The sequence below is a fragment of the Gopherus evgoodei genome, chromosome 13, assembly GCF_007399415.2.
Source record: "Gopherus evgoodei ecotype Sinaloan lineage chromosome 13, rGopEvg1_v1.p, whole genome shotgun sequence".
Lineage (NCBI taxonomy): Eukaryota > Metazoa > Chordata > Testudines > Testudinidae > Gopherus > Gopherus evgoodei.
Genome location: NC_044334.1, coordinates 18192884 through 18253831, shown reverse-complemented (window position 1 = coordinate 18253831; position 60948 = coordinate 18192884). Strand labels below are relative to the sequence as shown.

At 43.0% G+C, this 60948-nt stretch overlaps 2 protein-coding genes across 3 annotated transcripts; one reads left to right on the top strand and one right to left on the bottom strand.

Moving 5' to 3' along the window:
• Positions 1–382: 382 nt before the first annotated feature.
• Positions 383–24257, top strand: UBE2L3 (ubiquitin conjugating enzyme E2 L3). The gene is made up of 4 exons (XM_030582702.1): positions 383–465; positions 10123–10218; positions 17889–18075; positions 23441–24257. Exons 1-4 carry the CDS (start codon positions 439–441, stop codon positions 23593–23595), a joined length of 465 nt encoding a protein of 154 aa, XP_030438562.1. The 5' UTR covers positions 383–438; the 3' UTR covers positions 23596–24257.
• Positions 24258–24364: 107 nt separating this feature from the next.
• On the bottom strand, positions 24365–55357 carry YDJC (YdjC chitooligosaccharide deacetylase homolog). Of its 2 annotated transcripts, none has more exons than XM_030582700.1 (6): positions 55270–55357; positions 50017–50195; positions 36455–36614; positions 33754–33853; positions 30971–31148; positions 24365–28906 (listed from the first exon to the last, which is right to left on the bottom strand). In XM_030582700.1, the coding sequence occupies exons 2-6, from the start codon at positions 50178–50180 to the stop codon at positions 28564–28566; spliced, it is 945 nt and encodes a 314-aa protein (XP_030438560.1). In that variant the 5' UTR covers positions 50181–50195; positions 55270–55357; the 3' UTR covers positions 24365–28563. The 2 variants fall into 2 exon arrangements, with proteins under 2 accessions (XP_030438560.1, XP_030438561.1); XM_030582701.1 differs by lacking the exon at positions 55270–55357 and adding an exon at positions 55100–55190.
• Between the last annotated feature and the right edge of the window lie 5591 nt (positions 55358–60948).

Genomic DNA, 60948 nt, shown 5'->3' with positions numbered 1-60948 from the left:
CGGTCCGGGGGGGTCTCTCTCTCTCTCTGAAGGGTGGCAGGTGCAGCTCCTATGTTCCCCCCCTCCACTGAGTGTGCAGCTCTCACTCGCAGTGTGTGTCTGGGGGAGGGGAGTTCATTTTTCCATGCAGGCCCCCGGGGGGGGGGACCCTCGCTCCTGTCCCCAGGACACAGACCCCCTAGGAGGGGAAGGGGTCTTTACTCTCCCTTGCCCAGGGCTGCAGGCTCTCCACGGGAGGGGGTGGGGAGCCTCCAGCCTTCCCTGGAGGGGCTGTCGTCTCCTCTCCTGCCCCCCGAGGCGGGCGCTGGGCGGAGGGAAGGGAGCAGCCCGGGGACAGGAGCCTCTCGCTTCCCCCTCCCTCCGTTCCAGGAAGCGCAGCGCTTTAGCCGCCCTGCCCGCAGCCGCCATGCATTGTGGGGCAGCAGTAGCAGATCCAAGATGGCGGCCAGCAGGAGGCTGATGAAGGTAACATCCAGCGCCGCGCCGGGGAAGGACTGAGCGGGGGGTGGCTTGGGGAGGGGGCGCTTCCGCCCCGGGCTCCTTCCGTGCTGGGGGGCAGCGCCCCTCCGACTGGGGGCGCGCGGGGAGTCTCCCCTCCCCCCGCGGCAGCCCGCGGGACGAGGAGCCCGGAACGGGAACAGCCGGCATCTAGGCCGCGCCTCGGAGGGGCCTCGCTCCGCCCGCCCTGCCCGGGGCTGGGCTCCGGGGGGTCCCAGAGCCCCTGCGGCCGCCTGGCCCCGTGTGGGGAGCCAGCGAAGGGCGCCCGGGGTGCCCCGCGCCGGGCCATGCGCCTCCCCGAGGGGGCTCCCGCCGTGACTAAGCAAAGAGGAAGCTGGTGCGGGAGGAAATGCCGCCTGGCTCCTGCCGGGGGCTGGGGCTTTCTCCCCCCGGGCTCGCCGGGATGGGGGCGATTAGCCCGAACTGGCTGCAGTGCTGCCCGAGCGCCCGGAGCCCCGACCCGCCGGGACCATGCGACTGGGATGGGCTGAGGATTTCCCCCTTCCGGGCTTATTTTAACTTTATTTTTCTCAGGCGTTTTTGTGCTTTTAGCGTTAATCTGGCCCGCATGTGAGGGAGACATGGCTGGTTTATCAAGTTGAAATATGGACCTGGGTTCAGAAGTTACTTCACTGAGTTTGCCTTAGACACAAATCCTTTTCTGTTTCTGGGTTCTTCCTCTTTATTCCTTCTGACCTGTGTATAATCGTGTAAAGAGTGGCTGTAGCCTGTGGTGGTTGATTTTTACTTAAGAATGGTTTTATTTAATACTTTTATTCTATTTTGTTGTTCAGTGTTGTATCTTTATTATTTGTTCTCTTGCAGTAGCTCTCACAATGTGTAAGATGCTTTTCCGATCCCTAGGAAGACAGTCACTGCCCCTAGAAGTTTACAGCCTTATGTATCAGAGGAGCAGCCGTGTTAGTCTGGATCTGTAAAAGCAGCAAAGAGTCCTGTGGCACCTTATAGACTAACAGACGTATTGGAGCATGAGCTTTCGTGGGTGAATACCCACTTCGGAGGCATGTAGTGGAAATTTCCAGGGGCAAGTGTGTGTGTATACATATATGCAAGCAAGATGCAGGCTAGAGATAACGAGGTTAGTTCAATCAGGGAGGATGAGGCCCTTTTCTAGCAGTTGAGGTGTGAACACCAAGGGAGGACAAACTGCTTTTGTAGTTGGCTAGCCATTCACAGTCTTTGTTTAATCCTGAGCTGATGGTGTCCTTTTATGTAGTGAATGACATCATTATCATCAATTCAGACTGCATACTACTCAGGGCAGGGATCTGCCACACTTTATAGCACCTAGTGGGACAGTAACAATTATCTGTGTACCTGGTACTGTATGAACATACTATGATCTTTGCACCTAGGTGTTTATAACCTAAATCAGATAGATGATATAATTTAACCACATGATACGTAGATGCAGGTACCAAACTGAATGTTGTGCAATGTTCTTCATTTTTTACATATCTTGTGCTTGATGGGAGAGAAGTTTGGTGCCACTTCTGTTAGTTTTGTTCCTTTAAGTCTTGATCCTGAAACTGGCTTCAGGCAGGTGGAGCCCTCCCCAGAGCCTCACTGAAATCAGCGAGGTTCCACCCGGACACAGGGTTCTATACTTGTCCAGCCAGATGCTGGATTGGGGTCTGAAACTTGAGTTACACAGATGCATAGTTCATACATTCAAAAGTACCCGAGGATTATAATGATAAAGAGAATTGTGATAGTTTAATATTGATTTCATTTAAGATTAGCTTTGCTATTTTAAATTTGTTCTGAATGTAGATTGTAATTTAACAGTAGAACACCTTTAATGCAGAGTCATGCATACAAGATAATATCCATAACCTCAGCGAGGAACGTAAACTGCTCCTAAGGACCTTGGTGAGACTGAACTAACTTGTAGTTTTGTTTATTTTTTGATATATTCTATTTTTAATAATATATCTCATACTACCACATATGAAGCTATTGTTGCAAATGTCAGCATAAGAATCTGCTCTATTTCACATGAACAAGAGTAGTTATTTTATGTTTTAATAAGCTTAGCTTTTCTGTTTCATTTGAAATTGAATTTCATATTCAGAACCATATATAGCCTTTTAACCTTTTTGTAAGGTAAAAAATGTATATAAATACTCCTAGTACATTTCTAAACAGGAGCAAAAAAATATAATCTTAAAAATTTGGAAGGCTGCAGAGGCAATATTTAATATCGCTAAGTATCTACCAAAGCTAGTTATCATTCTGCTACATTTTATGGCGTTAATGGTATTGCTGCAGTATGTTTACAGAGACAGTATATAGATGTTAGTTTTCTGAAGTATTTGATTCTTCTGTCTGCACCTAGACAGGTCTCTTCTAGAAGAAATTTGTGGCCAAACATTGATTGATTGGGGAGCATGGTGGTGAGAATAGAGAATCTGTTACTAGATTTTACTTTCATTTTTGTTTTGTTTTGTTTTCATGAATTGTAATCAGAAACTTTTCCCCATGAGTTCAGCAGCTGCATAATGCTCTTAACAGTTCAGAAATTACCTTCTTATACACCACTATTAGTAGATATTATTACTCACCCCCATCACTCCTCCCCAGTTTCAGGATTTTGGACTATAGTACAATTCCATTGTACCACAAACTGCACCTGTAAGTGTTCCAGTGCCAAACAGATTGTCTGTCTGTCTGTCTTTTTTTAATAGTGATGATAATTGGATGTTTTCTCAGTTATTTACATTATACTTTTTAAACAAAGCTTAGGGTCATAAAATGTAATGAATGCTTGAAACCTCAAAGGAAACCCAATTTTAGCTCTGTATTTTCATACTTGTTAATAATAATAATAATAATTTTTAAAATCTCTGAATTTTCTTACAGATCTTTGAACTAAATATAGTTTGTTTAATAACTGAAAATAAATTTGGAACCTCCTGCAGATTGTTCAAAATATAACATTCCCATGAACAAGGATGTAAGTGAATGGAAATAGTTTTATTTTAAAAGTGCTGGAGTTTGGAACCATTGAGTGGATCATGGTTATTTATTTGTATTACACCAACAACAAGAGGCTGCACTTGAGATCAGAGTCCTGCTGTAGGTGGTGGGACTGCTGTGACGAACTGACAGTATAAATAGACAAGACAAAGTATGGAAGATTGGAGTATCATCCCGACTTTACATGGGAAAACTGATCTCTCTTTAAATTAAGAGCCAGTATTTATTTAGTCTTGGCAGAATTCAATTTGTATTTGTTATAATTTCAATAGATAATATTGATGTTCGTTTTGAGTATTTTTTAGATTTTTATCAATTTAATTTTTTACATTTGTGAAATTATGGGTCTTAAGCACTTTTATCTATTTTTATCATTTTAAATGTTCAGTTGCAGGAAACTATGGGGAATCAGAAGATTATTTAATGACAGTAGACACTGAGATCCAAAAAACTCAAGCTTTAGAACTTAAAATACAAATTGTCAATATGTCAAAATATACAAAGTAAATATCCTTAAATCAACAAATCATAGCTGTTTTTACTAGTCCACTTAGTCCATTTGTAACAAGTCTGATTCAAAAGTCAATCCCTGGATTTTGACTCTCTTCTCAAGCAGCATTTTTCTTTCTTTGCCTGGCTATACATTTTAGTTATTATTGATTGAAATATGTTGGGTTTTTTGTGACAGTGAAATTGATATTTACCAGTAAAAATCAGATTTTTCTAAAATTATATTTAATAACTTACAAATCTTAATGACATACTGAAATTTACACAAATGCAATTGTGTGGTTACAATCATAAACATTCAAAACAGGGAGGGAGGTGTTGTGGTGGTATCTGTGGGCCTGAGTCCTATTGTGCTAGGCCCTGTACAAACAGAAGATAGGGGCCTTTTATCACAAATTCTCATTCATCTGAATAGTCTAACTGAAGTCATTGGGGCTACTTGCGTGAGCATTTTACAGGATCAGGCCCCAGGTTTATCATAACAAATGCAGTTAGCGGATTAAGTCCCGAGTACATCAAAGACCCAGTTTTAATCTATGAGCCACTGTGACAGCTGTGCTCCTCTAAGACAATGCAGATCTCAAAGCGTGTGAGAGCTGGCAACAAAACATTCTCTGTCGAGGGGATCCAGCTATGGAACAGTCTTTCAGAAGAGATGTGCTAAATCTGGAGTCTGTCTTCGGAAACCCTGTAAGGCCTTCCCTTTTGAGAGCGTTTTTACACCATAGCTGGTGCTCAAAATTCAAACACCCCTTTTATTTCCAAACTCTTACTAACCCCAGCCCACCAACACCACAGAAACCCTACCCCAAGAAGAGTTTTGATCCCAGAAAGGGAGGAGTGCCAGAGACTCCATGGTGTCCATGATAAAGGTTTTTATTATTGCTACTGATTTTATGCGGAAGTCATTTGGATACCACAGTGATGGGCAACAGTATAAAACCCTAAGATAGATGGATGGAGAGATGACATTAGCTGGGAGTACAACTGAAGATGGGAGGGAGGCTTATATGGCAAAGGTGGTCATGTTACTTGTCTTTGCAGATATATATCATGTTAAAATAAAATACCATGTATGGAACTTGTACTTCTATTAAATAGGGTTGGGACTACTGTATATAGAGATATGTACTTAAAAATATAATTAGTAGTCCAGAAGACACTCTGGGACAGTATCTGACACTCCTTCCTCAGGTAAAGCTCCTGTTGAAGTCCCAACTATAATATGGCCAAGTAAAGGTTTCTATTAGGCCTATAATGTTTCCATTTCCTGGGTTTTTTTTAACGTTTAAAAAGTATAATTAATATTCTTTAAATGTAAGCTTTTTGTGTGTATTTTAAGGAAGTGAGGAAGGGCAGAAGGAAGATTATTTTTATCTGTTTTCTTTGTGTACTCTCAGTTGCATAGTCAAACATTTATGAAGCAATGAACTCCACAGTGAAATAAATCTCAGAACCACACCCATGTAATTAATGTTGATGCATGTATTTACATTATGCCTTAGTGTTGTAAACAGTATAACACCACCAAATTTATTGAGAATTTTGTATTTTTAATCAGATTTTTTTCAGTTCATAGCGTTGATACTTTGTATGTGTAGGTTCTTAATTGTTCTGGCCTTTACTCCTCAGTAACAGCTAGTCAGGAGAAACAAACTTTGTCTGTTTTCGTGTTGGTGTATTTTTTAAAAAAAGCTTGCACATTTTACAGCAGGAGTGAGAACAGTGTGGTTTTATAACTGAGAAATGGGTGACCATATATTTCTCAAACTTCACTTTTGAGCAGAGATCAAACATAGAAACTTTCTGCTTGAAAGAAGAACTATTCAGAAAATAAAGAATACATGAAAACACAAAATTGTAATGTTTCAATGGAGCCTTAACTATAGCTTTTATGAAAATTAAATATTCTCATGGTTTTTTATTTAAATTGGAAGATTTTTTATAAAAACACTACCTTGCAGTACCAGAGAACCAGAAATTGAAATAGATCAACTTCTTAAAACTGGCTAAGGGACATATTCATCATAAAAACACTTATGTTTAGAAATTGTTTACGTACTCTTGTTCATAAATAACAGATTACAGAATATCTTTTCTCTGTTCAATTTATTTGCATTGTACCTGATGCAAAGCTTATTGGGGTCAATGAGAGTCTTTCCATTGATTTTCAATGGGCTTTGGGTTTAAACCCTTTGTGTATAGTCAGTTTCCCTGTTTTCCCTGTGTAGACAATCATTGAGGCAGGCCCCAGTCTTGGGATGGTTCATATGCGCAAGAGTTTGCAGGATTGGGACTGAAGTTGTTTTTCCTTGTTTGTGTGTCTTTTTCAGAAAGCAGCCCCATCATTTTTGTCGTGTTTTTTTTTTTTAAACATCTTTATGAAATCACAAACTGGCAGAAGGACTGAGGTGCAAGCACAGTATTTGAAATGACTTTTAACTTGTTTTAATTGGCTAGATTTCAAATTGGTGGCATTTCTTTTACTTTTTGCTTTTTGAATTTTTAATTTTAAGCTGAATTTGAAATGTATTGCTTTCAAACAGCATAAGTGGTGAGAAGTACTTTTTTCATTTTCAGTAATGTAACATACATAAGGAAAAATATTAAATGCTTTTTGTGATCACGTCCCTTTAGTGCTGTACCTGAAGATTAAATATTACATATCAAATAGTATGTTCTCCATTTTATATACTGTACTATGTTTTTTATCTGAACATGTTAAAATACTTTACAGACTTGAAGTCCCAACACATCCCTATAAAATAAGTAGATATCTCCATGTTAGAAAAGAGAAATCTGATTCAGCAAGGTCACACGCAGGGTCAGTGGCGGAACTGGAAATAGAATTAGGAGTGTGCATTCCCACTTCTATGTTCTAGCTATTGGTGCACTCTCTCTTAGTCACTTACTTACATTATTTAAAACAACAGCATTAAAGGGGATGGGAGAGAATGGGAATTCAGCTACTTGCTACATTTCTAACCTTAAGACTTCTTTTAGAAAAAAATGCATGTTTGGCCTCATTCTCTCACTTCCAAAAGTCCTTTTTGTCCTTTCAGAGTCAGTGATCTTAAGGTGAAATGAGTCATTTTTCTAACTCTGAACATGGTACTACCTCTTACCAGCCTGTTGTGTGTGGACATTCAGCAGAATCATATTTTCTTTCTTCTTTGACAAAAGTATGTTTTTATTCATTAGCTATGTTGCCTTGGCTGTGCTAATATTTTATTATGAATTGTGTCTCATCAACAAAAGTAACTAAATTTCTGTTACAATAGCTTTATTCCTGGCAGTGCACTGCCAGGAATAAATACAGTTTGTTTTGCAGTTTCCTGGTTGAATTTGCAGGGGAGTCAGTAAGCAAAAAGCCTCCTCTAAGCTGAATAAGTTTAATATGGAAGTTACCGATTTGCAATAAATATGGAACCTCACAGTGCTACTTTCAATGAGTAATTTTTGAGTATAAAGTGAAACTTTAAGCAGCCACACAAGGGACTGACCAAAACCATTGTCTAATGGACATGGCCTTCTAGTAAAGGCAGAGTAGGATTGTGCTCAAAGACTTGATTCTCCACAATCTTGCACCTTGTGTAGTCCATGCCTGTTTAAAATATATGTATTATATTCTAGTCTGAGTTGGCAACTTTTTATACCTACTTTGTACTTCCTTTGCATAAGTAGAAATTGCTGCAGTAGGTGAAAGGTTGTGGAGAATCAGGCTCAGATATTTGGTGATACTTGATGAGGCGGGGGGGGGGGGTGTCTCTTGAACGGGTGTCACTATTATACGTCATTTCAGATGGAAGCGCTGCAGAGCCAGTAGGGTTACTGGGGGAAAAAATTAATTCTCTCAACTTTGAGTGAAGGATTTTAAGGAAATCAGAGAGAGGCTTGCTGGTTCATTTAAACTTTCTTTGGTTACATACAAAGCTTAATAAAATTGTGGTGATCACAGTTAACTTCTGCACTGTATTTATTGCATTTCTTAAATCAACCACATTACAGACATGTCAAGTTTTTAAAACAAAAGTGAGAGTTTACCTCTTTAAATTAACTTCATTTGTTTTTTTTCATTCTAAAGCTTACCACACTTAAATGTGTTAATTATTTTGACAGACAAAGAGACTGATCACGTTGATAGTTAACATGTCTTTATATAACTACTTCATCTGTTTTATATGTATTAGATTGTAAGCTCTCTGGTCAGGAACCATATCTTCCTGTGGTTTTTATATAACACCTAGCACAATGTGATTTTGATCCTTAATGGGATCCATTTGAGAGAAACTAATATAAATTAAACATATTATATAAACCTCTATTAAGAGTTAGATAATGTCTAAAATAAACAATTTTTCTATCCATCTGTGTTTTGTGGGAGCAGGCATCAGTCATGCGTAAGTTCTGCTTTAAATGTGTGCTGGTGATCTATCTATTTCTGTAACTTGCCCTTTTCATGATATCCCATAAGTTTTTTTTGGTTTAGAATGGGCTTCATTGTTTAAAATTGTGGGTTATGAAAAAGGGTAGTTCATTGTGACTCTGACAGTGCTACGTGCAGCAAAAATGAACCAGCTGAAAACGCAGCTGAATTACTTACATACCTTCCGAGCCTCTCAGAAAATGACCACAATCTTCTGCACTTTTGAACTGAGACCTTTTGTATTTTGTGTCCAAAACTAAATACCTAGCATAGTACTAGATTCTTAGTTAAAATGGACACGTGATGCCTTATTGCTGCTGCTAATAAAGGTTATCTTCCACTGAACAGCGTGATTTAGGTTTAGCGTATCCCTATGAATGGAAATCCATGAGACTCTTGATGTGTGACTTCATACTCTAAGGCATAATCTTACCACAAAAAACCCTATTTCTGTAATATCAAACAAGTTAGGGTACATTTAATGGCCGTGGAGCCAGGGGACCAGACTAACTAGTCATTTCTAGTGTCCCGAAGACAAGTCTGAACCTTATGTTCTGGACATGCTCCTTAGCTGTGCTTATATCTATTTTGATATACACTAGAAAATGAACCTTTAAGTATGTTGTATGTGAGTTTGGACTTTGGTCTTCTGTTGAACTTCATTTACTCATTATGCCAGAGTAACGCTCTAGTTCTGAAAGAATAAGTGTAGTTTTTTGTTTCATTGGGAGTGCCCTTTGTAAACTACTGATGTATTTATTAACACAGGAAATAAACATAGCGTTTGTTTTCCTTGACCTAGACTCTCTTAAAATATCGTGTACACTTGTATGTAATTGGCTTATTTTTCACTGAAAATTAATAACATTTTGGCTCACAAGGCCTGTCATCCTTCTTTCAGAAATTTTTGAAGGAAGGGAGAATATAGTTTCTTAGCTCATGCAGTTAGTTAACAATATCGCAATTCCTGAAGGTTGTAAGTATCCAAATGGCTATAATATTGCTGTTAACTTTATATTTTGTTTTCAGCCTTAACTTAGAGCTTTGCCTACATGATGGAGGTGCACTCGATTGGTTTTTAAACCAATCTAATTAGACTGTACAAACCTCTGTGTGGACACTTATTTTGGTTTAAAATGGGCATATTTCATTTTAGCTTAAATCTTAAACCAAAATAAGTGTCCACACAGTGGTTTGTACCAGTTTAATTAGATTGGTTTAAAATAATACCTTTAAATAAACCAGTGTAGCTTTCTCATGTAAATAAATCCTAACACATCTGTTACTTGTTTTGTAGCTAGCAAGTTGATACAATATTCTCAATCCACAAATTGTTTGAGAATAAACTTTTTAAACAAATGAATATCTGATATATAAGTAAGTGTAACAAAAGTGCAAATAAAATGTATAGCTGCGATGCAATATTATTAACCATGCTTCTGTTGTAGCTTCATGGCATATCTCTTAATTCAAGAAATAAAGATTTTGATTCCCTGGCCTAGATAACCTTGATTCTTTATAGGTGCAGGAATTCAATTTGTTTTGTTAGTTATGTGACTTCTGAGACCACAACCTCGTTTAATATAAAACAAAGGAACCCATTTTCACCTCTGTTTCTTGAAAAAAATAAATGAACATGCTGCTTATTACAGTTATTAATGTATACTTACACTCTGCTTGCTTTTCAGGAGCTTGAAGAAATCCGCAAATGTGGAATGAAAAACTTCCGTAATATCCAGGTTGATGAAGCTAATTTATTGACTTGGCAAGGGCTTATTGTTCCTGTGAGTATAGAACACTTACATTGTTCTTTAAAGCAATCCACAGACCATTTGTACCTGGTGATGACTTGTGTTGAAGGGGGAAAAAACTCTCTCAAATCCATAGTCTATTAGTACTGTAGGTGACCATTATATAATTGTTGCACCTTGACAAATGGGTGATTATTTGCTGTTATAAAACAATACTTCGGTTATTCTGGTTATGTTTGAAGAAGAAAAGATCCAGTGAATGGTTGCACTGAAAACATACCTGTTGTTTACTGGTTATAAAAATAACTAGGCTTAGCAGGATTCAGTTTTAGTTTATAACTGTTGGTAAATGTTGATTTCAGATGATGCACTGAAATTGACAAAAAAGAAAATCAATTGGTAACAGTCACTGTGCCTGCAGCAATCAAGTGTCGCTGGTCCCGCCGGCCATTCGGGGAGTACTCTGGAGCCCTGTTGTCAGGGGAGTGAGTGGGTGGTTCCAGCCGCAGAGGGCTCTTTGCGCCTCACCTGATCCCACAATGGGGACGGAGCTGAGCCCCCTGGCTGGGACTGCAAGGGAAGGACGACAAGCCTCTGACTGTGGGGGAGGCCAACCCACTGCCGAATGGCTCCTGCTTCAGTTCAGGGAGCCCTCAACAGCCTCACAGCACGGACCTGCTTTCTCACACACCAGTTGAGAGTGCCAGGAGACTGCATTTTTCCCTACATCTTGCAACTGTAGGGATTGGGTATCACCAGTGCTGTGGCCATGTAGGGAGCCCGCTGCAACTTTGCTGTCTCAGCCCCACTCCCTTACTTGTGTGACAGCAGAGTTGCAGAGGGCTCTCTAGACAGCTGCAGCACCAGTGACACCCAATGCTTGCAGGCATTAGGTGCAGGGGAGGCTGCAATTATCCTGGCCCATTGGCACAGAGATCCCTGGCCAGGATTGCAAAGCAGGACCTCAAGCTCCTGGCTGTGCAGGAGACCACCCTGTCGTTGAAGAGTTCCTGTCTGGGGATAGCTCGCACGTTCCTGTCTGGAGAGTAAGTAAGTGGGGCTGGTGACACCGAATCACTGCAGGCACAAGATGTAGGGAAAGCTGTGATACTGGCCTGGCAGACTAGAGACCCCTGGCCGGGACTGCGACGAGGAATCAGTATTGTCCCCAGCCAGGGAGGAGGCCGCCCCATTGCTGAATGGCTCCATTGCTGGGCAAGAGCCATTTAGCAGTGGGATGGCCTCCCACAGAGCCAGGGAATCGTCTTTGTCCTCCTCCTCGTTCCTCCTTGCAGTCCTAGATGGGGGTTCTGCTATGCCCCACCAGGACCCCAGCTTTCCTCGCACCTTGTGCCTGCAGGGATCCATTGTCACTGGCCCCGCGGCCTTGCAGGGAGCCCTCTGCAGCTCTGTTGTCAGAGCCCCACTTGTTCATTCACCAGCCCAGAGCATGGGAGCCATCCCCAAGCAGGAACAGTTCAGCAGTGGGGCCTGCCTCATGACCTGGGGCTAATCCTTACCCTGGCCAGGACTGAAGGAGATCTCCACTGGGCCAGGATGACTGCAGTCTCCCATGTACCTGGTGTCTTGGGCCCCTCAGCTGCATAGGAAACCCCCTGCAACCCTGCTGTTAGCGCTGCCCTAACCCCAGCCCTACTCCCCACAACAGTAAAAATAAAAATAATTTAAAATAGGAAAAAACCCTTTTTTAAAAAAAAATAAATTATTTTCAACAATAAAAAATAGAAAAAATTGAGTTCTGCCAGCACTAAATGGAACCTAGGTTTGTATGTGATGCATAATGACATTTTTTAGAAGTCTCTAGGGAGGAAGGAGGTTTTGAGATTAAGGTGCTAAAGTGGATTTTGGGAGATCTGGATTCAGTTTTCAGCTGTATCACAGACTTCCTTCCTTCATGACCTTGGGCAAGTTACTTATCTCCTGTCCTCTGAGACAATTGGGGTGTAGGTATTACCTTATCTCACATAGGTGTTGTGAGGATAAATCCATAGATAGTTGGGAGAGGCTCCAATGCTGTTGTGATGGGTGTCATATTAGTACCTAGATAGATGCTTGAAAACTTTAGACCTGTTCCTGCAACTACCTCAATGTGAACAGGATTGGGGCCTTAGTTATATTGTGATGTTGTTTCCCTGCTTCTTTAGTGTACAGACACTTTTTAAATCTTAAAATGTTAAAATAACACCGTTTTTTTTTAACAATGGTAACAGGTTAGTTTGTAAACAAAATATGTTTAACTGAAGTGTCATAGTCCCCAGATGGCATTGTTTTATAGTCACAGCGTTCTAAGTTGCTTAGGCAATTCAGAAAATTTTATTCAAGAATTTTACTAACTCTCAAAGGCATAATGCATTTTTAATGAGATTTTTAAAAAGCTGTGTAGACTATAAAACAAACACTGTTGTAAGGTGACTTGAGCATTTAAGTTGCTTAACAATCACTTATTGTCAACTTAGATGTAGGCACACTACTATTTTCCAGGTATCTGTTTATGTGCAGGTAGCCCATAATTCGTAGGTCACGCAGTAACATGTAAAGAATCTTTTGTTTTGAAACAGCTAGACTAAGCAAATACAAAAGCTCTAATGCTTTGTGTATATTGGCACTTAGATCATGTTAGTGAATCTATTTTTACAGTTTTCAAATGGTTCCTGCTAATTTGGTGTAAACATAGTTTGCCTGGCCATTGTGATATGGTGATAAGAGTTTAAAGCAGTTATGGTTGTATCATAGTAGCCAGGCAAAACATATTGACCTCATTTTGGCAGGAATAATTTTGAACTTGTTTTAAAACGGCTCTGGCTAGTATGCTTTTTATGTCCATGAATATGGGCCTAAATTAAGAGGTCTTAAACTGGTGCAGGCAGTACAAAAATAACTGGAGTCCAAGGTGTGCAAAACAATTTGGCCTGGATTTTCGAGATTGGGTATTTTCAGTTAGGCTCTAAGTGCTGAGTTTTAAAAATCTCAGCATCTCTTGGAAAATAGGCCACTTATTTATGCATTTAGATGAGGATTAGGTACTTAACTTTAGGTATCCATTTTTAAAAACCTTGCCCGTGATTTTGTACCTTTGAAAGAGAAGTGGTGGGGTGTGATTTCTAAGATGCACTAAGATGCTGTGCATTAATTGGTCTGTGTAGAATCTGCTAGTATGCTTTAACAGCATGCTCTTGTATTATGTGAAAGCTCACTAGGGAACCTTTAGTGTGCACCAGCAGGATCCACAGGGATAAATTGATATGTTAGAGCGCTTTAGAAAGCACACCTCTGTAGACCACATTACCCCACTGTTTAGACAAACCCTAAAAGTAAATTACTACTATACTAGTCAAATCAGGGCTTTGGAATGGAGCTGGAGCAGCTCCGGAGCAGTGGAGCTGCAGGCTTTTGCCTGGAGCTGGAGTGGAGCCGGAGCACAGCTCCAAAGCCCTGAGTCAAATAGAGAGGGATTTGTTGGAAAGGGGAAGGAAGGAATCCAGTTTATTGGATTGTCTGAAGTCGTGGATTTTCACCTTCTTTATTTTGGGCATTTTCCACTACCGAGTTCTGTGTTCACTTTCCTGGATGAACAGCTGCATCTAGTCTGTGGAAAGGAGAGTTGGGCTACTTGGACATCAATGCTCCCTTTTGGTTAGATGCAGTAGAAAGCTGGAGAGAAATATAATCTGCATGTGATCATAAAGACTTTCAACATCAACTCTGCAGTGCCGCTGGCTTTGTTAGTTAAAAGCCACTCCTGAACATGGATCATGCGTGCTACATCGAGATTCTTGCTGATCCTTTGGATTTGAAACACTGTAGAACAGGGGGTTCCAAACTCAAATGACCATGTGGCCATGGGGGCTAGTTCATTGGCCCTGAGGGCCATATCACTGACACACAGCCCCTCGCTGCCCTCGGCCCTGCCCCCACTCCACCCCTTCCATTAGGCCCCGCCTCTTCCCCTCCCTTCCGTGCCCCATTCCAACCCCTTTCCTGAAGTCCGCATCCCAACTCCGCCCCTTCCCTGCCCCCAGAGGGTGCATGAGGTGTGTGGTGGGGGCTCAGGGCGGGGAGTTGAGGTGCAGCAGGAGGTTGGGGTGCAAACGAGGCTCAGGGCAGGGGATTGGAGTGCAGCAGGAGGTTGGGGTGCAAACGGGGCTCAGGGCAGGGGATTGGGGTGCAGAAGGAGTGTGGGATGCAGCAGGGGGCTCAGGGCATGGGGGTTCGGGGGTGGGTTCAGGAAGGCTTCGGGCTCCAGGGTGGCAGCAGCGCGTACTGGGGCCAGGGCAGGTTGCTGGCCCCACTCTGCTCCGGGAAGTAGCTGGAACCATGTCCCTGCGGCCCCTGGGGGAGGGCGGGGGGGCGCAGGGCTCGGCATGCTGCTTGCTGCGCCTCCAGATACCTCCCCCGAAGCTCCCATTGGCCGTGGTTCCCTGTTCCCGGACAATAGGAGCTGCGGGGGGACGGTGCCTGGAAGCCAGGGCAACACATGGACGGAGCCCTCTGCTTCTCCCTTTCCCCCCTCACCCCCACTCAGCTGCAGGGATGTGATGCCAGCTGCTTCAGGGGGTGGTGCGGGGCTCGAGGGAGGAAATCCTGCAGCTGTAGTTTGCCCACCCCTGACCTGGAGGTAGGCAGGAGAGGAGATGGCCTGCGGGCTTCGTGTTTGAGACCCCTGCTGTAGAACAACTGATGCAAATAATCCCTTTGAGTCTTTGGTGCCTCTTTTGTGAATAAAGTGAGCAGGATATGAACTTTAGAGAGGAGATTTCTATTAAATAATATATTTTTAATAAAACACTGTTTATGGCTCTTGTATAGCATTTTACTGCTTGGGCATTCTTCCTAATCAGTATAAAGCTGAGAGCATGCCTTTCTTTTTAAAGAAAAACATTTTATGGTGATCTGTTCCTTAAAAACCAAATTAAAAATAACCAAAACCTCAAAATGTTTGAGCTAAAAAAGAAATTAACAGAAAATATGTAGCTTTAAAAATGGTCTGTTTTAAATAAAGATTTCTGCTCATTAAGACTTGAATTTGGAATACTTTCCTCTGCAAAGGTTCATGACATCACAAACACCAAAAACAGAATTGCAGGGAGCTGCATCCCAAAGACAGCTTTAGGTTTTTGTTACGTGCTTTTGCAGGAGAAACAGAACTTTGAAATCGTGTTTTGGCATGATTATGAGGAAAATTATTTTAAAATGTTTTGTCACTGAATCTACATGTATTAAGGATCTTAAGTTTTTGTATGTATTTCAAAAGCACTTTGGGTCACCATTTAAAGGGAGGACACAATCAATACAAATAATATTCCTCTTCTTTCTTTGCTTAACTAGTCTAGAATTGTCTGAAATTCAGCTGTCACACTGTGAAAAACTTTTTTTTTAATTGGCAGACATAATCTGGGTACAGATGAAATCTTTTTGGTGTTAAATTTGGTTTTGAAGTACCAGATGTGTGTGGGTTTTTTTGTTTTTTTTTCAGAATAATTGTTGGCACTTTTAAAAACAAATAATCAGTGTTTCAACTAGCTTTGGCTAGTTATTGATTGTCCAGTTCTGTATTTTTAATCTCCCTTCTGGGCAGCCCCTCTCCACAGCTTTTCTAGAACTGATGCTTGATGTACAATTGAGATTTGATCTGGCATATGCAGTAGACAGACTTATTGAGTGATATTTTGTGTAATGTTCAGTTAAGGTTGTTGTGGAGGATACAGTGCTAGAAGTAGCCCAGCCTGCTAGATTTGTTCTAGAACATTGTTAAAGAAATAAGCAGTCACTCGGTTGTGAAACAAGTCAAAGACAGCTTGTTATCTTGGGTTTTTCCTCTACAGATGTGTGTGTCAGATTTTTGTGTTTATATTGCTTGTTTTACATGACTTATAACAAGACATTAATTTAAAAAAAAAAACTTTTGGGATAAAATGGTTTCGTGTTCTATACATTGAAATAAATTTATCCATGTCACTGAATTTCTATACTATATTTGTTTCAATTTCAACATATGAAACATAAAAGAACACTGGTCTGAGACTCCATGTGCTCTTGTAAAATACATTTATTGATGTATCATAAACTGAATCTTCTTTTTAAATACTGGTCACAATGGATAGCCTTTTGGGGATTGAAAGGTATAGCACAGATATTCAAAGTGAGCATTACCGTCATTCATGTTAAAGTGTAAGTGATGAACAACTCTTTGCATGCAATCTTTTAATTCCACTTCGTGAGTCAGATCCTTACCCCTGCACTGACCTCTTGATGCTGGGAATAAGGGTTATAGCTGTATAAAGTAGCCAGGATTTGGCCAGCACAGGATTTGTGAAAGATTTTCAAGCCCTGACTCAAGAGTGTATGTGGGCTGGGGTGAAGCCACAGTATGAAGTGTTGCAGAGATTCCAGGCAGCACTACAGCTCACAGGACACCCTGTGCATGCTGTTGTTAGTTATACAAACTTTCAAGGCTGACTAAATTATGCCAGGGTCACTTGAGAAGACTGGATGGATGTAAAGTGGCTTAAAGTCATCTTCACCCCCCCACATCCTGCGTTGTGAGTTCTGTTCTGTTTTTGAGGACAACATAGAATCTCTCCCCATAGGTATAATGCCGTTTTCCTTTCCCTGTAGAGTGTTGTTGTTTTCCTAAAGATGCTAATACTGGAGAGCTCATTTTTAACTTCTAGAATGGCTTCGATTAAAGGGATTGAACTGACTGGCTGCTAGGTGGAGGAAGTTAAACTGTATGCTGAGTAAAAACTCACTTCCAGCTATTCTGAATCTCTTTCCCCATTATCCTGAGTAGTTTTATCATTGTGAAATCCTTGTTTGCAGTATAAAACGTTATATTTTGATAAACTCTAAAAATAGCAAGTTGATTTTTCTTCTGGGTTTCTCAGAAAGTAATTGAAAAACATTTTTGAAACTAGGACTGCAGTGTCTAGCAGCAGTTGCTATCAGTTTCTGAGCATTGTCTTGTTCAGTTTCAGCATGAAGAATCACTCTCCCTACTTTCATAGTCCTCTCACCGTACTCCTCCCAGGATGATCTGATGAAAGGCACATGACACTGCATATGAGTTTAGTGTTCTCATCAGCAGATGCAGTGAATATCTATGTTTAGTGTAAAAAAAAAAAAAAAAAAAAAAAAGAATGGTCAGTAGACTTTATGCAGTCAGCTAAAGCAAAAAGATTCTCTCAGAACATAGAGGGAAACCTGACAAGTCAAATTGCTCTGTTGTTTGTACCACCATATTGGGAGAAATGAAATAACTAGGTTTAGAGACAGAAACCGAAAACTTGAGGAAGAAAATTGATATCTAAGAAAGGACTTGAAAACCTTTATGAAATTGGGAATAACAAACAATTGTGAGATTGGAGGCCTTTTTATCAGTGTCACAAAGTTCTGCTTTCACCCCTCAGTGCTGCCATAACATGCGTGGCTTTTATTTTCCTTTCAAGATAAATACAGATACTGATAAAACACTGTTACCCCTTTGCAAAAGAATATTATGGTTTTGATGATTTCTGGCACATAAACCTAAATCTAGACATGTGAATGGATTTGCAGGCCTATACAGACAACAGTGTATCTTAAACTTGGACCATTCAAAAGACTGAGATCTATAGCACACAGTCCCTTCAAATGTATCTGTTCTGATGTCTGAAATCCCTTGATGTTCTGTCTTCTCGTTGCAGGACAATCCTCCGTATGATAAGGGAGCCTTCAGAATCGAAATAAACTTTCCAGCAGAGTATCCATTCAAACCTCCTAAGATTACATTTAAAACAAAGATCTATCACCCTAATATCGATGAAAAGGGGCAGGTTTGTCTGCCAGTAATTAGTGCTGAAAACTGGAAGCCAGCAACCAAAACTGACCAAGGTAAGACACTGTGTATGGTGAACTTAATCTCAAGTAACTGTGTTGGTTAAAGCCAACGGATGCTTCGTATTATTGTTTGGTAGCTGATCTCCCAATATATCCGTTGTCTGTAGGTTCGTGCAATGGATTTCTCCCTCTGGGAATGTAATGAATCAGTGGTAGTTGATCTTCAGTTATACGTTAGGATAATGCAGTGACTTGGCATGTGTTGCTGTGGAGCTCTGTCATTGATGATCAGAGCATTAGGTCTGAAATACCTAGAAACCATAGAATTACAGATTCAAATCCTAACAAAGATGGCTCCTCTCATAGTTCTTAAAAGATGATAAATTGAGTACTATGAGACTTACAGTGTGGAGGTCTCATGGATAAGACCTTAAACATTTTAGGGTACGGTTTGGTTTGAGGGACTTTTCTATTTCCATTTGTTGTCAGGCTGAGAATTTGTCTTCGTTTGTTGCTGACAGAGCTAATTGGTTTATATATTGTTATTGAACGCTGTTGGGTGATTATTGTAAGTATAACTATTGTTAGGGAGCTCCTTTTTTATATGGGCTTTTTTTAGTGTTATAAACCCAAATTAATAATAGAGAGATTCTATCGTTCATCAGAGCTTTAGTGACCACAAAGAGCTTTTTTTATATAGAGGCAGAGTCTGTTCAGGTATCCTTGACCAAAAATTTCCCTTCTCCCAGCCCCTATCTGTCAGTTTCTCGCCATGAACTGTGTGTTGACAGAACCAAATACTGTAGATACATGTGGATGTCCATGAAAACCCTACATCTCTGACTTCCCCTTTTCACTTCTATATACTCAGAACTTCCTAATACTATGCTTGATCTCAGCCCAGAGAAGGATTTAGGAAAATAATTGAGGTGTTTTTGCCCACCAGTAACTTAAATAGCCAAATAAAAGCCACCAAATCTATTATGTGGTGAGTCCTCCAGGAGGAATAGCCCTTTAGCCAAACTTGGGGAAAAATTTAAGTTAAAACTGTGCATCTGCTAAAAACTTAAGGTGACACTTCAGCAGTCTGCTGCCTGGTACAGAAGAGTAAAAGGAGAACTATCCAGTCTCTCTACTTGGTCTTACACCTGGACTTTGCTCAGCAGTTTCAACTGATACTAATAATTGAAAATAGCAAAATCCTCTTTTAAAATCAGGGGAAAAAATAAAAATGGCTTAAAAGCAGGAATGTGAAAAAACTTTTCCGATCCTACCATTTTTGCTGCATTTTGCATGTTTAAGCTGTGTTTAAAAGAATTCAGTTTCTGTCTTGCAGTGGCAAAGAGTCTTCACAATGTGAACTCAATGCTTGTTAGCCCAGCCTTGCATAAAACTGTCTGCAACCAAATATGGCAGTCTGGCTGAGGTGTACATTCCTCTTATCATAGAATCGTAAGACTGGAAGGGACCTCGAGGTTATCTAGTCCAGTCCCCTGCACTCTTACTCATCCCCGTTCTGTGCTGTGAGATGTGACTTTCAAAGTCTGCATGAACCAAAGGAAAAAAAACATCACTCAATGCAATATCAGGATAGCTTTAAACACGCAAATGTCAGGAAGGGGGAAAGTTAGGGGTCTCAACTCATCCCACCTTTCATATACTAAGTGTGCCTCTTAAGGCTATACTACATATTAGGGTTACAGCTGCTTAATATTAAAAAAGATACATGTGTAGTGTGATGGAATTACTGTTAAGACTCATCTTAATACCATGGTAGGGCCTGACTTGTGTGTGTGAAATATTTTTTAAATTTAATTATGTAACGTGTGTGAAAGAGGAGCTGTGGCATATTGTGGTGTTGATATATGGCTTGGTATGCAAGCATTAATATGGCAACAGCTCTGAGATGCAGCAGTCTCTTAAGTCAACTGTGAAACCAGCCAATATCAACACAACATTTCTCATACTTTATTTAAACAACTCTAGTTTAAGGTAAGCACGTGTAAGCCAGCCCCTACCTTAGCAGTGGAGGAATAGGTTAGCCTACTGGGATCCAAGTTTTGGTCTCGAGCTATGTTCTTTGCTCCCAGGTTGGCGAGGGATGGAGAGTGATGTGAATGCAGTGTGTTACACCCTCTGGCAGAAGCACCACATGTAGTATTCTAGTAATCACTTTGGTGAACTCTGAAATGACGTGATGGATGCCAGAGTGATGAACAGAGTCCAAATCCTCATCTGCTGAGATGCTGTTGTGGAGTTGAGGGAATAGGGGAGCATGGGGAAATATGAGTGAATTTAAAGTTGGGAGGTATGAAGAAGAAAGATGATGTGCTTGCAGGAGAACAGTAATTTGTAGCCTAATTTGAGGCTGTTCCAAACTCTCGAAAACATGTCCAAACACAGTTATCCTCCCACAAGATTATAATATGGTTCATCCGTATAGTATTGATGAGACTGAACTGTGTTTTAACCATGCCCCTTGAATTTTGCTACAGCCTTTGCAACATGTTACAAGAGTCTGTAGCCCATTTCAGGATGCTGTGTTGTAACCACAATAGGTTATATTGTAAAGATTGTTGTACAATGTAGTTGGGACTATACTGTCAACATATTTAACATGGGAGTGATATGTCTTGTACGTGAGGAACCTCTTTCAGTACTTTAAATCATAGATAAAATATAACTTATCAAGACCACTTTTTTCAAACTCTGTTTATAATACATATTCATGATAGTCTTTCATGCACCATCATTAAAGTTATGATTTGGTCACGGAAGTCAGGCACACCTCCATGACTTCAGCCCGCAGCAGCTGAGAGCTGCAGGGTACCCCCATCTCCCGTGGTGGCTGGGAGCTGCGGGGGACCCAGAATGGCAGGGGTCCCCTGCAGCTCAACAGCCACTGCAGATGCGGGGATCCCCCCGCAGGTGGTGGAGTATCCACGTCCACTCACCAGCTGCTGCGGGTGGCGGGCGAATCCCCTGGAGCTCCCCAGTCCTCATGGATGCTGGGGACCCCTGGAGCTCCCCAGTCTAGGGGGAATCCCACAGAGCTCCCTGCACGGTGGGAAATTTCCTGCAGCTCCCAGGTGGCAGGGGATCCCCTGCAGCTCCCCAGCTGCCACAGGCAGGGGGTCCCTCCCAGCCACTGGGTGGGGGAAGGGCCACAGCTCCCGGCCAGGACAGGCAGAATGCTCAACCCTCCTCTCTCTCCGTTTGTCATGGACATTTTTAGTAAAAGTCATTGACAGGTCACAGCTTCTGTGAATTTTTGTTAATTGCCTATGGCAAAATCATAGCTTTAACCATCATCCAGCCAATGTCCATTCGTAGAAATAATTACAGGGCAGGAATCCTCATTTAACCAGTGTTATTTCTATAACAGACCTGTTTAAAATTGGTGGCCGGGGTTTGACTATAAATACAGGAATGTAGTGGTCAGTTTACTGTGTGTGTTCTCTCTCTAGGTTTATTCTCCACTATTTGACAATGTAGCATAGCTCATTTTGACATTCGGCACTACTGATGTGCTTGTCTGGGTACGAAACAATGAGGAAGTTATGGTCCCTACCCCAAGAAACTTGCAATTGACACTTTATCCATCTTATTTCAGAGCAGGTGTTTAAAAAACAAATCTTAATCAGCCTTTGTTCCTATATATTATATTCCATGGGATGTATCTGATATCCAAGAATGTGCTGCCCGAAATTGTCAGATCACCTGCCTCTTGATCATCACCCTCATGTGTAATGTGTCTTGGTTCCATTTACCAAAACTCCTGCTCGCTTTTGACACTATATAAAAGTGAACCTAGAGCTAATCTATAAAACTTTGTAAAACCAGTGATTGTTTTAATCCTATTACACTTATTTCCCTTGGTTTCCTTTTTCAGTGTTTTTTTTCCTCCTCCCAGGAAGTCTTGAGTAGTTTTTTGGTTGATGGGGTTTTTTTTGTTTGGTTGGTTTTTTTAACTTGCAGTTCAGGATAATTGTTGCAAGATTCTGATAATCCCATAGCAAAAAGTAACAGTTGTCTATCTGCAGTGAGCTTTTAGCTAGAGTCTTCTGACATCCAGGGCATTTCAGAATTTTGCTACTAGAAAATTACTTCCTGTTTGTTAAATATAGAGTAATTTTCATTTGCAGACCCTTAAAAAAATGTGAATGGAGGTGTAGACCTGGTTGGAAAATTTATACATAGTTTGCGGACTCTCGGGTCCACAGACCACAGGTTGGAAACCACTGATGTAGAGAGAAGCAAGATTAGTGTTCTACAGTACTTACTATAGTAGAGACTTCCCTCTGTTATATAGGTACTATATTTATCGAGCAACTGTGGTGTTGAGGGAAGGAAGCTTCCTTTAAATGATTTTTATAACCAAACATTCCAGAGAGCTGCTTTTCATTCCATATGACAGCTGGTTATCAATGTGGAAAATATGCAGTTAATAAAGTTTTGACATAGTTGCCTGAAAAGCACGGGAGCAATGTTGTATATTGTTTGAGACCCCTAAATCTGACTGGATTGGGGTATTATGAATGAATGTCAGTGAACTCCTCTAATTTTTTTCCATACACCTATTTTCTGTAGATCTAAGATATTTATTGCGGATAACCTACCTTCCATTTGTGCATGCTCCTCTTAATGATTGCACACAGTGTAGTACAGTATGAGAATTTGTGATTGCTGCAGCCTGTCAGTTTAGCTAATTAGTTCCTAATGGCCAAAAGAACATAAAAAAAAAGAAAGTAGCTTTAGATTTCACAGCAGTATGCCAAGTCCATCATTTGAGTGCCCTGGCTAGTTTGGTTTAATGTGGTTAGTTAAGACTGACACTTCTCATGAAGAGCATTGACTGACTGTTTTAGAGCATGGTCATGAATACTGGGGTGAGAATCACCCTGAAGTATTACCAGTTTGTTCATCAAGTATATCTTCACCAGCAGGTATATTTGGCAGTTCATGTTGGAGTAATGATAGAAATTGTTTCAGGAAGTGAGAGAATATCCAATTTATTGTATTTGTTTTAGACCAGGTTATTTGTTACAATGGTAGTTTCTTCCATATGTAGCTAGATAAAATACATTTCATCAATCACGCCAGTCACTCAGCCAGAAAATCTGGAATGCACTTTGAGCTGTATGGGATTTGTCTATTAGTTTTCTAGTGTCGACTTCCAGTTTTTCCTTCTTGAGATGAACTACGAATTCAGAATCACTACCAAACTAAAATTGTGAACTGTGTGCAGTTGCTTTGTACTTGTTTATATAATGTATTGGTCTCTCTTTTGGAAAGCATACAGATTATAGGGTCATTCTTTAACACATTTAAACTCTTATTTTTAGTGCATCACTTACATTTTGGCTATTTAAAAATTAAATGTTCACGTCACTGACAGTACTTGTACTTCTTTTGACAGTAATCCAGTCCCTCATAGCACTGGTGAATGACCCACAGCCCGAGCACCCCCTTCGGGCTGACCTAGCTGAAGAATACTCTAAGGACCGTAAAAAATTCTGTAAGAACGCTGAAGAGTTTACAAAGAAATATGGTGAAAAGCGACCAGTGGACTAAAATCTGACACTATTGATGTCAGCAACGTGTGTTAGAAGATCCGGAGCAGTGCATTTCAGACACACCACAAAGCAGGACTCTATGGAAAATTGACAAGTGCCACCTTTTGGTGTTTACTTGTGGCTGTTACTAACTTTCTACAGTTTTCTTAATCAAAAGTGGTCTAGGTAACCTGTAAAGAAAGGATTAAACATTTAAGATGTTCTAGTTCTGCTTTCTTTGTTTAAAAATCACTGCTTCAGTATACTTTAAAGGATGCTGTTTCTTTTTCTTGTCAGAATTTATCAAAAATATCTTAGACTTATATTCTGCCCTTAAAATTCAAAAGGTTGTGGCTGTTATTTCTTCTTTTCCCTTGCAGTTCCCACTATCGTGCGTTCATTTAATTTTTCATTTAATTTTCTTCCCCCAAACTGATGTCTTAGAAAATATATTCCTGTCCTGACAGAAAATGGTTGAATGTTTGGCAGTTCTGTTTACTTTTCTCTTTAAATGTTGCACTGTGCTTTGTGGAACTTAGGTTGCAAGTTCCCCTTAACTTCAGTTTGTAACATCATAAACAAAAACAAAGCCCCACAAAAACAATCAGAAACAAAGCCTAGGTCTTATGTAAATCTGGCTGATGTTACCACAATAATGTTTATTAAATGGGGAAACCCAAATTTTGTGTGCGTGATTGAATTAAAATATGACTTGTGCTGGTTTTGGAAAACTGAAAACAAAATTGTGTAGCCAGTGAATAGTGGAATGTGATTATGAAGTTCTTTCACTTTAATCCTTCATATCTATGCAGACTAGCTAGGAAAAACTTGCACAGAACAGCATTGCAGCCACTTTAGAAGAGTTTCAGAAATTGGGGACCAATAGGTACCAAAGTAACAAACTGTGTTTGAATTAAAAATTGATACTTTTTGGAAATGTTAATTTTGAAATTAAAAGTTAAATCTGACACCACGGCTAGTCATTTGAGTACATCTTTCCATCAAAATGTATTATGAAACCATCTGTATTTTTTTGAGATGGGGCCCCCCTGTCCCCCCCCATTACTGTATGATTTTTTTTGAAAATGGTCTGAGAATAGCATTAAGCAATAAACTAATAAATAGAACACATTTCACTAGTACTGTTCAGAAATATCTGTAAGATAATATACGACACTTGCGTTAGATGATACTTGAAATACTTATTGAAACACTCCCTCCTACCCTATTTTTACTTGACTAAGTTATTTTCTCTTCAGTCCAAGGCGTTGCCTGCTCAGAGAAAAGGACTCAATACCCTTTATAATCTAAATGTTTTTCAAAATTTTTAACTGCCTGGTTTTTATCCCCCTCTAAATCTAAAGTGAGGTCATAGCCACACAAACGGCCTTCTCTTCCCAACCATTAGCATTTTGATATCTTATTGAACAAGCAGGGTTATTTCCAGAAATTAGGAGTGCATAGCATTTTGATGTGCAGGAAGCTGTATCAGTAAATTCTTCACGCCCAGATGGTTATTTGTACTCCTACAATCAGCATTAGTACAGCATCTGTCTTTGCAATGTTTCAGGACTTACATATGCCTAGGGAGCAGTAGAGAAACCCTTTTGGTTTTAATGTCTTGTATGTTTCCTGCCTTTTGTGCTCAGCCCTTTTTATCTAGATCCAGCTTTGATTTAGAATTTAGCATAAAGAATGACAGCCCAGTACCTGTGTTGAAAAGTGAAACATTTTATAAGTGAGGGATCTTAAGAACTTGGATGTTTAAGTATTCTTAGACAGATTCTTTGGCAGGTAAATAAAGTTAAACCGTGGTCACCTTATGTAAGGAAACTTGCATTTCCTAAGTGTTTTCAGTGAGAGCACTGTCTGTTACCAAATTTTCACATCTTTGTGTCTTCATTTGCAGCAAGTGGGTACTGATTTTGTTTCATTCACGCTCACTGATTCATAATAAAAAAAGCCAAATTATTAGTCAAACTGAAGTGCGTGTAACTTCTGCATCAGCTACCTGAATGACCCTCTGTTTTTCTCTCCTCTTGATCACATCTGTTAGCATGGAAACTTGGCATTGCCCAAATTATCCTTTCATATTTATAAAAACTATAGCACCTGTTTGTCACTCTTGTTTCTATAAAAAAGTGAATATACCTTCTGATTGTAAGCCTCTCAGGTTAAATGCTGCATATACATGTGAATTGGTGCCATTAGATACCACTGCAAGGGAACTGAAGAGGTTGGATAATTCCAGGAACTGCAGTTCAAATTCACATCAGCCTATAGCAAGGTCATGCCTATTATCTAATTTTATGTCTAGGGATCACAGGTGGAAGAAAATATTAATCTCAGTTCTCTTCTTGCTTTCTTTATAGTCTAGTACCCAAACCACAAGATGTGAAACACAAGTAGTAGCTTTTACTTATAGGTGACTCTCTTTGCAAAAGATACAGACCAAATAAGTGTGTGTACTGTATGGCTGAAGTGGGAGTAGACCAATGAAAAGTACTAAGCCAGTCCTGTGTTAACTCAGGAATTCAAGCTGTTCTATCTGGTTCCCTAAGCCATGCTCTATTCTAAACGTGCAGTTTAAGACCCAAAACTACAGCTTACTGGTGAAACTATACATCCAAGAGTATTGGTATAGGCTTTCTGCAATTCCCTTCTGCTACCTGTAATAAAAATGCTCTCAAAGGCTTTGTGGTACGGTTTATTTTTAGACAGACTGGATTTTGAAAATATCTGTATACAGGGAAAGCTTATAGTTGGTTTGTTGAAAGTTCTTATTGCGAACTTCATATCTCTCAAGACTTTCTCAGAACACTTTATCATTTCCCTATTTACATAAAAATAGCTCAGCTAAAAGTCCATATACTTAAAATGAGTTTTTTACTCACACTTCCACTTTAAAGTGCTTTCAATTCATTTGAATAGTAAAATCCTGTTTTTGTCCTATTTATTTAGAAATATGGACATTTACGAAATTGTCTAATATTCACAGTACAGAACTGAATGGGTTAAGCCCCCTCATGCTGATTTCGCAGTGTTCAGTTAGCGTGAAGGAAGCAGAAAATGAGTACAACCAGTACAATACATGAAAAGAGAGGGGTTCTGATGATTGTGTGATCAAAACAAATTCATAGTAAGTACTCGAGAATAAATCAAGGTTAAAAATTAGGTAATGTGTAAAAATCTCAGACACAGTATTAGATAACCCAGTGCCTCCAGGCATATTACTGTACATGAACAACAGCTAATGAAACACTAGGTGGCGCTCACTTCTAACAGCACTTTTACAATCTCATTCTTTCATTGCTGAGTGCAACTCTTACATCCCTTGTTTTTTTATTATACTTTATCACAATCAGTAACCTGGAAACTTTACTGCTAAATGTAAAGACTGGGGGTCATGTACAGTTGTTTGACATATCAAGCACTTCCAAAAATTGGTTTCTTTTGTAATTTTACCTCAGCAACATTGTACATATACCATGTACCTATTTCAATAGAGACTGTAAATCTGGAATTAATACTGTGGCATAATCTAAATTTATGGAATTGCCTGAAATTGCAATGCAATTCTTGATATAGCAATCTTAATATTTCATTAATGTTAGTTTTGTTTGGTTTTATCCCTTACACAAAGGAAGTTCCCAGTTGGCTAGGAACCGGAGGCCAAATAAGTCCTGTTAGTCGTGGAAAAAAATCATGCCCTCTGTGCACATAGCCCTGATATGACTAGGCTGTTGTAGACTTTGATTTTTCTACAGGTTATGCCTCAAACAATTAAGACTTTATAAAAATAAAGGCCGTGTGCTAAAATGAGGTTTTGAGTTATGTAATGGGGGGAAAAATACTGGTCAGGCTTGGATGAAGTGCATTTTTCCATCTCTTTATATAGCCAAGATGGCTGAACAACACTGACACATTAAAATAGGCTTTGGAGACATGAAGCTCAAAAAAATCTCATACATCAAGGAGGATTTTTCAGAAAGTATCAAGAGGAATGAAAACTGACCTGTAGTGTAACTAGAAATTAGAAAACTTTGATGATAATCAGAATTTTTGTTCTGTTTTTCCCTTCTCATTGTCATTGCTCCCTCTAGACGTTAGAACACCTTTACGTTTACAGTAAGTGGCCATCACAGCACGTAACTCATGAAAGGACAGAGTGTGGTATATTGACAGGTGATGGTAGGATTTTTATAGGTAACAGTCATCATGAAATAGCTAATGGGGCAATGATTGCTGTTCTTGTAAAATCATCTAAAAAGCCTGTCTGGAAGTGCTGTCTTTAAAAGTTTCTTTTGACTGCATAATGGCTAGAGCCTACTTAAATAGTTTAACTTTGCATGGCGTATGATTGAAGACATCAGAAGGCTAATATCATAAGTTGATTACTTTTAGTGAAGAAAAAAATGTCTGCAATGACCATTCCTTTTCTGTAGGCATGAGTAAAGATGCAACAGCTCAAGTAAAAAAATGAAAGGAAAATACAGTAATTTCTGAAGGGAATGCTCAGAGTTACTAGGCTTACAGAAATCAGCCTCCCTTGGCCAGGTAAGTCTTACTTTCTAGGCTGTTTATCTTTTTGCAACTATTCCTTGCCACCACACAAAAAATCTTTCAAAAAGTTGATGCGTGATTGTCAGCCATGGGTGGATGTGCTATCTGCTATTGCAGCATCTGCAGGAACTGTTTGTTAGTCTGACAGTTGGGCCTTGGCTTTCAAGTTAAATTTTGGGGTGGACTGTGAATATGGTACACAAAGGAAATCCATCACTTTCAAATCAGCTGAGGTGTCTTACAAATCTGATGACAATGAGATACAGGCTGGGATATTGCTGCTAGGTGCATTGGAGAGTCCAGGTATTTCTAATTCGTTTATAGGCTGCTCCCAGTCCATTCACAGTTCCTTTCTGTGTTATGAGGTATACTATCAGCTACAGATTCCCCCACCCCAGTACAAGCTAGATTTATCTTCTCTTAATTAAAGATCTTTAAATGCACAAAGTTGAATGTTCCTTGTTTTGTAATAGCTTTGCAACTCTGGATTCATTAATGTTTGGAGTTCATGCAAGCGTTCCCATGACTGTGAAAAATCATCCGGTCCTTCTCCACAGCCTCCAACAGGTGGAATAGTGGGGTACCCTGGATGTACCATCAGTTCAATTGTGACTGTTCTGCTTTGCTGATGTTGAGGTGAAAATTGAGTCGTCAGAAAGTTTTCCTTGGTAGCAAAAGCTGCCACAGCAGTATCAATGGCACTCTGAATGTCGCTGACAGACATGTTTTTGCCCATGGTACTCAAACCTACATAAACGTCAGCCCACCTGTTGGGGGGAGGATACAAAAATTAATATGAACAAAAGGCATGAAATGTAGCTGTAGTGTTAGACTTTAAAAAAAAAAGTTACTTTCAAATGATCTTGTTAGTGTAAATATTTAAATACAAAATAAAACCAAATACAACTACACTGAACAAGATAACTCCTCCTTTCATTATTAACAGAGCACCGTCATTTGACACCATTCCTGCAGGCTGTGTGCTGTGGGAAGCCCCAGCTCCCCCAGAGCCCCAATAAGTCAACCCACGGTCCACGCCTTTGGTTGGAGAATGTTTAAATAGGTCATGATATGGCTCTTGCTGGGGCTCTGGCTGTAGACCCACTTTGGTGGTGACCGTGCAGGATACTGTTTACTACTGTGTATTAAAACAGTGTGGTGTTATTGAAAGTTTCATTTTTTAAAAATGAATAAATCACACTTTCAGGTTATAGTTACCTCTGATAGCTTAATTTTGTGTAAATCTGACTGTAAAATGGGAAAGCTTGCTACCAGCTCTGCCCCTGGTGTATAGCAGAGACATGCTTGCTTGCTTGCTTTAGGGACAAAATTACAGGTGTTTACTAGAGTTAGTACTGAAGAGCCAACAAACCCAACAGGGAGGGAGCCAGAGGCTATGCATTCTTATGCATTAGCCACAGAACGGCTGGCTATGTTCCAGCTGCAGGGCCAAACTTCTGGTGTTTCACCTGTGCACTCCCAAATGGGTTCAATAGATGTAAGGGAGTGCAGAATTAGAACACAATGAAGTTCCCAGGTATAACTGAGGACAGCACTTGGCCTAGGAAGGCCACTTGTCTGGTGTTAAACTGGATGGTCCTCTTTTTGAAAGGTTTGTCCCCTGTTTGGTACTGGATGTGGTATTGGCTGGGAGAATGCTGCTCTGCCCCCTCCAGCTCTTAAAAATGGCACCTCTGTGTGGCATGACCTTGAATGCACCATATGTACAAGATCATGCCGAAGGGGGCAGGGCAGCAAGCTCTTAAAGATGGAGCCTCCTCTGTGTGGCATGACCTCACGCACTGGGTATATGAGATCATGCCAGCAGGGGGCGGGCCTACGCTGCTCCCAGAAGCACCAGAATGTCATGTGAGTGGCTGCTTTACTCTGTATTACTGCTAATGGTGCATAAGCAGGCAAGACCCCAATGTGACTTTCAGATTTCAGGCTGAGTTTGCAGGACTGACAGCAACTCAGTCTTTTTAATTGTAAACTGATGAAATCTGACATAGCACCATTACTACACAATAAACATAGGGTCATATCAATTATACAGAGTCATGGCCAAAGCACCTTAAGAACTCTGGTTTGAACGGCCTGCACAGGTGCTAGAGATCAGTTTCATAGGTCTCTGGCTCTACTTCTTTTTTGCTTCAGCTATTTTGTCTTCCTCCATCTCTCTGTGACTGCTTGTTGCATGTGTTTGTTTTATCACAGTTTGCCCCTTTTAGCTGCCTTTGGCCAGCAGGAGACTAGATGGAGAATTGGAACTAAAATAGACATGAACAAACAGAGGTTAGAGAGACAAGGTGGGTGAGGTAATATCTTTTATTGGATCACCCTCTGTTAGTGACACAGCTTTTAAGCCACACAGAGCTCTTCTGCAGGTGCTGAAGCTGAAAGCTTGTTTCTCTCACCAACAGAAGGCTAGTCCAATCAAAGAATTACCTCACCCACCTGGTCTCTCTAATATCCTGGCAGTGACATGGCTACAACACTGCGAACTTGGTATTTACATTTTCCCTCAATACTCAGTGGGAAGCTGCAGTGCCACGTGTCTACCACCCCGGTGCTGTGGGAGGCTATAAATCAGCAGCAGTTGTAGGCCAATTGCCTGATTCAAGATGGTGTTTCCTGTAAGTAACCTAGTGCTTGTATCTGTGCCTTTGAGTCCAAAGGAGACACAAAACACTACAGAAACTGCCCCTTTGAGGCAGGAGAATGCCTGCTGTCTGTTTCTGTAATGGTCTGTGTGGGAAGATGAAGAACATCAAGAACTGGTAAGATCTGAATTCTTTAATGTATATATGCGATGTGTGTGTCTGTCTTACCTTATTCCATGTCTTTTAAACACATCTAGTGTGTCAAGGGAATCTTTTTCTACTCCCAGATAAAAGTCCATTAGAGGTGGCTCTATCCACGCACAGCTGCGAAGGCCTGGTTCTACTGGCACACGTGTATACTTGATCCCATACTCCTTTAACACTTGTGCAAACACATGTCTAACCCCTACAAGAAAAGCCAGAGAGAATTTAGCTAGAAATTAGATAACTAGCTCCCTTTTTCCTTACGATTGAAAAATATAATCCCACCTGGTCTTTCTCCCCCTGAAAGGCTCATCTGTGAGGCGTCCCAAGACCCTCTCCCTTTACCCCCCTCCAACCCACAAAGTACAGTGTCCAAAGATTCCCATCAGCACCTGGTAACATTACTCTGCAGCCAGAGCTCTGCTACTGGCCCCGCACATGGGGTGCCAGGTGCAGGCCCGCGGCTCTGCTCCTGGCCCCTTGTCTGCCCCTAGCCTTTTACCCTTGTCTGGATCCCCCACATCTGGAGACATGGCACTACTCCCAGTCTCAGCTGCGGGGGGTGGGGAGGGAGGCATGGACAGAGGTAAGGGACTGGCTTTCAGCATCCCCACTATTAAAAGGGTTCCAGTGCCACTGGCTGTAAAATGGGAATAAAGATGCTCTCCCACCTTTGTAAAGCACCCTGAGATCCCTGGATGGAAAGTGCTTCATAAATACAAAGCATTATTAGCATTTAGGGGCTGTTTGTCCCTGAAGACATCATCAGCTTTAATATGACCTGCTAATGTGGGAGTTCATAGTAGAGGCTCTTCAGCATGGAGACATCCTGAGCTATTGTGACACATACATCGTGACCCTGCTCATACAAGCTGGCCCTGATTGCACCTTTATGTGTCAATTTCACCTCGTTGCTTTAAAATTACCAGCCTCCAGTGAAGTTTTCCATTGCTGCAATGAACTGATTGGCCTACAACGAGGCTTACTCTCTATCTGAATCTCCGCTGACGGGTGAAAGGTGACTCCAGTCAGGCCTTGTGATTCTCAGAGACTTGCTGGAAGAGTGGGGCCTCAATTGCTCTGAAGCTGCAGCACCAAATTCCTCATCCTAGAAATAGCAGCTCTGTGGCCCACTGTCAGATCTCCCAATGTACATCTCTGAGTGAGGCTCAGCTGATCAATTACTGTTGTCATGGGAGACTGGCAGAAATGGAAACCTCTCCAGTCTTGTCAGCAGCTGTACACCATTTATTGCTCCCTGAAGCCGGCACCACAGCTATGATGGATAAACAGCTCGGCTGAAACCTTCAAAAGTGCATGATATACTCCTGGGTATTTGCAGGCAAAGCTCTGGTGTTAGCACCTCAGAAGGTTTGGCACCTCCCATTGCTGCACAAGATCCCCCTAGGACAGTGTGATCAGTACAATAACTTCTCTCACCAGGCCTGGTCCTCTTGGGAGCGTAATCTGATCAGTTCTTCCTATTATAATTAAATCTAATATTTATTGCCCTTTGTTGTCATAATTAAGTATTAACAGGCAGCATTTGAGTTGTTCTGGAGAAAGAGAAGCCAGGGAAATTTCCACCCTCCACCCAGAAGCTTTAACTTCCCTGGGTGTTTTCAGCATCTATGATCCAGATGTGTCTGGGAAACATGCAGCATAAAATGTCTTCCCAGCTCTTCTCTGACTGGCCTGACTACCAGCCTCTTTGAACACAGACCTCTGCCCTGCATGTATATGACAGGAAGGGGCACAGGACAGTATAGCATAGCTCCCGTCCTCCCACCCACAAACCTCTCCTCTGTGCCCAGCGAAGAGGGAGAAACATATGAGCTCTAATATATTATGTGCAATTCCTGCTACTTAAATTATTAAAAATGTGCTGCTGAGATCATAAAGCTGCAGTGAATGGCGAGCAAAACAACTGCTGGTTTGGGCAAACAGAACGATTCAGAGCATTTAAGGCTAGAAGGGACCCTTACGATCAGCTAGCCAGATCTCCTGCATAGCACAGAGCCTTGCCATTAAAGGACAGCCCAGCACAGACGTCCGGGGGAAGAAGGGAAGATGTTCAAAGGCACAAAATGTAGTCAGTCATCTCTAACTGCCATTCGTATTTCTGTATATTCCCCTCTTCCCCCAAAGGATTAAAGCAGGGGTCCCCAACACAGTGCCCATGGATGCATGGCGCACGCGTCCTGGCCGGCGGTCGAGCATCTCCCAAAATGCTGCCGAAATTTGGCAGCAACGCCTCCTGCCGCCGCCAGACAAAAAAGGTTGGGGACCACTGGATTAAAGAGTCTCTTCTCTTGACGCGATGCCTTTAAGCACAATCATCTCAAATGTCTGGTGCTAATAAAACACGGGGGAAAGAAACACCCAGGTATTTATAAAATAGTAAAAACAATATTACAAAAATCTCCCCCAACAGCATTGTAATGCTCTGAGTTTCAGAATGGCCAGTCAGCTGCCCATTCCCTGCTTGACTCCTACTGTGATGGGGCAGGGAATTAGTAAAGGAAAACTCTGCACTGAACTGTCAGCCCTGGAAGGGAAGCTGCCATTCTAGGACTGTAAAGATCCTCACAGTGTTAGAGGCAGTGAAAGGCAAGTTAAATGGCAGCTGATTCAGGCACAGGAAGGATAATTTCCTCTCATACTGGATGGGGACATTTCATACTATAGTTCTTGATCAAATACCTTTGTATAAAGGATCATTCAGCAAACCGAGAATGGGAGGGTTCCCTCAAAGCAGAATTATCCTTAATTCTGGGAGGCTGGGAGGAATATCACCACCACCCTACCTGGGAGAACATGAACATGCTGGTGTCCATCAATGTGATGAGGGACATGACCTGTCAATTCACAGAAGAGGTCAACTTGTGCTGTTAGCTCCTGTTTCACCTAAATAATGAAGGGGGCGGGGGAAGAAGAGAGAGTTGTCACTAGTGCAGAGAATAGGAGACATCTGGGACAAAATATTCACTGGAGGACACGCGCCCCATCCACCACACCGTCCACTATTACTTATGTAGGGCCTGCTTCTCGGACGTGCTGAGCATCCTCAACTGGCAGCAAAGCCAACCCTGGACTCTGCTCTGTAATTTGCCAAGGGCCCTTGGTTCCCATTAGCTCTCTAGGATCAAGCCCCTAGAGCACCGTCTGTGTGAGCGGGGCTATACGTGGAGAGTGAGATTGTCAAAACCACCCAAATATCAGAGGAGTAGCTGGGTTAGTCTGGATCTGTAAAAAGCGACAGAGCCCTATGGCACCTTATAGACTAACAGACGTATTGGACCATGAGCTTTCGTGGGTGAATACCCACTTCGTCAGACGCATACAGTGGATGTTTCCAGAGGCAGGTATAAATATGCAGGCAAGAATCAGTCTAGAGATAACAAAGTTAGTTCATTCAGGGAGGATGAGGCCCTCTTCTAGCAGTTGAGGTGTGAATACCAAGGGAGGAGAAACTGCTTTTGTAGTTGGCTAGCCATTCACAGTCTTTGTTTAATCCTGAGCTGATGGTGTCAAATTTGCAAATGAACTGAAGCTCAGCAGTTTCTCTTTGAAGTCTGGTCCTGAAGTTTTTTTTGCTTCAGCTCTTCCTAAGGGAGCTGGATTTCCAGTTCCCATTAAAGTGAATGTCAGAGCTAAACTCAGCCCAACATCGCTGTATGCATTTTGAGTCAGGCACTGCTGACCTTTCGGTCTGTGCAACGGGGCTGTCCTGGCTGGGGCCTTTAGACACCACTGCCAGGTTCGCTGAGGAGCCTTTTCTTGAATGTTGAGGTGTGAACACCAAGGGAGGAGAGACTGCTTTTGTGGTTGGCTAACCATTCGCAGTCTTTAGAAGAGGGCCTCATCCTCCCTGATTGAACTAACCTCGTTATCTCTAGACTGATTCTTGCCTGCATTGTTATACTTGCCTCTGGAAATTTCCCCTGCATGCGTCTGACGAAGTGGGTATTCACCCAAGAAAGCTTATGCTCCAATACATCTGTTAGTCTATAAGGCCGTGGCTACACTCGAAACTTCAGAGTGCTCCCGCGGCAGCGCTTTGAAGTGCGAATGTGGTCACGCACCAGCGCTGGGAAAGAGCTCTCCAAACGCTGCAGGTACTCCACCACCCTGAAGGGGTTAACTTACAGCAGTGCTCCCAGTGCTGGGGCACTGTTTACACTGGTGCTTTACAGCACTGTAACTTGCTGCGCTCAGGGAAGTGTTTTTTCAAACCCCTGAGCGAGAAAGTTGCAGTTCTGTAAAGTGCCAGTGTAGCCAAGCCCTAAGGTGCCACAGGACTCTTTGTTGCTTTTTACAGATCCAGACTAACACGACTCCCCTCTGATCCTTGAATGTTGTTATCCATGGCTGAATGTGCAGCTCTTCACAAGCAACAGGAAAGCGAAGGCTCTTGGCTTTTGCCAGCCTTTGTGTGGGTGATTCCGACCCTGACCCGCCCAAGCACCTTAGCACTTGTTACTACGCTCCTGGGCCTCTCCTGAAGATACACCCAGAGGTGTTAAATTGTGTGGTGGCTTCGTGTTCTAAAAGAGTCACTGGGAACTAGATTTAAGCCACGAAATGTCTCTTACTTGCTACCAAAATTCTGTTTGAACACAGATGAAAACCTCTTGCACCAACCCACCAAGTTGGGTTCTGAGTTCCTGTAGATCCTCCCCTTTGGCTGGTGGGGGATTCTTTAGCAGTGAGCGGGCTTCTGCCCACCCACTTTCTGGAAACCCAATAGGTACAAGCGGTCAGTAGGTTTCCAGTATAGGATGGTGGTTATGTGACCATCACTTATTAGCACTGTAGTGTCCAGGAAGTGGATCTCTTGTATAGACTGTTCCAGGCTGAGTTTGATGGTGGGATGGAAGTTGTTGAAATCATGGTGGAATTCCTCAACAGCTTCTTTTCCATTTTTTTTTCATGTTCTCTATGTATATATATCTTCCTACTGTATTTTCCACTGCATGCATCCGATGAAGTGGGTTTTAGCCCATGAAAGCTTATGCTCAAATAAAAAAACCAACCCACCAAGTCAATGTGTTTAACATACTCTGATGATTCAAGCTGACAACTATCAGAATCAAACAGTTTCTCAGCAGGCAAATTAATCCTAATAAGCACTTCTATTGCATTTCCCATGCAATGATCTCAGGACACCTTATAAACAATAATTCCTGTAAAACCCCATCCACTTAGGTAAGTGGTTATAACATAGCTGCATGTGGGGAAACTAAGGCACAGAGAAGCACTGTGACTTGCTCATAGTCACAAGGCAGATCTAGTAGTATGACCCAGAGCGCCTGCCTGCCAGGCTCCTGTTCCAGCTACAAGACAATAGTCTCCAACACAGGCCATGTTAATCCTGGAGCTCACCCTGAGCTCTGACCTGGAGAAGCTTTCCACATGATCTATGGATGAGCAATAAAGCAAAATGATTCTAGGGAAAGTTATGTCTATGGAAAGTGTTTGGGTAGCGTCAGCTGCTTTTTCTCCCACCTCTGACATTTTCAGGAGACCTTTTGCTAGAACCGTCCTGAATCCCATCTTTCCGTGGAAGAATCCGTCTTTGTTGAGCAGGGAGGAGTTCTTCTTGAGTGCCTTGCAGACAGGAGAGCCCTCGGACAAGTTGGCGTGCAGACCTATTGGAATGTTATGCCTAGAATATGAACAAAAGGCTGGTTAAGTTTCACCTTCCTGTAGCCAGTGGGTGAGATCCTAGTTAAGGAGCTGGATTTATGTTGAGGGGTTTCATTGTCTCTTTCAGTCATGGAATTTAGAGATGCTGCTCCTTTGGAAAGAGAGGCAGAGCAAAATGCTGAACAAGAATAGATCCTCTCCAGGGATCAATCCTGTGTTGTCTGCTGGGAGATAATCTAATAGGTCCCTTCCACTTCAAATGTCTTTGATTCTGTGTGACAGAATGGCAGAAACAGTAGCAACGAAACATCTTGGGCCAAACTGCCCTGCTGTAACTCCACCATAGTGAATTTGGCCCCCTTCACTCTGCTTCTGACAGCAGTTCACTGGTATTTTCATAGACAGTGCATCCAGAGATGGCATTTATTACATTAAAATACATTGCTTACAGGATATTCCAGGTTTGCCTGACAGTTTATTTTTAAGATGCCCTTTGATAAAATCCAGTTATACACAGTACATAAGACATATAGATATTATGGTAACAGTGCAAGCTACAAGTGTGTGGTAAGAAACACCAGAGTTTAAGGGCAACTTAGTTCAACAGGCTGGATTTGTGATCACAGACAGTGCCCAGGTCTTCTGTTTATGCACAAGGACAATTGCTGAGTGAACAACATGGATGGTGTTGTACAAATTAGCACTTCTCTTTATTAGAGAAGGCTGGTAACAGCAGAGAGTTGGCAGAGGATAAATGCAAAGCCTATACTTAAATAACAGCAAGGGTCTGACTTAATAACTGCGGATTAAAAATTAACAAAAGCCAGCAGATCTCTTAAAATGTCATTTACTGAAATGCTTTGCATAGCAATTACATTTTCTTGCTCAGTGTTTATTATGGTTTCCCCTACAATGAATACAGGAACCACAAGTGCTTAGATATGTTAGTTTCTCTGTTGCTTCTGGAAACGCTTCTGTGCTGGCTGAATTCTGCTTTGAAACTTCTCCCAGAGCTACTCCTGGGTCTCCTAAAGACCCAGGAAGGGGCGGAGGAATAATATAGTGCCTCTCTTTCTAGCTCTGCTGCCACAAGGCTGCTGCGTTCAAGCACTCCCAAGTCTCTCAAGTACGAGTCTCTGAGTGGCCGCTTTGAGGAACTTTGCCATTGAACCTTCATAACTTAAAACTGTTGAGTTTGTAACCATTTAAATCCAATCTTTCATGTGACCTTTACATGTAGCTGCTACAAAGGCCAGTAGGAACTCTGGCATGGATTCCACAACAAAGTCAGCAAAAGTGAACTTATTTCAAAACTCCACACGCTAACCAGCCCCACTCCTGGGTTCCCCAGTCTGTCCTGACTTCTATAAGCCCCACTTTTAGCCTGCTTGGGGCAGCAGTACTGGTGTCAGCTACATGGCGTGCCCTCGTGTGGACAGGGCTCTGGCTCCAGCAGCTGTTTCCAGCTACATGCTCTGAGCACATTTACCTGACACGGCGCTGAAAACAGCTGCTGGAGCCAGAGAACCTTCTTCACAAGGCCCCAAAGCAGTTAATCCCAATGCAGCTGAACCCACCTGGGAACAGTTACCATTCCCTGGTGTAGCTCTGCTTCTGGGGTTTGATCTTTCCCAGTGACAGGGCACTCCATGGGGCTGGAATACTTACAATGGATATTCTGTATGGTTGGCCACGTAGGAGTTTTCTAGTAATGGGGAAGGGATAGGAAAGCCTGAAGAAAGACTCTAGAGGCCACTGGATCCACAGGGAATGCAGTTGACAGTCCCCTGGATCGTGGGGAATCCATGAGCACATCCTGCTCCCAACTGTGTTGCTTCTTGGCTACCCTTCCCCTCAGCAGATATGCTGAAGTCACAAAGTTAAGAGAGTTGGGCTTGTTTTCACTGTAAAAGGAGGCTTTGAGGTAACTTCAACCATGTTCCAAAACTTTGGCTAAGATCAGTTGACCATCTGGTAAGTTCTCTACTGAGGAGGTATATTCTGCTCTGGCAAAGGGATTGACCATCTGCTCTTTAGATCTCTAACTCTGTAGTCCTCTGAGAGCTATTGATAACATGTCATCTTCCTGTTCTACATGTGTGTGTTTTCTTTGGGATACCTTAAGCCGTTTAATGCATGTATTCAGCAACAGATCCTCTGCAATGGGTGGTGTTCCTAACAGTTCCAACGCTGGAGACAGATACTCTCCCACGTTAACTAAACTGGATGGAAAACCAAAGCAAAAGGAATATTTTGGCAGTGATTTGCACTGCCATAAGGGAACAGGGTTCTGTTCCTGATGCCAGGCACACTTTATTTAGGTCAGTGGGGTACAGGTGTATGGAGGGAACAACACCAGAACCTGACCCAGTGTCCACTGAAGTCAATAGGAGCTTGTCCACTGACTCCAACGGGCATTACTTCCACGGGCTGCAGTGCCTCTCAGCATCGAAAAGGAACCTCTCCAGCCACTGTTGAGCAACAAGAACAGAAAGGGACGGTGAAAACTGCGATATGTGGGGAGGATCCCAAAGACTCATGTCCATTAGGAACAGGGAGGGACAACCCTTACCCCTTCTTAGAAGAAAATTTCCAGCCTGGGGCAGATAATTGTCTTACACCTACACAGTCGCAATACTTTACTCTTGCACAGCTCCTTACAAAGGAGGGGAGGGATTGTTATCCTCACTGCACTGATTGACACACAGAGACAATAACTTGTCCGAGGCTACACAGCAGCTCAGTGGCCAAACAGAATGCAACTTTCCTGGTTTGCAATCTGGTGCCCTCTCCACCCATTTACTATGCATGGGCCCCCTTCCGGAATGAGCATTGTCAGTCACTCCTGGCCACTAACACAAATTGTTTTTTAAAAATCCGAATCTAAAGCCAATCTAAGTAAACTGATACCATTTGTAAAGCAGAATAGTTGTATCTGATGACACCGCTGATTTGTCACAACCACCGTTGCTGTCAATGGCCTGAAATGCAAAACACTTGAACATTTGAAGAGAGTCTCTAAAGTAAGCTCGGGGATTCACTTGGCCTCTAAATCAGTTCTATCCAGTGTGTTAAGCAATAACCACAATTCTATGATCAGTTGACAGAGACCTGCAAATGTATGTTTACAAGATTGTCTGGATAATCTCTGGGTAATATACAGAAAGGCAACAGCTGTGCAGCATCAGGGTTTAACTACACTGTGATTGAACAAAGCCAAAAAGACACAATTTCTGTGAACTTGGGCACACACCTTGTGTCAAATACCCAACGGAGCTATCCATAGGAAACAGGCAGGAGGATTTAGTAAGCTCCTTGGGGCAGAATTCTAGTCTGTTTTGTGTTCTGTACCACACTGAGCATATTGTCAGCACTCAGTAATGGGACAGCATCCAGTTCCTTCTCCTGAATGAAGGGTAACTGTCAAAGCCAGCCCACTGGCTGTGTCCTCAAAAACCTTTATGCATCATCCAAATCAGGGGTAGGGAAGGAGAATGCACTCTTGTGGTGAATGCAAACAAGGGAGGGGAATAAACTAGGTAAATGAATCATTAGAATCATTTCCTTTTCAAGGATCTGTTGTTTCTCAGTGTGAAAGCTCTAAGCAAATGTTCCTGCTGAAACAATTGACCTTTCCGCAGTCACAATAAATGCTGAGTTCAGAATGTAGTTGAGTATCTCTGAACATGTCTGTCTCCTGACCCCAAGTCCTGATCAGCTACGTGCTGGGCCCAGTGCAAAACCTGGGATTCATTCTTTGAGACCAGTATCTTCAGTTGTTTTGAATTCCTAGCTGGGAATCTGGAAGGGATGTTCCTAGGCCCTTACACAGAGCTCTTGCTTTAAGCTGCGTGTCATCGAATAGCAGTGTTGTTGGGTGAATTCTGTTCTCTTTCTTTATAAGAAAATGGATCTCTGTTGGCATCCTGTTTATATCCCTACCTTGGAAACCACCAGCTGGCTGGGCTTGTCAGCTTTTATTATAAGTGGTGATATGATAAAGATAGAAATATCTGCATACAGATGTCATGTTAGTAAATATCACAGTGTCTGACACCAGGGAAAGCAATGCTCTGCTGTGCAATGCTTCTAAGAACTTATGCCAGTGGAGCATCTTTGGATTTCTGCTTGGCAAATACAAACACATTTACACAAATAAAGTAGTTGCATAAGAGTAGTCACTGCCTCCCTCTGGCAAACTTTAAGATCTGGTCAAACAACACATCTAATTGTCATGCATCTTGTTCTTGTTTTTCTTCCCATTATTTCTGATTACAAAGCCTTTTATACAGAGACAAGGCTTCTTAGGCCTGATCTACATTAAACACTTTTGCTGGTATAGTAATGTTGGTTAGGAGTGTAGTTTTATTATGACACTTTTATACTGGCAAAAGCCCTCAAGGGGATGCAGTTTATACCTGCAAAAAAGTCCTTTTGCCATATAGGTTACTTCATGTGGGGAGCTTGTATAAGCGATACCAGTAAAAGCACTCTTTTGTTGGGAGTAATCAAATACCAATTACCTGAATGAAATAAACTCCAGCAGCAAAAGCACACTTTTGCTGGTATAAGCTGTGCCTACAGTAGGAGGGTTTGCTGGACTAGCTATCCCAATAAACCCTATCTAGGATAATGTCACTGGCTGGCCCTCAAGGCAAGCCAGGCTCAGCCTTTTCTGTCACATACTAGCTAGCCCCCAGCTGATAGCGATATGGCAGTTTAATGATCATTAGTGATCCCAGCTGCAGATAATCATGAACTGCTACTTACATAGTGCTAGGAGTTCAGTGGGGGGAGGGTGGCTTGCAGAGCAGGGTCCGGCACCTGTGAGGGTACTAGGGCTTAACCAGGGACAAAGTCAGGTAGAAGGGCCCCCAGGGAGTAGGTTAGGCTCCTGTGGGGGAAGCCCTGAGCCAGGGCTCACCAGAGTAGGGAGATGTCATGGGGAACTTGCCAGGGAGGCAGTGAGAGAAAACCTGCTAAGACAAGAAGTAACAAAGGGAGACCTCTGCCGGAGCAGGTCAGGCTCCTGTGAGGGAGGCCTGAGGAAGGGCCCATAAAAACATTGCAATGGAGCCTGAGAGGGCGGAAGAATTATTATTTGAACATTTAGCTTGGACGATCAGTTGGACCTTGTGCTATCCCAGAAGGGGACTGAACTTTATGACGTGGCCAGAGGGCTGAGCCACAAGAGACCTGGTGAGAGGCAGACAGCTTCCAGGAGGCACTGGCGACAAGGGCCTCTTGCAGCATTGCACCCTGATGTAAGAGGTGCTCTGGAGGCTGAGTACACTACTTTGCAGGCAGACAAGGCCTTATACTGTGCTGTTCCCATTCATTCAATGGTTGGGTCATCACAGCTCACTGAGGAAGTGAGGGCGATGTGGTTAGCAGTCAGAGGAGAGGATGGAGGGAGCAGCAGAAATACTTCCAGATTAGGTAAATGTCAAGCAGGAGGATCAGAATGAAGTCACTGTTTACACACACGTTTTGCAATTAGCATTGATGGGAAAGGAAGTGAAAACAGAGGGCAATGACATGTGGTTTGGTTAGAATTTTTCTTCTAAATGTACCCAGATGTGGTAGAGTTTGTGCAACTAACATTCTGCATCTGAGCTACAAAAAAACCAAATGAGACTAGGGAAGACTATCAACTTCCCTTCGACAATGTTGAATTTTTCCATCAAATGTTTTGGTTTTAGCAGCACATAACAGATAAGGGACATTGATGTTCAATCACAATTGAGCTGACAAAAGAATGAAGAAAATACTGTGGAAAATGTTTTAAAAGACCTATCTCCAGTAAAAATAAGATGTTGGAATCTATCTACATAGTGCTATAAAATAACCTAAGAATGGCAGGTCTGAGTCTCCGCTCCTATGTACTGCTGTTGATACTGGTGGAGTTGCAATTCAGGGTGAACAATAAACCTTTTTAGGAGTGTCTCACAACTAGCTGAGTGAGACAAGATATTAAAGTTATTTTCAAGTCTTGCAACATCCGGGCCTTGTTCTGATCACCAACTCCTGCTCTGATGCTAGCAGCATCCCACCAGCCACACAAACCTGCTGCAGCACACAGCTGGTCCAGCCAAACCAGCAGAGGGGGCAGGGAATTCCCCTTATGTATACTTCAGTTCCTTCGATATTTTTATGTCTCACTGGGCGATTGATACAGTGAAACTTGCACTCAGGGCCATTTCCTATAGGCAAGCCTTGTCTTCAGTGATATCTCTAAAACGTCCCCAAGCTTTCCAGTGTGAATTAAGTTGACCTTCAGTGAACATCCTGTCTACATCAGGCAACCAAATTTTGTTGGCCCATTGGGTGGTTGTCTTAACAGGGCCACCCAGAGGATTCAGGCGGCCTGGGGTCTTCGGCGGTGGGAGGCCCCCGCTTCAGCGGTAATTCGGTGGTGGGGGTTCCTTCCGCTCTGGGACCCGCCACTGAAGTGCCTCGAAGACCCAATTGCCGCCAAAGACCTGGCACTTCGGCCATGGGTCCCGGGGCGGAAGGAGCCCCCGCCGCGGATCTTCGGGGCACTTCAGCGGCGGGTCCCAGAGCAGAAGGACCCCCCGCTGCCAAATTGCTGCCCAAGATCCCAAGCGGAAGAATCTCCGGGGACCCAGGCCCCACGAGAGTTTTCTGGGGCCCCCATAGTGAGTGAAGGACCCTGCTCCAGGGGCCCCAAAAAATTCTCCTGGGGCCCCTGCAGGGCCTGGGGCAAATTATCCCACCTTCCCCCCTGCCCCCTCGGGCGGCCCTGTGTCTTAAGCCTGTCTTCACTGTGCTTTTTTAACATAACTTTGCAAGAACACCCAATATCCTACTGTGGCTGTGGAGGTGTCTTCAGCTGGGGCATGACGGGAGGTGCCACATTAGACTGGAAGCCAATATTCAGAGCAGCATATAATGAGGGGCCTAACAAGGAAAAAAGATGTTTCAGACTTTGTAGGTGTTGACTCCTGGGGACATTCAGGTTGTATATTTCTTTTCAGACTACTAGACCAGCATCTTATTTCTTTGAGGCTGTAATTATTCAGCTTTTTAAAACCTGCAAACATGGCTGTAGACTAGTGTCTTGTGAGCGATGGAACAAAGAAGAGCAGTACAAAGTAAACCGAGCAGTACTGAAAACTGACAAGCTAAGTGCTGTGAGACAAAACCAGAACACAACCCCTGCAGTGGTATAAAACCCCACCTATGCAAAGGGATTTCCCATATGCAAACCAAGACTTTAATCAGAAAAATGTGCATGGAAATTGTTTAAGAACGCTTTACTAGATGCCCCAAAGCCACAATCCCACAATTGAGGAAGAAGGCTGCACTGATTAAAAAACTAACCTGGTTTAGAGGAGATATGAAAGCAGCTATAAAAAATGCAACAACTGGAAGAAAGGGGAAGTTGACAGTAATGAATATAAATCAGAAACTAGGAATTTTAGAAAATTGATAAGGGAAGCAAAGGGACACAAGGAGACATGTATGGCCAGCAGAGTTAAGGACAATAAACAGTTTTTTAAGTATATGAGGAACAAAAAGAATCCTAACAATGGTGTTGGTCCATTACTAGATGGAAATGATAGAATTATCAATAATTATACTGAAAAGGCAGAAGTGTTCAATAAATATTTTTGTTCTGTTTTGGGGGAAAAAACAGATTATATAGTCATATCATATGACAACATTATTTCCATTCTACTAGTATGTCAAAGGATGTTAAACAGCAGCTACTAAAGTTAGACATTTTTAAATGAACGGGTTGAAATAAACTTGTACCCAAGAGTTTTAAAGAGCTGGCTCGGGAGCTCGCTGGACTGTCAGCGCTGATTTTCAATAAGTCTTGGAACGCCAAAGAAGTTCCAGAAAACTGGAAGAAAACTAATGTTGTGCAATATTTTAAAAGGATAAATGGGATGACTAGAGTAATTGTAGGCCTGTCAGTCTAACCTCAATCCCAGGCAAAATAATGGAGCAGCTGATATGGGACTCAATTAATAAATAAAGAAGGGTAATATAATTAATGCTGATCAACATGGGTTTATAGAAAACAGATCCTGTTGAACTAAAAATATCTTTTTTTAAAAATAAGATTACAAGTTTTATTGAGAAAAGAAATAGTGTTGATGTAACAGACTTACAGACTAACATAAGATATGTGACTTTATACCATATGAAATTCTGATTAAAAATTAGAGAGATTTAAATTTAACATGGCACACATTACATGCATTAAAAGCTGGCTAATTAATAGGTCTCAAAATGTAATTGTAAATGGAAAATCATCATCATCAAACAGGTCTATTTCTAGTGGGGTCCTGCAAGGATCACAGTTTTCGGCCCTACACTAGTTAACATTTTTATTAATGATTTGGAAGAAAACAAAATCGTCACTGATAACGTTTGTAGATGACACAAAAATTGGGAACATAAGAAATAATGAAGAGGACAGGTGACAGAGAGAGTGATCTGGATTGGTTAGTAAAATGGGCACAAGCTAACAATATGTGTTTAAATACAGCTAAATGTAAATGTATACATCTAGGAATAAAGAATGTAGACCTTATTTACACGATGGGGAACTTTATCCTGGGAAGCAGTGACTGTGAAAAAGATTTGGGGAGTGGAGTAGATAATCAGCTGAACATCAGCTCCCAAGGCAACATTGTGGCCAAAACACTTAATGCAGTTCTTAGATGCATAAACAGGGGAATCTCATGCAGGAGTAGAGAGGTGATTTTACTTCTGTATTTGGCACTGGATGACCACTGCTGGAATACTGTGTCCAGTTCTGGTGTCCACAGTTCAAGAACAATGTTGATCAATTGAAGAGGGTTCAGAAAAAAGCCACGAGAATGATTAAGGGATTAGAAAACCTGCCTTATAGTGATAGACAGGGCCGGCTCTAGCCATTTCGCCGCTCCAAGCACGGTGGCACGCTGAGGGGGGCCCTCTGCTGCTCGCCGGTTCTGCGGCTCCAGTGGACCTCCCGCAGGCGTGCCTGCGGATACTCCACCGGAGCTGTGGGACCAGCAGACTCTCTGCAGGCACGCCTGAGGGAGGTCCACCGGAGCCACCTGCCACCCTCCCGGCGACCGGCAGAGCGCCTCCTGCGGCGTGCCACCCCAAGCACGTGCTTGGCGTGCTGTGGCCTGGAGCCGGCCCTAGTGACAGACTCAAGGAGCTCAATCTGTTTAGCTTAACAAAGAGAAGGTTAAGGGGTGGTGTGATCACAGTGTATAAGTACCTACATAGGGAACAAATATTTAATAATGGGCTCTTCAGTCTAGCAGAGAAAGACATAACGTGATCCGATGGCTGAAAGTTGAAACCAGACAAATTCACACTGGAAATAAAGTGTACATTTTTACAGTGATGATAATTACCATAATCATTGGAACCATTTACCAAGGATTGTAGTGGATTATCCATCACTGACAATTTTTAAATCAAGACTGGATGCTTTTCTAAAAGCTGTCCTATAGGAATTATTTTGGGGAAGTTCCACGGCCTGTGTGAGACAGGAGGTCAGACTAGATGATCACAATAGTCCCTTGTGGCCTTGGAATCGATAATCCCAGTTATAGATTCAGTGAAAGTGAGATCTGGTGGGATCTGCAAAGCAGTGCCGTGAGGGATGGGAAACCTGATATTTGCCAAGTTGGCCATCTCAACCCTGCATAATTTCTGATTGCAAAGGCATTGCAAGTTAACATTACCCAAGGCAGCCCTGCCTCGTGCACAGGAATAATTATGCTGGCTATTTGGCTCACAAAGGCTGCAGATGCTTGGGGGGAAAACACAAGCCATCTGTCCCCACTGTGGATGGCCTGGGACAGAGACTATCTAAATACTTCCATACTCAGAACTACCGATGGCTGAAGCAGCTCCTCTCATCTAAGTGCAGGGTTAAGCAGTTTCCTGGAGACGCCATTGACAGCTACTGCTTCTCTGCAATGGAGTTTCACCCATGCTCACGGTTCCTTACAACATTAATGCATGCCGATCCACGGGATCTTAGAGCAACACTTCACTATAGACTTTTGCAGATGCTGAAAACCTGTACACAGACGTCCCCCAAAGTTTCTTGGGGCAGAGGGCCACGCACGACATCTCCACAGCAAATAAGGCTGAATTCCTGTATTCCTTACACGGGGGCTCAGGGACGATATGAGTGGCTGGAGAAGAACCAGACAGGGGACGCTGTGGGAAGGCAAAGATCTACATCTGGATGTTGAAAGTTGTGGGGAGCTGTTTTTTTTTATTTTTTTTTGCTGCTGTTTCCCACACTCTACAGTCGCTCGTTTTGCTTTGTAGCTCCTATGAAGACCTGCTAATTCCTGCTGTCTTACTTCTGCTGAGTCGCCCAACCACAGCATAAGGCAACATATGGTGCTCCAAATGAGGCCTAGCATGTCTAGGATGAGACACACTTCACAATCACAGGGCTTGTCTGAACAAATACTTAGTTTGCGGCAAGCTGGGGTGTGAATCTACCCCGCACTAGCCTGCTGTGCGCTAAGTTTCATGTGGAACCTGCTGACGCTCACTAATAGTTCCCTAGTGTACTTTGATCTACTCCTGTGTCAAAACTTGATAGGTCAAAGTCCACTAGGGAGCTCTTACTGCATGGCAGCAGGGTCCACGCAGACACATAGTCTGCAGCAGAATACATTCACACCCTGGCTAGCAATGAACTAAGTATTCATTTAGACAAATCCATAGCATGGCACAAAAATAAACTAATTCCCACGTAATTCTGAAAGGAGATATCTCAGAGAGAGAGAAGAACCCTCATTTATTTGTACTCAATAGTTAAGCTATGTCTGTGTCTGATAAATTTGAGGCCAGTTACTTTAAGGCTTCTTCTCTACTCGGACACACCCCCAGAACTCTGATCAGGGGTATTCTGTCTGCTACCCAAGATCCATAAACCTGGAAACCCTGGATGCCCCATCATCTCAGGCATTGGCACTCTTACAGCAGGATTGTCTGGCTATTTGGACTCCCTCCTCAGACCCTACGCTACCAGCACCCCCACCTATCTTCAAGACACCACCGACTTCCTGAGGAAATGACAATGCATTGGTGATCTTCCTGAAAACACCATCCTGGCCACCATGGATGTAGAAGCTCTTTGCACCTCATAGTATGCCAACATTTTTTATGGCTGACCTAGAACAACGCTTCCTCAGCTCTCGTCCCCTAGTGCCCCTCCTCTACTTGTGCTACATTGAGGACATCTTCATCATATGGACCCACAGAAAGGAGGCCCTTGAAGAATTCAACCTGGATTTCAACAATTTCCACCCGACCATCAACCTCAGCCTGGACCAGTCCACACAAGAGATCCATTTCCTGGATCCTACAGTGCAAATAAGTGATGGTCACATAAACACCATCCTATACCGGAAACCTACTGTCCGCTATACTTCCTTACATGTCTCCAGCTTCCATCCAGGACACATCACACAATCCATTGTCTACAGCCAAGCCCTAAGATACAACTGAATTTGCTCCAATCCCTCAGAGAGAGACAAATACCTACAAGATCTTTATCAAGCATTCTTCAAACTACAATACTCACCTGGGGAAGGGAGGAAACCGACTGACAGAGCGAGACGGGTACTCAGAAGTCACCTACTACAGGACAGGCCCAACAAGGAAAATAACACACCACCACTGGCCATCACATACAGCCCCCAGCTAAAACCTCTCCAGCACATCAACGATCTACAACCGATCCTGGAAAATGATCCCTCACTCTCACAGACCTGGGGAGGCAGGCCAGTTCTTGCTTACAGACAACTCCCCAACCTGAAGCAAATACTCACCAGCGACTACACACCACACCACAGAAACACTAACCCATATTAAAGGATTTGCTGGGTTAATCCAGGAGCCCTGAACATACCATGTAATGTGATACAGAGCCAAGTGTGACAGCATCTCTTAAAAAGCCCCTGCAGTAATCAGGAATCTATAAAGTAATTCAGGTACCTGATACCCCAGAAAATTCTTTGTCTGTGTGTGTTTTTAATTAATGGTTTTACAAAACCTAATATGAGTAAAATGCTTTCATGACTGTTAAAAAATGTGGTGTTTTTGGTTGGAATTGCACAGGTTTGCAACCCAAACATTGCAGAATTGTGCTAGTGCCTAAGAACCAAAGTGTGAAACCCATTAGTTTACTTTCAGTGATCAAACTGAGTGAAATGCAAAAACTAAACAAACAGCATAAATGGTAAAAATAAGTGAGATGTTTAAAATTCATTCAGTTCTAATAATCTAGGGCGTAAGCAGTTCAGTAAGGACATTTGCTTTTTCAAGCATGGACTTTTCCCCTGATGGTGTCCCTTGAAGTGCTCTGGAAAGCGAGAGACCAACAAACCCGGATTGTGACAATGAAAGAAATAGCAATCAGGATTATCTCCATTCCACCCCCGATACATGTCAGGGGGGGAAATGTGCAAAGTAGTGGCTAAGAGGAAGCAGAACCATTTAGGGTGCGTCTACATGGCAATTAAAAACCCATGGCTGGCCTGTGACAGCTGACTCAGGCTTGTGGGGCTCGGGCTACGGGGCTGTTTAACTCCAGTGCAGACGTTGGAGCTCCAGCTGAAGCCCAGGCTCTGGGATCCCAGGAGAGGGAGGTCATAGAGTTCAAGGTCCAGCACGAGCCCAAACATCTACACTGCAATTCAACAGTCCCTTAGCACAAACCCCAGTCAGCTGACCCGGGTCAGCGCAGGTGTTGAACTGCAGTGTAGATGCACCCTTAGAGTAACATTTGCAGATGAGCATATTTTGTTTGACTACGTTAATAAAGTAGTGTTGTAACTGTGTCAGTCCCAGTATATTAGAGAAAAGGTGGGCCAGGTTGGTAATATCTCTTATTAGATCAACTTCTGTTGGTGAATGTGCATAACACCTTCAAAAGAAGAGCCTGAATGCTTAAATTCATACTTCTGCGAGACACTAAAAATCATGGACTGGATAGACACTGGATGTATGGCTCATTACAACAATCTGTAATCCACTAACCCTTCCTTGTCCTACAACTGCAGTGAAATTACTGCTCACTTGACCTTCAATGGACTCTTGCAACATGTGTTAACTCCTTATGTTAAACAAGATGTTACAACTAAATACAAGGTGTGACAATCTGAGTGACCTGAAGAAAAGCTCTGTGTAAGCTCAAAAACTTCTCTTCACCAACAGAAGTTGGTCCAATAAATGATATTACCTTACCCACCTTGTCTCTCAATGCACTAGCTCTAGTTTTTCCTGCACAAGTCTGGGAAAGTTGAGTTTTTCCATTTGGCTATGAATGTTATGGATTCACTGAATGTTACAGTTCTGGCTCTGCTCACATAGTCTGGGGAGGTTGCATGTGAAGAGGACTAAAGTAAGTAGCTCACCTTCTTGCCAGTTGTGCTGCATCTGCCGCAGCGCTGCCATTGACCAGAAGGGAAACATTGGAAACTGCTCCAGCCAGGAAACACTCCACGATTCCTTGGTTCCTCCTTGGGCAGTAGCCAAAGTCATCTCCGGTTACAATTAACTTCACTCTGGCCTGAAGCATCCTTAGGGGTCAGCCCTGACAGGAAATCAAAGGAGACAAAATCAAAGCAATGAACGCTGTAGCACATAAAAAGGATACAGGGAAAGGCAGGATCAGTATATGTGAATGAGAAATAGAGAAATGAATCAGAAAGTGACTCTTCCTCCTGCTGCTCCACCTTAGCTGTTTACAGTAGCAATGATTAATATACTGGAATGCTAGTAATTGTGGCTCTCACACACAGTACTCTGCCCCTCCCTCAGTGCAAAGATCGGCCTCCTTCACTTTTCTTTTCAGGGAAGGAAGGAGTGTCATGCTATACTACCCAGCTGGATTAAGAGTAGTTTTTCCAGTTTAACAGGTCACTGATTTACATGATGATTTAAATGACTGATGGTACATCAAGGTTCAGAACCCTCTGGTTTCTGGACTCCATCATATTGAGCAGCTAGCTTATGGTATCTGAAGAGGAGAAACATCCGGAATGCAGAGCTCAGACAATCCTAGAAGAAACTAAACCATTAGGCAGTTAAAAGACTGACTTCTTCCAATAGCCAAATCTCAATGAAAGTCCAGTCCGAAGAAGGGTGCATGCTGGTTTCTGGTTCTGTATACACTGTCTGAATTCTGCAGTTATCCCACAGAAGCAGCTTACGTTCTCCTATATCAGAGTTTCAAAAAGGCATGACATTTGGATTGGTTTTTTAAAGTAAAACAGTGGACAAGGGAAAGAGGTTAGAGTCTTAATTTCCTCACACTGCCCTTCCCTTTCCAATTTGCATGCCTCCTCTGATGAAGAGTAAGCAAGATTCCTTTACCTCAGTATTCACACTTTCCTGTCACACAGATCTGAGGTTTGTTTAACTATTGAGATATGGTGTTTGTTCAGCATTTGACACACAGGAAGCTGGAGGTTTTCTGCTTCACCAGAACAACTCTGAGAGCAGAGGGCACCTTGAGAGTCAGTCACATCCTCTCTTGTTTTTTTCCATCCCTCTCTATTGCTCTTCCTTTCTTCTTTCCTTTTAGCAGTGGTTCATCACCTCTGTGCCTTTGTTTTTAAGCTAGGACTCCAGCAATAGTAGGAGTCTGCTGTGCATGCGCTGAGAACAAGCATGAAGTGTGGAGCAGCAGAGAAGTGAGCTATTTATATAATCCACACAGTGTTTGCTTAGGAAGAGGGTAAGAGACCTAGAATTCAGAACAGCGGCCCAAAATCAATAGGGCAGAAAGTAACTGGGTGAAGCAAAAGCATGCTTGTCTCGTTTTGTAAGCAATTTTTCAGTATAATCAATCTGCTTATTCACAGGGCCACACATTTAAATCATATAAAAATATAGCAACAAAGCACCCACCCTTGGAGCTAGGATGACCAGATAGCAAGTATGAAAAATCGGGATGGGAGTGGAGGGTAACAGGTGCCTATATAAGAAAAAGCCCCAAATATTGGGACTGTCCCTATAAAATCAGGGACATGTGGTCACCCTAACTGGAGCACTTAACACTGTCCGCTACAATATTTCATCACAAGAATTCCTAACTGCAGGGACATTCAGATCCCATTTGTGGAGTGACAGCAAGTGCCCTTATCTCCTGAAACAACCAGGAGCAGGGGAGGTCCCCTCCTGGGGCAAGGATGGAATTGTCCTGGAGAAGACAGATAGGCACCACCAAGCCCCTGATCAGCCAGTGAGGTGAGGGCAAGGGAGGGCGTCTGACCCCTGCACGCTGCTGCTAGACCCTCTAAGGTCCCGGGGTGAAGGCGTGGCCCTAATGATTTCCTGGTTAGCCCCGGAGTTAAGCTCCCTGCCTGCACACCAGGGCCGTAGCAACAAAGAACGTGGCCCCCTCCGAACATATGTCCGGGGCCCCTTACAATGCAGAAACTGGAATGCAGTATTTATTTTATACAATATACAGGGTTCATATTATGTATACATAGGCCTACAGTGTACATATATTCCGTATTTACGCAAAGCGCTTCTTTTGAGCCTTGTTCTCCGCAAATTGGTTAATCAATGCATCATAGTCCAGAGATCTGGCAATCTTGTTTTCGATTGAGATAACTGCAAGCGCAGAAAGCCTGTCATCTGTCGTGGTTGAGCGCATGATATTCTTGATCAGTTTCATTCTACTGAAGCTCCTTTCAGCACCAGTGACAGTAACTGGTGCGGTCAGAAGAATTCTGATGCAAATGCAAAGAGTCGAATATATCTCCTGAAGGCTGTTCTTGTATATGTACATTAAAAAATTGTTTGCAGTGACAAGTCCTCTCTCTTTCTCGATGACATAAATAAAACGATTCAATTCCATTATGAGTTCGTTGGCATCAATGTCTCCCATTTTTCTTTCAAAATTTTTGCTGTGATTCTCCAGTTCATTTTCTCTGTGACACTGCTTCAGGCTGTTAGCATTGTACAGAAATCTAAACAACTTATACCACTCCACGAGTTGGTCAAATCGCAACAAAACGGAAGATATGGCCTGATCAGTGAAAACAAGAAAGAACTGCGATTTGAATTTTTCTTCGGCAGAAAGACGACTCAAATCATCAGCACATTCATAATCAAACATTCTCTTCTTATGTCGCACCCTGGTTTCTGGAAACACCTGCTCAATACCCATATGCTCTGCTATTTCACATGCATTTGTGACCACAGAGTTATAGCCTATATTTCGATAGTCTTCCAAAAACTTCATTGTAGCACCAGCTTCTGCCTGCAGTACATCAATTGACACATCTGGTGACTGAATTAATTTGCAGGTTTTATTGACATGAAATAGTATATCGTACCACGTGTACACAGTCAGAACAAAAGGCCATGCAGTAACATGGTCTAAAAGTGCACCGGCTTCTGTTGCTGTATTGCCATCTTTCTTTTCGAGCGCATATTCGCGCAAAGATGACAAAGCATTGCACAATTCTTCAAGGTGATAAAGCAATGGCTTCACAGCATCAATTCTCGACTCCCAACGAGTGTCCGATAACCCTTTAACAGATATTGGCATATGTTCTTGAAGTATATCCCAAAGTGAAGGTGAAGAAGAAAAGATAACATATATTCTGTTAATCAGACCGAAAAAGTCAACGGCATATTTCGATGACTTTGCCGCATCTGAGATCACAAGATTCCAAGTGTGAGCTCCACATGGTACATACAAGGCACGGTCATTTATTTCTAGCATGCGGGCTTGAACTCCTTTATTCTTTCCTCTCATATTTGCGCCGTTATCATAAGCTTGACCTCTCATGTCAGCAATGTCTATTCCTAAGTTGTTTGCCTTTTCAAGAAATGCTTCCAATAAGCCCTCACCAGTTGTATCATGAACATTAAGAAAATCAACAAACACTTCACAAATATTGACACCATCTTCACCGTTGCATTCAACAAAGCATAACACCACAGACATGTGTTCTTCATGTGACACGTCAGGTGTACAGTCCAAATTAACTGAATAATATTTTGCTTTTTTAAGCTGCGCTATGTTGGCCTCTTGAATGTTACTGGCAACAAGTTGAATCAGCTCGTTTTGGATCTGTGGACTGAGGTACTGAACAGGTGTCTCTGCCTTTTTAATCCTTTGTAAAAGTTTGCTGAGGACATTATCATACTTTGCAAGCAATTCAAACAGTCCCAAAAAGTTGCCATTCGAAGGATCGGCGCGCTTTTCATTACTTCCTCGAAATGCCAAGTTTCTTTTGGACAAGAAAATAACGACATCAACCATGCGTTTGACAACATTTCTCCAGAAATCTCTTTCTTTCAGAAAAGCCTGCAATTCGAGTTGGTCAATAGATGTATGGTTTACTATGCCTGACCGAAGGTCAAACCATTTCACCATACAGTCTTGATGACCTTTGCCTGTTTCATGCTGCTGAAGTCTTTTTGACAGTGCTTTCCAAGCAGATGTTCCACGACGTAGCGGTATGTCGCCAGTGCCATATAATTTACAAGAAAAACAAAAAATGGCATCTTTCTGAACTGAGTACATTAACCATGAACATCTTATTTTCTTGCCATTTGCCATGGTTCGATAGAAATGAGTACTTGTGAACCTCCGTCTTTCCTCGTTAAATAGAAATTCGTAACTTTCATTCTGCTGCGGTGGGCCACGTGCAACAATGTCACACACTTGCCTGTCCGCTATTATAGACGGCCAATCTCCTGGATCATCAGTCAGTGGTTCTGATTCAGATACTTCTTTCCTGGCAGCAGCTGGAATATCTGTCACAGTTTGTTTGGTAGAACAACTGGCTTCACCTTCGACCTCACTTGAAGCACTTCTGGATACTTCTGGATATGATTCGTCGCTGCTAGCGCTGTCCGTTTCATGTGCCTGTACCTGTACATTGGATTGCAGGGCAAAATACATTGACAACTTTGGAATTTTCTCAAGTTCCTTCTTGGCATCTTTTGCTGCCTTTCGTTTACTAGCTCCGCTCTTACACATTCTCTTAGACATCACAAAGCACGCTTCTGCATTGGAAACGATCAAAAACTAAACAACTAAATTAATAACATTTATCCGCCGACCGCCATTATGAACGCAAATACACATTCTTTGAATGGGTCCAACTAAAGTTCGAAACTGACAGACAGACAACTGATGTAGCCAGTAGCATTATGATGTATCATAATGACTTGACGGTTTTGTCAGTAAAACCGACACAGATTGTGCAATAGCATCAATAAATGTCACTTACCTAGTTATACCTTACATTTTTTTTGCCACTTTTAGGGGCCCCCTTCCTTGCGGGGCCCCCTCCGGTACGGAGGGCGCTCGCTACGCCTCTGCTGCACACCACAAGGCTCCTCAGCCCCACAACTCCGTTGCCCAATCCCTGCCCTGCGAGCAGGGCTCCTCTGCCAGCTCCCCCGCACTGAGCAAAGGGGGGACCCCGCATTCCCAGGTGCGCCGCCCCCGGCCCAGGTACTTACAGCCAGCCCCGCGCTGCGGCCGCCTTCCTCCCCTTGAACGCCGCAGGCCGGCGGCTGCTCCCCGCCGGCGCTGCCGCTTCCCTCCCTCCAGCTCCGGGGCAAAGGGCGGGAAGCGGGGCCGGTGCAAGCCCGGGCACTTGCCCCCTGGCGGGGAGGGTCCCCGCACTCACCCATCATGAAGCGCCCGCACCGCCCCTGGCAGCAGCTGCAGCATCCATGACACGCTTCCCAGCCAGGCGCCTCCGCAGTGATGCGCTGCCCAGAGCCGCTGGGGGAGGCTGCGGCGTGTGCGCCCCACAGCGGTGAGAGCGGGCGGCGGCTCGGATTGCGCGGGCGCCGCTGGAGCTGGGGCACTGGCGGATCAGCAGGCAGTAAAAGAGGGATGTACCCAGTGCACTGGAGTGATTGGCAGACAGCGCTTAATTTGTGTCAGGGCGGAGCCCGGGCACCTCTAGGGCTCGGCAGTTCAGAGCCCCCCGCGCCTCTGGGCCCGGCAGTTCAGAGTCCCCCGAGCCTCTGGGCTCGGCAGTTCAGAGCCCCTGGTACCTCTGGGCTCGGCAGTTCAGAGCCCCTGGTACCTCTGGGCTCGGCAGTTCAGAGCCCCCCGGCGCCTCTGGGCTGGGCAGTTCAGAGCCCCCGGCGCCTCTGGGCTCGGCAGTTCAGAGCCCCCCGGCGCCTCTGGGCTCGGCAGTTCAGAGCCCCCGGCGCCTCTGGGCTCGGCAGTTCAGAGCCCCCCGGCGCCTCTGGGCTCGGCAATTCAGAGCCCCCCGGCGCCTCTGGGACTGGCAGTTCAGAGCCCCCGGCGCCTCTGGGCTCGGCAGTTCAGAGCCCCCCGGCGCCTCTGGGCTCGGCAGTTCAGAGCCCCCCGGCGCCTCTGGGCCTGGCAGTTCAGAGCCCCCCGAGCCTCTGGGCTCGGCAGTTCAGAGCCCCCCGGCGCCTCTGGGCTCGGCAGTTCAGAGCCCCCCAGCGCCTCTGGGCTCGGCAGTTCAGAGCCCCCGGCGCCTCTGGGCTCGGCAGTTCAGAGCCCCCCGGCGCCTCTGGGCTCGGCAGTTCAGAGCCCCCCGGCGCCTCTGGGCTCGGCAGTTCAGAGCCCCCCGAGCCTCTGGGCTCGGCAGTTCAGAGCCCCCCGAGCCTCTGGGCTTGCCGCCTCAGTTATGAATGTAAAAAAAAATTCTTTGCGCCCCATCACCTCTTTTCTTACAAATTAAGCACTGCTGGCAGACCTCTGAAGGGCACTCCCCAAAGGAGTGGGGCTGATATGGCGTTGTTGTATTCAGGGTAGTTGTAGCCAAGTGGGTCCCAGGATATTAGAGAGACAAAGTGGGTGAGGTAATTTATTATAGTGGACCAACTTCTGTTGGTGAGGGAGACAAGCTTTCAAGACACACAGAGACCTCACAGCACAATCCAAGGTGGAAGGGATTGTTTAGCATCAGTAGTTAGCAGCAATTATAAGGGACCATTCCAGGTAGAGTGGCCAGTTAACACCTCCATCCATTTCATCCTCACTCATAAGTTTTACAATTAACAGCAAACACTTTATCCAAACCATGACCATAGACATAGCAACTAGGACGGCTTCGCAATATGCCAGCCTCTTCCCAGGCCACCTTGAAGAAGAATTTCTAGACAAATGCACCACACAACCAGTGATATACCTGAGATACATCAATGATATTTTCTCCTCTGGACAGACGACTTTAACTCCCTCATAGATTTCCACTACAACTTCAACAACAAACTCAAAGCCATTAAACTCTCTCTGGAACACTCCCACACTAGCATCAACTTCCAGGACACCACAATCAGCTTCAACAACGGAACCCAACAGACAACTATATACAAGAAACCCACGGATCACCACCTACCTTCATAGATCCACTAACTACCCCAAACACAGCAAGAAATGTTATCTACAGCCAGGCTCTCAGCTATCACAGAATATGCTCTGAGGAGAAAGTCCAAGATATACTTTAACACACTTAAAACCACTTTCACCAAACAAGGACACCCCACCAGAGAAGTAGATTGCATCATGGAATAGGCCACCCAAACACCCCAAGAAAACCTGCTTCAATACAGAAATAAAACCCCCTCTGCCTACATCCCATAGTTGTCACTTATCATCTCATACTGGAACCCATATTGAATTTCATCAAATATCTACAACCCTTACTCGATGGGGACCCCATCCTGAAAGAAATCTTTCTGGAAACCCTGCTTCTGTCCTTCAAACAACCCCACAACTTCTCCAAGCTCACATCAGAAGCAAGCTCCCTACAGACCAGGACACACCAACTCAAAGAAGCAGCAGACCCTGCCAGAACAAAAGATGCAAAACCTGCAGACATATTGACACTGCTACAACGATCCACACCCCCAAACAAAACAGGATCCATGGGTCCTACACATGCCTATCACAACGTGTGGTATATCTCCTCCAGTGCACTAACTGCCCCAATAACAATTATGTGGGTGAAACCAGACAATCACTGTGCTCTTGAATGAACTCATACAGGGAAATGATAAAACACAAAAACACCATATCACCTGTGCATGAACATTTGTCACAAAGCATATCTGACCTGTCAAGCCTCATCCTCAGAGGAAACCTGCACAACACTTTCAAAAGGTGAGCCTGGGAGCTTAAATTCATTACTGTGCCAGACATCAAAAATCATGGACTGAACAGAGACACTGGATTTACTACAACAATATGTAACCCACTAATCCCCTCTTTTTGTCCTGTGACAGCAAAGGTATTAACAGGTCAGTCTACCTTGAATGGTCTCTTACAATATGTGTGAACAACTTTTGCTTAACAATCTGCTCCACCTTGGATTTTGCTTTGACCCTGGGAGTTCCTTTCCCACACCTAAAGAAGAGTTCTGCATGGCTGGAAAGCTTCTCTCTCTCTCTCACCATTGGAAGTTGGTCCAATAAAAGATATTTTATTTACTTTGTCATTGGTGGGCATTTCCATAGAACTCATTGCCATAGCACCTGAGCATGCCAGGTGTCCTCATTTATACAAAACGAGCAGGATGCTCCTAACCCAGCACCATGGTATGAGAGGGCAGGAAGATGGGATGGTATTATTATCAAACTTTACTCCTGAAACTAGAAAACATAGGCACTCCTCCTGCTTTCCTGATTTGTTATAACTGCAAAACTCAGTTTACATTTATGCAAAGATGACTAAAATGCTGGATGTTTCCAGAGACATTGGGCTATTTTTTTCCCCCATAGCTGAACCTGGGGCTGATTTATGGTTTCACATCGGTTTGCATCATTGTACAGCTTTGTCACAAAACTAATTGAAATGATCTGGTTTCAGCTGAGTTTTGTGTTGCATTCTCAGGTTCATGAGAATATGAATCCCATCAGCAGGAAATGCATGTTATTCAGAATGAAAGAAAACCCTATTGGATCAACTACGCTGGGCTTTCTAGAGCAAATCCCACTGTACAAATTCTGTTCAACAATACAGCAGATAGGCCCCCAAATGCTGAACTGACTGAAGCTACACTCCTCGCCATCTGCTAAGCTGTACAGGGCCACTAAGCTCCATGAAACTGAAGCTCTTGTGTGCTAAATCAACCAACCAATTATCAAGAAAACCTGAGTTATCAGAATCCTCACATTTACAAAGGTCTTGGGTGTCCTGTGGGACATTCATAAAACTGAGGTTCTATTGTATTTAATATTTTCTGATATGACCTTGGTGTATATTTCCTCCTGTTGCACCCCAACATGCCCCGATGGATTCAGATATAAAACTATTCCCAAACATAGCCTTACCATGCCTGGGAAGCACTTAGATACTACAGTAATGAGTGGTATAGAAAACCCTGAAATAGACAGATAGATAAAATATCCTTTTCTCCCAGACAACATGCCCACAACACTCACCATACAAAGAGATGATTCCCTTTCTCAGACCTACTGATGATGTTAGATTTGTACCTGCAGCTGTATATGGCATGACTAGTGCAATCACACAAGATGTTTTCTTTTGTTTCCCCAGTATAAAATGAATCAAAATCTTTTTTCACTGGCACCATTTGGTCATCAATTGCCAGGGTGTTTTTTACCTACATTTGTCTGTTTGCAGCTGTGAGCTTAAGTGTTGATCTAGTGCTGAAATCCAATCCAATAGACCTTGATTAGGAAGTGCCTAAACTTCTTATCCTGGGATGGGGAGGGGCATTGGATGGAATAGATAAATTGTCTGGGGGAATATAGCTTAGATCACAAGCTACCATTTCGTATTGGATCCTTATGTTGCATGTAAAATCCTGTTTCTCTGGGCTTTTAACTGCTTCTTTTCCTTAATGCAGAGAGAAAAAAGGTTTAATAGATTGTGTGAATAGTCCCAAAAATGTTGAGTAAGACATATTATCAATGTTCTCAACTATGAAGTTAGAGGACCAAGTTTCATCAATATTCAGTGAGCCTCTTCTCAGTTGTTAGGATTGTCCCTAAATGTTCAGAATACTGCTGTACGCTTCTTGCATAGGCCAGAAGAAGAAATACCAAGGTTAAGTAGAGTAGCTGGTGTTGGACTAGGGCAGGGTTCTCAAACGGGGGGACGGGACCCCCTCAGGGGGTTGGGAGGTTATTACATGGGTGGTCGCGAGCTGTCAGCCTCCACCCCAGGCTCTGCTTTGCCTCCAGTATTTATAATGGTTTTATAAAGCATTTATAAAGTGTTTTTAATTTATGGGGGGTGGGGTTTTGCACTCAGATGCTTGCTATGTGAAAGGGGTCACCAGTACAAAAGTTTGAGAACCCCTGGACTAGGGAGAGGCTAACCAAAGTAGTCCATTGTTGTGTGTGGGATCCTGTTAAAATTGCCTGTATTTAGACAAATCCCTTTCGGCAGGTTTCTCCAGGAACCAAAAGCCTTTTCTCAATTCTGTGGAATCCTAGGATAAGAAATCCAAATCTCAGGGAGTTCCTTGCAGATGCTGATGTTGTTTAGCATCACTATCCCAACAAAGGAAACTGAATATGTACACAACTCTCAGAGAGAAAGAGATGAGACATGGACACACTCAGAAAAGTCATTCATGTTTGGGGAGAAGGCAAAAGTTAAACACGAGTCAGTGGAAAATAGTTTCCAAAAGGAATGTATCATTTGAGCAAGCTTCCCACAAAGGAAATGACCATCTTGTCCAGCCCCGAAGCACCTACGGAGTTTTATGAGGAAAGTTTTTTAAAAGTGGGCATGTTTAATCTTGACAAAAGAAGACTGGGGGAGCGGGAGGGACCTGAATACAGTCTTCAAATATGTAAGGGTTGTTATAAAGAGGATGGTGATCAATTGTTCTCCATATCTATGGGACATAGAACAAGAAGTAATGGGCTTAATCTGCTGCAAGGGAGATTTAGTTAGATATTAGGAAAATCTTTCTAACTGTAAGGGTAGTTAAGCGCTGGAACAGGCTTCCAAGGCAGGCTGTGAATCGCTAGCATTGGAGGTTTTTAAGAATAGGTTGAACATACACTTGTCATGGATGGTCAAGGCTTACTTGGTTCTGCCTCAGCACAGAAGCTGGACTTGATAATCCCTTGAGGTCCCTTCCAGCCCTACACGACTATGATTCTGTAAAATGACCTGAAATGAGTAACTGTTAGCTGTTATATATGAGCACCTTGGGGAGAGGAACTGAGCTCTAATCACAGGGGAGGCAACGCTAGGATTAGGTAACAGCCTGGGGACAAGAAGGAGTCTTCAATTTTTTTCCTCAATCAGTGCTACAGGAGGGCTGGCAGGAGGTATTATGGACAAAGAAGAACAAAGAAGGTTACTAGGCATGCTGTAGTAATACAGGTTTTATTCTTAT

Coding starts and splice junctions, on each gene's coding strand:
- UBE2L3 (XM_030582702.1), top strand. CDS start 439: ATGGCGGCCAGCAGGAGGCTGATGAAG. Junction 10,219..17,888: donor GGCAAGGGCTTATTGTTCCT/GTGAGTATAGAA, acceptor TTCTCGTTGCAG/GACAATCCTCCGTATGATAA. Junction 18,076..23,440: donor AGCAACCAAAACTGACCAAG/GTAAGACACTGT, acceptor TTCTTTTGACAG/TAATCCAGTCCCTCATAGCA.
- YDJC (XM_030582700.1), bottom strand. CDS start 50,180: ATGCTTCAGGCCAGAGTGAAGTTAATTGTAACCGGAGATGACTTTGGC. Junction 33,854..36,454: donor GTCTCCTGAAAATGTCAGAG/GTGGGAGAAAAA, acceptor TTCATTATTTAG/GTGAAACAGGAGCTAACAGC. Junction 28,907..30,970: donor TTTAAAAGACATGGAATAAG/GTAAGACAGACA, acceptor TCCCCCCAACAG/GTGGGCTGACGTTTATGTAG.